This window comes from Dysidea avara, chromosome 2 (genome assembly GCF_963678975.1).
Source record: "Dysidea avara chromosome 2, odDysAvar1.4, whole genome shotgun sequence".
NCBI classification, from domain to species: domain Eukaryota; kingdom Metazoa; phylum Porifera; class Demospongiae; order Dictyoceratida; family Dysideidae; genus Dysidea; species Dysidea avara.
In genome coordinates, this window is record NC_089273.1 from 49898185 (window position 1) to 49970273 (window position 72089).

The 72089-nt window shown below is 37.8% G+C and overlaps 2 protein-coding genes and 3 long non-coding RNA genes across 8 annotated transcripts; 3 read left to right on the forward strand and 2 right to left on the reverse strand.

Annotated features, from left to right (window-relative positions):
* The first annotated feature begins 18659 nt into the window (after positions 1–18659).
* Positions 18660–19787, forward strand: LOC136246248 (uncharacterized). Of its 4 annotated transcripts, none has more exons than XR_010696333.1 (6): positions 18660–18812; positions 18881–19090; positions 19133–19323; positions 19364–19459; positions 19512–19657; positions 19709–19787. It is a non-coding gene; the product is annotated as an uncharacterized lncRNA (long non-coding RNA). The 4 variants fall into 4 exon arrangements; XR_010696332.1 differs by having other exon boundaries at positions 19140–19323; XR_010696330.1 differs by having other exon boundaries at positions 18881–19323.
* A 10370-nt stretch (positions 19788–30157) lies between these two features.
* Positions 30158–32964, forward strand: LOC136247553 (uncharacterized). Its single transcript, XR_010697638.1, has 2 exons — positions 30158–30339; positions 31780–32964. It is a non-coding gene; the product is annotated as an uncharacterized lncRNA (long non-coding RNA).
* On the reverse strand, positions 32530–33047 carry LOC136247552 (uncharacterized). The gene is made up of 2 exons (XR_010697637.1): positions 32907–33047; positions 32530–32857 (listed from the first exon to the last, which is right to left on the reverse strand). It is a non-coding gene; the product is annotated as an uncharacterized lncRNA (long non-coding RNA).
* A 3458-nt stretch (positions 33048–36505) lies between these two features.
* Positions 36506–37373, reverse strand: LOC136248199 (uncharacterized). The gene is made up of 2 exons (XM_066040010.1): positions 36600–37373; positions 36506–36526 (listed from the first exon to the last, which is right to left on the reverse strand). Exons 1-2 carry the CDS (start codon positions 37371–37373, stop codon positions 36506–36508), a joined length of 795 nt encoding a protein of 264 aa, XP_065896082.1.
* A 5594-nt stretch (positions 37374–42967) lies between these two features.
* LOC136248200 (probable outer membrane protein pmp6) lies at positions 42968–44350 on the forward strand. The gene has a single exon (XM_066040011.1). The coding sequence runs from the start codon at positions 42968–42970 to the stop codon at positions 44348–44350; it is 1383 nt and encodes a 460-aa protein (XP_065896083.1).
* Positions 44351–72089: the final 27739 nt, after the last annotated feature.

Sequence of the window (72089 nt, forward strand, 5' to 3'; positions counted from 1 at the left end):
ATCTTTGAATTCAGCATCATCAATGAGGTATGGGCCAGATAGAATAGTCCCAATATGTATCTTTGGTAGTCGCATCCCTGATAAATGATTGAAAACTTTCTTTGATGCATGTGGCCAATCAGTCAGTGAGAAGATCTCTTGTAAATAACCTGATGCTGGTATTACTTCACCACGTGGTGTAAAGCCTCCATCCTCTACTCTTGCCTTGTCATAATTTGCAATCTTTGATGACACAAGGACATCATATATTTTGGATTTGCCTTCCACTCCACAAGCAACACCCACACTAATAATAGCCCCAAGATTAGGAAAGCAGTCATAAGCTAAATTTGGAGCAAATGCTGCTCCTGTGAGCAGTGCTGAACCTGGTTCAATTTTCCGTATAGCAGTTGTAACAGCTCCATATTTACCGATTGAATAAACAGCTATCATAGTGTGTGGTTTAGTATCAATCCTGTGGTGATATGTATAGATACTGTTGTGTCCCTTTAGTGGTTCCAGGTAACTCTTTGTGGCATTCAATTCATTTTTATTCACAGTCAGTAATAAAACTTGCACTTGATTTAGGATATCGTTATTGTTAGTAGATAGAGCAACTTGGGTTTGTTTGTTAGCTATTTGTTGAAGCTCATCACTTGTCCATAGCGATGCCGCACCTGTGTAAATGGGATGTAATAACCTCCAACTGACTTGCGGATGTATATTAGGTATTTGTTTGTTATGAAATTCTTAAGGGTACATTATTAATGCACATCATCTATTATGCACAAAATACAGTAAGAGATATGTTCTTTAAGGAGTTTTTGCTGTATGTTTATCCAACTTTGTTTGCAATTTTTTGGGCACTGTAGATATAATAATTATTGGAGATCTAGACAGCATACTTTGTGCCAATGTAATTATTATACAGCACAAATGTTATAATAAACTTGACATAACTGTACACTGCTTATAATAACTCCATTATTAATAAATGTATGTATCATACACAAGAGGCTAAAAACAGACAGATTAGTAAAATCTCACTTAGACAATCAATGTGCTACTTATCTGATTGTGCTTGTAATTAGATCTGATTGAAATTACTGCAAGTGACCTCACAATCTAGCACAATGCACTAATATTTGCAACATAATAGTCAAAAAACTGCATGAGGTTGACTGTTAGAAATACAATCCAGAATTGAATGAAAATGTGTGGTACCTACTAATCACTACCCTTCATGTTTTGTTAAAGTGTGTTCAGCAAAGTATGGGTTAGGACCTACCTTAAGGTTCTTTGTGATTTCAAATAAGAAATTAAATTATACATAAAGTAATGAATATTAACCAATGGTGTATTTCTTACTGTAGCTGACTTAAAACACAGCTCAACGATTATCTTTTAATATGCTTTGTTGTTTTTACATCACAACAAAACTGGAATTTTATGTGATTTGTAAAATTCTACATAGTGAACATGGTTCAAGTCTGCACAGCTAGATCACTCAGAAGGTTGCTGAACATTTTAAGCACTGGCTAAAAGGTTCTTAGGGTTATTAGACCACAGCAAGGGTAAAGTATTCAAATTTCATTTGCTACTTTACAGGTATCTCAATTCTGTAGATCACTTGTTTATGTCTCAATACATCCCTGCCTCTGGAGCAATACAAAACATGGCAATTACGCACCTGTAACTTTGACACTGCATATCAAGTCACTGCTTGAAGTTTCTTAGTTTACTACAGTGATATATCCCCAGTATATGGAACAGTTAATTGTTTGGTATTTCAGTAGTTTTTCAGTAAACCCACATTCACTGATGTTTTACTGAGAGTTTAAAACTTAGTAAAACAATTATGTTCCATATACTTAAAGTTACTGACATTTTACTATCAGTATAACTGGGTACAACTACAGTAAAGCAGCTTGACAATTTAGTAAACTAAGAACCTTCAAGCAGTGAGTGCCATTACAAGTTACAAGGGGTTTGTTTATGCAATGAACACTACATTTCTTGTGTCACAAGCAGCTGTGAAGGTACAACAAGCAGCAGTGAAGGTACAACAAGCAGCAGTGAAGGTACAACAAGCAGCAGTGAAGGTACAACAAGTTATTAGTTAAACATAGAAACACAGGGTTCCACAGAACCTGTAGTAGTGCCCTAGCTCACTTTACTCATTCACCACAAAAAAAGGGCCTTTCAGGTTACTAAATTCTGTAGAACTCGTGTCTAACTATTAAGTAGAAACCTCATTGACTTTCAAAGATCAGAACACATTGAACATACTCCTGACAGGCATTATTGGAGCACTTGAATGACCTGTACATTTGATGGGCTAGTAATAATACCACTACAAAGAAGCTGGTTCATCGTGTGGTCTCAAAAAATAAACCCTGACACCTCATTATTGATATGCAGTATTCAAATGAGCACATATATATCACTTATGTACCACTCTGCGTGGGCAGTTCAAATGCACCGCCAGTGCCATAATTTGTATATTGCACTGCTGCAGACCACAGTGAGTGCATTATAACTTATAACGCACTGGTTGCGGTTTTGTAGACCACAACGAGTGCATTATATGTTACAATGCACCGACCGCAGTGCAATATACAGATATTGCACTGGCTGCAGTTTTGTGCAGCATAGCACAAGTGCCGGTGGCGAAGACCACTACGACACCTCACCTAATAGGTGGAAAGACACTTCACAGATCACTCGAATTCTTTTATAACCTGACATGTAAAGGTCGATTGTGGGCCATAACGTCACCAATACGTATAATGTTTTCAAGCATGCAGCCAATGGCGATTGAAAAAGCCAACGCGGGTGGCCACAACTCTAGTCTACATATATAAACGTACTTATACACCTTACTAGTCTGGTGCCATCTTAGCCCAGATTAAACTGTAGTACACTTCGACAATGACTCAATAAAACAAATATATTCTAAATAATACTAACCTTTATGTTCGATTGTGGGAACCAGTTTTGTCATGCCACCAGATTCAAGTTTAGCCAGTGTAAATAGTAAGAATTAGACTAGTATCATTTAGTAGTTAGGTTTTGTTTACTTAAACCATCTATTTAGCTGCTTTTTTCGCTCGAGAGAATCACTATGGTGATTAGTCTGGTGCTTAGTCTATATGGCACGCTGGCATGCTGAGCACTACATGATGAGAGTCGAACAGCAAATGCAGGTTAGTGATATAATTATCCCATGGCGTACTAGCTTTCAATATCTCAGGTGGCTGCAGTACTACAGGGGGAACATCATCGCAATGTCTGGCTTGGTTACCCACAATCGATGTTAGAAACCTGGCCTTTATAAGTGTTACAGCTGTCTTGTGAGACTCTCTCCACCTATTAGGTGAGTGGTACATAACAGTTATACAACGTGCACTCGTGCTCTGCCTGTATAAACGCACTTGCCTTCGGGCCTAACGGCCCTCAGGCTCGTGCGTTTATATCAGGCAGAGCACTCGTGGCCGTTGTATAACTATATAATATATCACTGTACAGGTGCACTCCATAACTCTGTAATCACGTACATGCAATTAGACTGCCTGCGTGTTGTTTACTTGTGAATTCACCCTAGCTTTGACAAGGTGATAATGTCAAAACATCAGTATGTAGGAGATAATACTACAATATGATTGCTTGAGCATTAAGGGGATTGATGACTGCTCTATCAACACCTTCTTGCATACTAAAGTGCTACATTATGCTTGAGCATTAAGGGGATTGATGACTGCTCTATCAACACCTTCTTGCATACTAAAGTGCTACATTATGCATACCTCCTGTGAAATTAATGGTTTAAAATCATGACACCAATCAAGTTAAGTTGCACAATCAAACACATAACTATGTCATAGTTAGTGTTCAGGCAGTTACTTTTTAAAAGTAACTAGTTGCATATAATTATGTATTACTTGCAACTGAACTATTTAGTTACAGTTACACATTACCCATAAAATAAAGTAACTATAACAATATTACATATTATATCAAGACACACGGTAGTGTGTCATGCGGCCCAAGAAGCCGGCGCGCAACACCCGTGAGTATATTGACAGGAAGAAAGAAAACGCAATTTTCGCACCTCCGTAGCTCTGTGCTGCCTTGATGAAACAAGACAATTTTTGGTGTGGACACTCCCTCCAACTTCAGTACACCACATTCCAAATTTGAGCGAAATCGCTTCTGGCCTTCCCGAGATATGCGACTTCAAAAATTGGCTTAGTTTCTTCGTTTTTTTTCTTCTTATTTTCCTTCCTCTTTTCGCACACTTACAAAAACTGCTATAAAACGCGAACGCCTTATCCGATTGCCTTGACATTTGGCACAAACAAGGGGAGTATAAAGGCGCATCTCGGTACCAACCTTGGCTGGAATACCATACACAGGCAAAGAGTTATGAGCGATTATTCACGAAAAATAACACCAATATGTTGTCACGCCTACAGGGTAAACCGCGTATGGGAAGAAGCTGAAACGCGGTGGGTGAATAGGTTAACTATTGAACCTCACACTTTTTGTGGTTTGAAAGAAATCGAGCTAAAAACCAGGACGATACAACGAAAAAACCAACAGTATGTAACATTTACGCAATCGAGATTAGCTAATAAAAAACGAATACTTGCCACGCCTACCAGATAAACCGCTTGAGGTAATGCTTTGAAATTCGCTGTACAGATGGAGTAATCATCTTAGAAAGGCTCTTCAATGGTGTAGAAGAATCAGACTTAAAGCCACAGAGTTATAACACGAAATCCAACTTGGTGTAGCAAGTGCGAGATCGAGATACTCTAATAGAGCAGTCATCCTAATAGAGCAGTCATCCTAATAGAGCAGTCACCCTGAACAGAATTCAAGAGATCAGTTAGAAACAAGTAAACTGTATAGAGATCAGCTACAAACAAATCACCCTGTAGAGAGTTCAGCTACAAACAATTCACCCTGTAGAGAGATCAGCTAGAAGAAGTTACCTTGTAGGGAGTTCAACTACTTAAAGAGATAGTTCAGCTAGAAGAAATCACCTTGTAGAGTTCAGCTACAAAGAAACCACCATGTAGAGAGTTCAGCTACAAACAAATCGCCCTGTAGAGAGATCAGCTAGAAGAAGTTACCCTGTAGAGAGTTCAGCTACAAAGGAACCATCATGTAGAGAATTCAGCAGCAAACAAATCACCTGTAGAGAGTTCAACTACAAACAAATCACCCTGTAGAAAGATCAGCTAGAAGAAATCACCTTGTAGAGAGTTCAGCTTCAAAGAAACAATCATGTGAGAGTTCAGCTATAAACAAATTGCCCTATAGAGAGATCAGCTATAGAAGAAGTTACCTTGTAGAGAGTTCAGCTACAAAGAAACCATCATGTAGAGAGTTCAGCTACAAACAAATCACCCTGTAGAAAGATCAGCTATAGAAGAAATCACCTTGTAGAGAGTTCAGCTACAAAGAAACCATCATGTAGAGAGTTCAGCTGCAAACAAATCACCTGTAGAAAGTTCAGCTACAAAAAAATCTCCCTGTAGACAGATCAGCTAGAAGAAGTCGCCTTATAGGGAGTTCAGTTACAAAGAAACCACCATGTAGAGAGTTCAGCTACAAACTAGTGACCTTGTAGAGACATCAGCTGGAAGAAGTTACCTTGTAGAGAGTTCAGCTACAAACAATTCACCCTGTTCAGAGATCAGTTAGAAGAAGTTTTCTTGTAGAGAGTTCGGTTACAAACAAATCACCCTGTAGAAAGATCAGCTAGAAGAAGTCACCTTGTAGATAGTTCAGTTACAAAGAAACCACCATGTAGAGAATTCAGCTACAAACTAGTGACCCTGTAGATACATCAGCTAGAAGAAAGTTACCTTGTAAAGAGTTCAGCTGCAAACAAATCACTTATACAGAATTCAGCTACAAATAAATCACCCTGTAGAGAGATCAGCTAGAAGAAGTTACTTTGTAGATAGTTCAGCTACAAACAATTCACCCTGTACAGAGCTCAGTTAGAAGAGGTTTCCTTGTAGAGAGTTCAGCTACAAACAAATCACCCTGTAGAGAGATCAGCTACAAGATGCTACCTTGTAGATCGTTCAGCTACAAACAATTCACCCTGTAGAGAGATCAGCTAGAAGAAGTTACCTTGTACAGTGTTTAGCTACAAGAAACCATTCTGTAAAGAGTTCAGCTGCAAACAAATCACTTATACAGAATTCAGCTACAAACAAATCACCCTGTAGAGAGATCAGCTAGAAGAAGTTACTTTGTAGATAGTTCAGCTACAAACAATTCACCCTGTACAGAGCTCAGTTAGAAGAGGTTTCCTTGTAGAGAGTTCAGTAACAAACAAATCACCCTGTAGAGAGATCAGCTAGAAGAAGTTACCTTGTAGATCGTTCAGCTACAAACAATTCACCCTGTAGAGAGATCAGCTAGAAGAAGTTGCCGTATAGAGTGTTCAGTTACAAAGAAACCATGCGCCATGTAGAGTTCTGTAATAAATATATGTATTATATATATATATATATATATATATATATATATATATATATATATATATATATATATAATGTGTACATTTATTGATAACATCAGAAATATTTAAAGTAATCATCTGCTTCATCTTTTCTTCTTCCTGTGCAAAAGAAAAAAAAAATGGTTAAAAAAGCCCCAACACCGGCCATAGGCCGGCTTTGGGGTATACAAATACAAAAAGAAGTGAAATCTAATCCAAAACAGCCTAGCTGTAAAAAAAGAGTTCGGCCCCCAAAAAGGCTGTGGTGAAAAAAGATGTGAAATCCAAGGTGACGGCCAAGAAATGGCTGTGATGGTAGGTTAATGGTAAAATTTTTAATAAAGACAATTCAGGTGAATTTTGTGCCAATACCAAGCGGCACCAAAATTCACCTGAATTGTTGTTATTAAAATTTTTACCGTTAATCTACCATCACAGCCATTTCTTGGCTGTCACCTTGGATTTCACATCTTTTTTCACCATAGCCTCTTTGGGGGCCGCACTCTTTTTTTACAGCTAGGCTGTTTTGGATTAGATTACTTTGTGTCCACAGACTTAAGCTATCACCTGTGAAACTACCACCTTATCACGCGATATGATTGCATTATTGCCACAATGTGCAAATCTTGGTTATAAGTTAGAAGCTGGTGAATAAGCTTCATTCAGTAGGCTTCATTACTTCATTGTGGCTAGGCATTACTTAGTGGATCACTAGTAGTGGATCACTAACGAGATTAGTAACTTCGTTAGTTGTAGTAATAATATTACGTAATATTAGATTCGTTATAGCAACTATATTACTTAGGTAACGCGTTACATTTGTAAGTAAAGTAACTTGAGTTATATTACCTGTTTTTATAGTGTAATTCGTTATACTACTTAGTTACCACAAAATAATACTTATTACATAATGCATTACATAAGTAATACGTTACCCCCAACACTGGTCATAGTTATGTGTGACCGACCTCTTCTACCACAAGTTTTTGTCCTAATTTGGTTGACATCACAAGCACTTTTTCATTGCATTTAAATGACTTCCATTTTTTATTATCTATATAATTCAAGCCAAAAACCAGACCAACAAATCATTGAATCTTTAAAATTTCAACACAAGTTATTATACAAATAATAGTTATACGGGCAAAACGTGGAGTCTATGAAATTGATAAACCCTCAGGCCCAGGCTGTAGCACACGAGCGGAGCGAGGGCGTCACTAATAAGGGCCTGGGGGTTTATAAATTTCATAGACTCCACATTGTGTCCATATAACTGTTTTAGACTCTATTTACATTATACTTGGATTACTTACCTCATCCACAGCTGTTTCTGCTGTAGGCTCGGCAAAAGCAGCTGGTTTTCTTGTGATAATACTAACACCATGGCAACTATGCATGCTCACACGACAAAATTAAGCACCCCCGTTACATCACTGCATGTGAAAAATGCATACTGATTGGATACACCTAGTTTTGAGCATATGTTATAGTGTGCTTGAAGGCATGAAGTATATTAGAAAACAGGGTGGAGTACATGAGATTTATTACCCACCCAAAACAGCCTTAATAGAGTCTAACTATAATTATTATCTTAGTTGACTTATGCTTGGCTGAAGGCATCATTTAGTGAGTACCTATTATGTGACCAGATTTGCAAAAGGAGACCTTCCACACATATCCAATTCTATGAGCTCAGAAGACCATGACACAGTGCTCAAAAGCATAGTAGCCTGACAATTTATTTTCCATCCACTAAGCAATGTTGGTGCAGGCCACTGACCAAATTTCAATTCAGTAGCCTTTTCTGAAATTATGAGTCATCAAAGTTGGTAAATTGGATGTGTGTGGAATACCCATTTTCACAAATCCTGTCACATATAAAGTTCTGTTAATTGAATTCCTTACATAATAAACACATTGAAGTGTTCTGGGATGCTTACTAGGCACATTTAAGCTTGGTTATGCCAAAGTACTGCCTAACTGTTGATTAGGAAGAGTAAGGCTTGTTTTCTATAATAGTATTTTGGCTGTTACTGTATGTGTGATTCTAACTGCTTCATCTGATTAGAGTACTTGCAAGTGCTCTTTAACTCATGATATGAAAGAGAGTTCAAGTTAGAGATAGAAGTATCTGCAAGAGACTACATCAGTGCAGATGTAAACTTTAACTTACAGCGTTTCACCTGTCTCAAACTACTGTATATAAACTGTAGTGATACAAAACAGTGAATACAAAGAGTTTTACATATGTTTGTTTTAAACCTTTTTAACAGCTAGACTAGTTTACTGACTCTCTCAAATGCAGTGGTTATTCAAGGCATGGCTTTTTCCTACCACAATGCTTCCATATGGACTTGCTTTAGCCCTCACTTGTGTCCCATTTATTCTTTTACCGATGCAAAATTGGTTTTGACTATAAATGTTGACACTAAACATAAAACTCTGAACGTAGTACTAATGTATCCTGATTTTATTGTTGCCTGAATATAAAGCCGTACTGAGTCACAGGCATCATCAATGGAATTTTGTAGAATTGGTTCATCCAAACATCAACAGGCTTGTAGAGGTTCATTTTAGATCTCCTCTCAGTCAGCCCATTGAGACAAGTTAACATTGCATATTGTATGTTGTTCAAATGAGTGGATGACTATGGACAACAGGAATTAGCATTTGAGAAGTTAAGAAACTAGATTTTGAATGATGAGAAGCTCAATAAAAACAACTTTTTATACTTCATAATTATGTTCCGTATACATTTTACCATGTAATAAGTTTCCTGCTCATCACACACACATACACACACACATCCAATGATGGTGCTTGTAGTATACAATTTTTATTTATTCAGGATAAACAATTAAATTATTGTTTTGTAGCCATTGTAACAGGCAATGAGTGAATGAGTGTTTAAAAGACCACCTTCTACTTGTTAGCTTGCAAGGCAGATCTAGTTGCATAGTTATACTGTGCACAGTTATAACATAGATAATATACCCCCCTGGATTGGAAACTACACCGTGTACCCATAGACTTTGTACAAGTGTCCTTAGGCTGGTTTCGCGCTTCAAAAAATTTAATCCTATTAGAGCAGAACGATGGCATTAACGACTTTACTTTGTTATGAGAATGACTTGTGGTGTTGTTATGATAATTGTTTTGGTTAGTTTGACCACTTCGCGTCACTTTTGGTCGGAATGCTTACAATGGTGGACTACATGCTTTTTTGGAAGCACATTCTTGGCTAATCTAAGTGCTGTAGGTAGAAAAAGAAATATCACAATGCTATAAAGAATTGTCTCAGCTAAATAATATGCCTTCCTATAACTTCTTTGGCAGGATTTTGGGATGGTATTTTTTGGCAAAACTGGAAGCACATTCAACAATCTGTGATTCTAAACAGTATCGCATCACAATTTATACTACGAAGTCATCAAATAATGCTCCATGGTATGGTCTGAGTGTGAAGGATGTAGTGTCCAGGGTTTCGGTGTTTTCCTTGAATGTTTCCAAGCCATCTGATCTCGTGCTCAGTTTTGCTTCTACTGCTCGCACAATAAAGAGCCAATTTGCCTCAAAACTTGCCATTGGCTTCCAAAACATCTTGAGAAAGAACCCTTTACCAGTGGTGAGTCTTGGTTTCCCCTGAGAAACTTGCCTTGTTATTGAAGGGGGTGCCAAACCAGCCAGTAACCAGTGGCGCTTACTAGTTCCAATCCAGGGGGTATATTATCTATGGTTATACTGTCATCAAGTTATAAGTGTACACAGCAAGTTCTAGGAATTTCAATTGTGGTTTGGGACCATAGAAATAAAAACTAGTGAAACAAAGGATGTCACCTATGCACCTGAAGATATACAAGTAGACATGTTATCTCTACTTCATTCTATACCCATAACTGATTTATAAATTAGGCAACCTCCCTTGTTTCCACAGTTGCTGAGCATATGAAAACTGGCATCTGCAGCACAATCACATGGACACATTAGCCACTAATAGCTAGCTAGAAATCTTGCAGCACACGGTACTTTGTCATTCTATGGTCATAATATGACACAATTGGCTCATAACTGAACTACTTGAGACTGTCACTGATTCCTACAACTCTTGTTCAATACAAACCCCACTTAGCATACTATGCTACATATTTGTGCATAAAACTGCACAGCATAAAAATTTCAGTGCTGAAACATGTAGAATACATTAAGGCAGCTTCTGGGGTGGGCTGCACCCCCAAGACCCCCTGGCTCCGTATGCCTACTACCCTAATGCACCCCCTCTTAATAGCCAAACCCTGAATCCATTCCTAGTACAGCCTAATACACAGGATTACAAACAAAGAATATTACAGGGAAGATTTCTGCAATCAGTTAAGTTGCAATGGTAAACTTCTCTAGGGGAGCCATCATGCATTGCTACTGAGAATCAACACCACCATGCGCTTTCAGCAAAGATAAATCTGAGGACACAGGTAAGTTCATAAAGCAAGCATTGTATATACTGCAGTATGCCAAAAGCATTTGTCAGGCTGATCATCACTGTGAAAAAGGAGGGATATAATATGGTATTTCCAGTGGCTTATTGAATACAAATAAGCCGTAATATAAATCCTGCATTATACTCATCTTATACTTTAGTATAATCCATACTATACTATTACATATATGGTTTCAGTTTATTTACCACATTACCTCAAATAGCTTATATCTAATATAATGCCCACACTGTACCATCACATATATGGTTTCAGTATGTTTAACACATTAACTAAAGCCTTATGTGAGATTGTTAGTATAATATAGGTTATATCAAGCTTTTTTGTATTCAATAAGCCACTGGAAATACCATCTTATATCCCTCTTTTTTCACAGTGCATGAAGTGATATCAAACAGTGAAAAATCAAGCCGGTAGCCTTCAGCCATAATATGTGCTTGTCTGAAGGCATTAGTCAGTCAGACAGTCAGTCAGTAGAAAATTCCACTGAAATATATATATATTTTTAATTTTGTAGCAATGTCTTGGAAGCACTTCAGGTCATACTGAATGCATGGCAATATGTAACCAATACTGCCAAGGTGTCATGAATGTATATGTAGTATAGTAAAACTGGTTTGTAGTCGGTAATTTTTTTTTGTTGAAAAAGTGCAACCCTCCATTATCTCTAACATTTTACAGTTAAGTAAACAGCTAGATTGTTAAGAGGTGTGGTCTCCATACTCTCGCTATTAGTATACCTAGATCTTTTGATGGGCATGGTCGCGAATCTGTTGTGAACGGGATCCTACTTGCAGATATCTAGCGAAAGGATTGAAGTGATTCTGAATCCAGCTCTTAAATCATTTTGTAGCATCTATTATGTTGCTGAAAGAAACTGTTGATATGGAAAATTAACACCTTGATTATGGTTTCATTGGATGAAAAAGACAAGCAGTATGATTGACGATAAAAGAAAAGACAAAGAGCAGAAGGCCAACACTCATTGGAACCCCAAAAAGGCTCATCCCACTGGTGAGTTTAAATGTAGTGTAAAATGGTGGTCGTGTGCTGCTTTGTCTGGACTCTAGCCTTATGGCTGTGGTCAGTAAGGCAGTGAGAATAAAATTCGAGTTGGGACAAATTTTTTAAAATTCTATATTTGGCCATCTGTAAGTGTTTTGTTGTATTTAATGTTGTTTTATATATTATATGGACTATACAGTACTATTCTGTAAAGGTGATTTTCATGACATAAAATGTCTCTAGGATGATTTTTAAAGATGGAATTTTGAGTGGCGCATGAAAGTTTCATACTTAATGATATTACCATACTATTTGATACTACCTACTGTTAACATGTTTGTTGCTGTGGCCCACCCCTGGGAGTAGTGGCAACTGCCACCATTTATTGAGGACTCTATTACACATAATTATGAGTTTATATATACACAGTTATTTGCTTAGCTATCCATGCACCCTTCCACCGCACCAAGCTCTCTCATTGCCTACTTTTTCCTAATGCTAAGTACAAAACATCTTCCACAAAGCCGGTAGCATACATAACAATACACAACAAAAACACAATAACACAGACAATAATAGTACACAGACAGTAATATTATTGTAGCTGGTTAGAATAACTACACATAGCACAGTTATGAATGAAACAGATGACAGGTATACAGGCAAATTACGACCATACTAAATGAGCATGCAACGAAGTAACTAAGTGAGCCTATATAATATCATATATATGTGTGTGTGTGTGTGTGTATGTGCATGTGTTGTGTGTGCGTGTGCGTGTGTGTGTGTGTGTGTGTGTGTGCGTGTGCGTGTGTTGTGTGTGCATGTGCGTGCGTGTGTGTGTGTGCGTGTGTGTGTGTGAACCAATAACTGTAAGCAACATGCTAAGCCTGTGTGCAGGGAAGCAGAGTTGTTGAAGGACCAGCAGGGACTAATACATGAGTACCTATGAGTATAAAGGAGTGTGCAAACATAGCATGAATGTATACAGCAGGCCTGAAAATGGTTGTATGCAAGTGTCAGCTACCTCTATGCAGCAACAAATGTACACAAGCATTAGTGAGCATGAAGTTAGTCTGCAAATAGCAACAGCCATTGCTATGCAGTGTATGCAGCAATTTTTCATACAAGCATGTAAGCAGAACATGAACATAAGCACATAAGCAGCAGCAACAGTGTTTCAACCAAGACCAAATTCACCTGAATTGTTGTTATTAAAATTTTTACCATTAACCTACCATCACAGCCATTTCTTGGCGCCACCTTGGATTTCACATCTTTTTTCACAATAGCCTTTGTGAGGGCCGCACTCTTTTTTTACAGCTTGGTTGTTTTGGATTAGATTTCACTTCTTTTTGTATTTGTATACCCCAAAGCTGGCCTATGGCTGGCTTTAGGACTTTTTAACCTATCATTTTTTTTCTTTACTACAGGAAGAAAAAAAGATGAAGCAGGGTGATTTCTTTGTAGCTGAACTCTCCACAAGGTGATCCTTCTAGCTGATCTCTCTACCGGATGACTTGTTTGTAGCTGAACTCTCTACAAGGTAACTTCTTCTAGCTGATCTTTCTACAGGGTGATTTGTTTGTAGTTGAATTCTCTACAGGGCGATTTGTTTGCAGCTGAACTCTCTACATGGTAGTTTCTTTGCAGCTGAACTCTCTACAATGTAATTCTTCTAGCTGAACTCTCTACAGGGTGACTTGTTTCTAGCTGATCTCTCTACAGGGTGACTTCTTTCTAGCTGAACTCTTTACAGGTGATTTGTTTGCAGCTGAACTCTCTACACGATGGTTTCTTTGTAACTGAATTCTCTACAAGGTAACTTCTTTTAGCTGATCTCTCTACAGGGCAATTTGTTTGTAGCTGAATTCTCTACAGGGTGTTTTCAAGCGTCAATTGGTAAGTTACACTTTATATGGGCTACAATGTATTCATTATGAGAGGCATCACGTGAGATCACGTGATCTAACAATAATACAGATTGCTTGTTTGGCTGCCTCTTGCTATTCCTTGTGTTCCATGAGTTGGTATTAAAGTGTGGCCCTGTTTTCAAGTGTCAATTGGTAAGTTACACTTTATATGGGCTATAATGTATTCATAATTGTGACTGAATTTGACAAAACAAGGCTTCGACGCACAAAGCTTTGTTAGGAGATATGGCGATTTTAAGGAATCATTGTGTAATAACTTCCCAGTGCCTACAGCTGTGCAAACAAAATTTGCACCAATTGTTCATCTGTTCACTAGCTATCACTGAGAGGGTGTATACATTTCTGATACCCAAAATTTGCCCTGTTTCGAGCAGCTTTTTTCGAGCGGGTAATAATATCACAGGTGGTAGTATTAGGGTGGGAGGGTGGGGGTGAACGGTGGTAGTATTAGGGTGGGAGGGTGGAGGTGGACGGTGGTAGTATTAGGGTGGGAGGGTGGGGGTGGACAGTGGTAGTATTAGGGTGGGAGGGTGGGGGTGGACGGTGGTAGTATTAGGGTGGGAGGGTGGGGGTGGACGGTGGTCTTAATATACGGGTATAGAATGAAGTAAGAAGACGATTTGAATCCAGAGGCCAAGTTTGGGCTCTCCATGGCCCTCAAATTACTCCAAATTGACTGAGAACGCTATTGGCGAGCTCTATGTGAAGTCCCAGCTCACTAAACACCATTATCACAAAGCCATGGCCATTTAATGGTGCCAATCTCACACTCGTGGCTTTGACAGGGTCGGAAGAAAGCTGCTACAGAAACCAGACTTGCCAGTGCTGAAGGATGTGAAATCCGGTCACACATGATGGTTTCTTTGTAGCTGAACTCTCTATTAGGTACCTTCTTCTAGCTGATCTGACTACAGGGTGACTTGTTTGTAGCTGAACTCCCTACAGAATAACTTGCAATGTAATATAATTCTATAGTGGAGTAAATTATAAACGTAACTGAATGCTCTATTAGGGTCGAGATTAGGGTGACTGTTCTATTAGAGTATCTCGATCTCGCATATGCTACACGTAGTTGGCTTTGGAATCATAACTCAGTGGTTTGTAATCCGATTCTTCTGTACTACTGCAAGGACTTTCTATGATAATTATTCCAGCTACACACCGATTTTCAGGTCACTGCTCTAAGTGGTTTGCCTGGTAGGCGTGAAAACTAATAGTTTTTTATTCATAAAAATCGATTGCGTAATTTTGACACAGGTTGGGTTTTGTGTCATATTTCGATGGCCTTTAACTGGATTCCTTTCAAACCACAAAAAGGCACTCCTACGATAGTTACTTCATCTACATAGTAATTTTCAACTCATTCCTTCAAGCGGTTTACCCTGTGGGCGTGAAAGACCTTCGACCTTATTTTACGCAAATAATCGGTCATAACTCCGTGAATGTTCATCGGATTCATACCAAACTTGGTACTGAGATTCGCCTTAATCAGCCCCTTACGTGTGCCAAATTTCAGCCCGACTGGAGCACGAATTCGTGTTTTATGGCAGATTTTGCAAAGTGTGCGAAAAGAAGTAGAAGAAAAAAAACCGAAGAAAACAAAACCAAACTTTGGCCGCTCGTATCTCGGAAATGGCTGGAGCGATTTTCTTCAAATTTGGACTGTGGACTCCCCTACCTAGCCGGCACGTCTGTAGCAACTTTGGGTTCAATCGGATAAGGAATCACGGAGCTACAAAGGTGTGAAAATCGCGTTTACTTTCTTACTGTAAATATACTCATGTGGCGCGCCGGCTTCTCGGGCCGCACGACACACTACCGTGTGTCTTGATATATATTTCTACATTTGCAACATGCATGTTAACTTCATTTATTGTGATGCAATAAAATACATTACGATACACATGTACACCTTTACAATTAAAAATATAAACTGATGACCTCTATGATGATATCATGTTACACTAGTGGTAAATCATTACCATATAAGGAGAAGTTATCCTGTCACAACATGTGATAAGGCTTATCACATGACAAACAACAACAACAACTGTATAGCTAAAATGTATTCCAAGAATTAAACTAGAGTTCAAAGATGTGCATACTTTAAATCTTCAACAAAACTGATTTCAATAGCAATTAAAATTGTTACCAAACCTGCAAAAAGGGTCTTGTAGCCATTCCAATTGTATATACTGTACCCATAAACCCATAACTTGACTCATGAATTAAGTAGACTTCCAGTTTGAAAAGTAATGTTGTTCACTCTATACCACTATCACTTGATGTAATTGTAGGTGATAGGTCAAGGACAGGAGGAGTTATGATAATTCAAACTTACATGGAAATTTTGGAAAGGCTATACTGCTACAGTATAAGACTCTATTTCACATATCCATACACAATTGTGCCCTTAATGTTGTTACACACAGAATTAACAAGAACTATATGAATTATTTACATAATTCTAAATCTGTTTTTACTTCGATCATATAGGGCATCCAGCAGCATAGCAAATCTACTCATCAACAGTGATATTATAAACATGCTAGCAAGATTGAAAGGTGAAGACTGCTAACTTGAAGTGCTCTATTATTTTACTAATACTCATTGTTTCACTAATAAGTTGGTAGAGTTTAGCTGCACTATGACATACTAGCTATGCATTATGATTTTAATACAAATCATGTATAAACCTATGGCTGCGTGCCTAGCCTCATCTCTCATTTAACATATGTGGCTACTCAAAACCAAGACCCACAATCAAGATGCTTTAAACACTAATACATAATAGTGTTATATCTGTTACTTTGTAGTGTCTCTTGGTATGCATAATATAATTGCATGAAATTATTTGTGCAGTGCATCTTTGATCTGCATGTTTTATGATAGATTTAGCTATTATACGTACATAAACGTCTATCATTTCCATATCCATATAAATTTTATAGTTCATTATGTGATTAGTGATCTATGTTTTGTTGAACGTGGCATCTCCAATCACACCAATGTTATTATAAGTGAATTCTACTCTATATAGCAACTACTGTACAAACAGTAATTGAAAATCAATAGACACGTTATATATGCATTAACCTTCTTACATTACTCTACTTGGATATGATGATATTAGTGCTCTAATGACATTAAAATCTGCAAAACTACCATTATAGTATGTACCCACAGTTTGCTCGTATCGCATCCATGAACATCCAATTGATTAGTAACTATAGTTTTAATTAGTCCATAATATTAGGTAGTAATTATAGCACATTACTGCAATGATAATAATATTGTGACTGCATGAGACCGAGGGCGAGTTTAGGTGGAGTGGAATAATAAATCATCCAAGTATGCATTGCAAAGTCAATAATGTCTATAGATGATATGGTATAGTATGTAACAACAAAAATCATTTTTGTATGATTTAATAGAGATGTTTCAATAGCTATACCTTAGCCAGGTTGCTTTCCTTTCTTTTGGGTGTGCACAGGAAAACTTTAAGCTACACCCTGACTCTGATCTGTTTAGCTACACCAGTTTTGCAATCAATTGCAGTACACCTACAACTAGTTAACTAGTATATTTTTGATTTCCTGAGCAAAGCACCAGGCCGGCCGCCTAGCAGGAATCAATGTTCAGTATAAATGCTGTGCGAGGAGACTGTAACTACCCAGCATGCTAACTAAGTGGTTATGGAGTAGTAGACATAATGGTTATGGAGTAGTAGACATAATTTACATACCTTTTATATAGCTTACCTTCATTACCTGCACCTGTTCCGAAGTATCGTTTTGCAACCAATGACAATGAAGTGGCGTCAACCAGACGAGATACATCCACGCTGCCTGGCAAAGTAGCGCTGAGGAAAATCGATCGAATACTTCTTCCGTTACACGAAAGGCAAGATTGCTGGCTGACAGCTCGCTGTGTTATAAAAAGTGATATTGTCATAATGGCGCTCGTACAAGTGTCTTCATAACTTACGTGAAAGTTGAATCTTGTCAAAACGACGCAAGAACGAAGAAACATTCTTACCAAACAATTCTGAAAGATACAAAATTTAACTCACAAGAGAATGATAACGCTAAACTTGACCATGCAGACACGCCCTTTTGTAATGTTATGCATGCGTAAGTAACCACGTGCGAAAATAGATGTCCATAAACATACCTCTCTCATCAAGACACGCCGTAGTGTTTCGTGCGGCCCAAGAAGCCAGCGTGCAACATCCCAGAGTATATTGACAGGAAGAACGAAAACGCAAATTTCGCACCTCCGTAGCACTGTGCTGCCTATATGAAACAAGACGATTTTTGCTGTGAACGCGCCCTCCTACCTCAGCACTCCACATTCCAAAAATTGAGCGAAATCGCTTCAAGCGTTCCTGAGATATGCGAGTTCAACAATTGGCCTAGTTTCTTGTTTTTGTTTTTTCTTCTTCTTATTTTCTTCCTCTTTTCGCACACTTACAAAAACTGCTATATTATTATTATTATTATTATTATTATTATTATTACTGAGCAGTCAGCCCTGCTGGTGTGCTCAGATTTGCCCGAATACATGTAACACAATTACAATAATGATTGTAGTCCAGTTCTAAAAATATCAGCATCTGCAACTTCAACAAGATCTACTGGTAAGGAGTTCCAATCATTAATTGCTCTTGAAAAATAACTATTTTGGTGTGCTGTGGTAGATACATGTGGTAAGATGTAGTGCAGTGGATGGTACTGTCTCGTGTATCGTGATGTTGGTAGGTAGTATGGAGGAATTGTAAGTGATATTTGTTGGTAAAAAATTTTGTGTAAAGTTTGTAGTCGAGATAATTTGCGGCGAGTCTGGAGAGTTGGCCATGAAAGCTGATTTAACATTGAGGTGACAGAACTAAGTCTACCATAATCATTCATTACCCAGCGTGCTGCTCTTCGTTGTATTTATTCTAGCTCTACAATATCTCCAGTTTGGTGAGGGTCCCAGACGTCAGATGCATATTCTAGTTGTGGCCTGACCATTGTTAGATAAGCAGATTCTTTAACTTGTTCTGAACATTTGTTTAAGTTACGTTTCAGGAAATTAAGTGTTTTAGATGCTTTAGTAACAATACTAGAAATGTGTGGTGACCAAGATAGTGATGTATTAAGGATTACTCCCAAGTAAGTATGTTGATCAGATAGATTTAAGATGTGATTATTGAGGGTATAGACGTGATTGAATGGTGTCAAGAATCTTGTACAACGTATGACAGTACATTTACTAACATTGAATCTAAGTTGCCAGGTGTTTGCCCATTCTGATAACCTATTCAGGTCTTCTTGAAGCATGTTGGCGTCTTCTGCACTGTTAATAACTCTGTAAAGTAGACAATCATCAGCAAACAAGCGGAGTGGTGAGTTGATATCTTTAGTAATGTCATTGATGTATAACAGAAACATTAATGGCCCGAGCACTGTGCCTTGTGGTCCTCCAGAAAGCACCGGTACTGGACTTGAGGATTCGCTATATAACACAACACACTGGGAGCGGTGAGTAAGCCAAGTTTGGATCCAATTGTAACTATTACCATTAATTCCATAGAATCTTAATTTGGTTAGTAGTCGCTGGTGTGGTACTGTGTCAAATGCTTTGGAAAAGTCTAATAGGATGATGTCTATTTGTTTTTGGTGGTCTAAAGCAAAGGAGATATCTTCAGATAGTGTGATGAGTTGGGTTACACATGAATGGTTAGCTCTGAATCCATGTTGATTTTCAATTAATATGTTGTTCTGATTTAGGTGGTTCATGATAGAGTGATATATGATATGCTCCATGACTTTAGCACAAATGGAGGTTAATGAAATAGGACGATAATTAAAATGCGAACGCTATATCCGATTGCCTTGAAAGTTAGCACACAGAAGAGGGGTATAAAGGCGCATCTCGGTACCAACTTTGGCTGGAATACGACAAACAGGCAAAGAAGTATAAGCGATTATTCACGAAAAATAAACCAATATGTTGTCACGCCTACAGGGTAAACCGCGTATGGGAAGAAGTTGAAAATTGGTGGGTGAATAGGTTAACTATTGGACCTCAAACCGTTTGTGGTTTGAAAGAAATCGAGCAAAAAACCAGCAAGATACAACGAAAAAACCAACAGTGTGTAACAATTACGCAATCGAGATTAGCTAATAAAAACGACTGCTTGCCACGCCTACCAGATAAACCGCTAGGGGTAATGCTTTGAAAATCGCTGTACAGATGGAGTAATCATCTTAGAAAGGCTCTTCAATGGTGTAGAAGAATCATACTTAAAGCCACGGAGTTATAACACGAAATCCAACTTAGTGTAGCAAGTGCGAGATCGAAATACTCTAATAGAGCAATCATCCTAATAGAGCAGTCACCCTGAAGAGAATTCAAGAGATCAGCTGGAAACAAGTAACCTGTATAGAGATCAGCTACAAACAATTCACCCTGTAGAGAGATCAGCTAGAAGAAGTTACCTTGTAGGGAGTTCATACAACTACGGAAAGAGATAGTTCAGCTAGAAGAAATCACCTTGTAGAGTTTAGCTACAAAGAAATCACCTTGTAGAGAGTTCAGCTACAAACAAATCGCCCTGTAGAGAGATCAATAGAAGAAGTTACCTTGCAGAGAGTTCAGCTACAAAGAACCATCATGTAGAGAGTTCAGCTACAAACAAATCGCCCTGTAGAGAGATCAGCTAGAAGAAGTTATCTTGTAGAGAGTTCAGCTACAAAGAAACCATCATGTAGAGAGTTCAGCTACAAACAAATCGCCCTGTAGAGAGATCAGCTAGAAGAAGTAATCTTGTAGAGAGTTCAGCTACAAAGAAACCATCATGTAGAGAGTTCAGCTGCAAACAAATCACCTGTAGAAAGTTCAGCTACAAACAAATCACCTTGTAGAAAGATCAGCCAGAAGAAGATTCCTAGTACAGAGTTCGGCTACAAACAAATCACCTTGTAGAAAGATCAGCCAGAAGAAGTCACCTTGTAGAGAGTTTAGTTGTTTAGTTACAAAGAAACCACCATGTAGAGAGTTCAGCTACAAACTAGTGACCTGGTAGAGACATCAGCTAGAAGAAGTTACCTTGTAGGGAGTTCAACTACAAAGAAACCATTCTGTAAAGAGCTAAGCTGCAAAGAAATCACCTGTACAGAATTTAGCTACAAACAAATCACCCTGTAGAAAGATCAGCAAGAAGAAGTCACCTTGTAGAGAGTTTAGTTACAAAGAAACCACCATGTAGAGAGTTCAGCTACAAACTAGTGACCTTGTAGAGACATCAACTAGAAGAAGTTACCTTGTAGAGAGTTCAGCTACAAAGAAACCATTCTGTAAAGAGCTAAGCTGCAAACAAATCACCTGTACAGAATTCAGCTACAAACAAATCACCCTGTAGAAAGATCAGCTAGAAGAAGTTACCATGTAGAGAGTTCAGCTACAAAGAAACGATCATGTAGAGAGTTCAGCTATAAACTAGTGACCCTGTAGAGACATCAACTAGAAGAAGTTATCTTGTAGAGTGTTCAGCTACAAAGAAATGATCATGTAGAGAGTTCAGCTATAAACTAGTGACCCTGTAGAGACATCAACTAGAAGAAGTTACCTTGTAGAGTGTTCAGCTACAAAGAAACCATCATGTAGAGAGTTCAGCTGCAAACAAATCACCTGTAGAGAGTTCAGCTACAAACAAATATCTCCCTATAGAGAGATCAGTTAGAAGAAGTTACCTTGTAGAGAGTTCAGCTACAAAGAAACCATTCTGTAAAGAACTCAGCTGCAAACAAATCACCTGTACAGAATTCAGCTACAAATAAATCACCCTGTAGAGAGATCAGCTAGAAGAAGTTACCTTGTAGATACTTCAACTACAAACAAATCACCCTGTAGAGAGATCAGCTAGAAGAAGGTACCTTGTAGATCTTTCAGCTACCAACAATTCATCCTGCAGAGAGAGCTGCTAGAAGAAGTCACCTTGTAGAGTGTTCAGTTATAAAGAAACTACCATGGAGAGTTCTGTAATAAATATATGTATTATATATATATATATATATATATATATATATATATATAATTTGTACATAAAAAATTTACTGATAAAATCAGAAATATTTAAAGTACATCTGCTTCATCTTTTCTTCTTCCTGTGGTAAAGAAAAAAGATAGTTTTAAAAAGTCCCTATGGCCAGTTTGGGGTATACAAATACAAAAAGAAGTTAAATCTAATCTAAAACGTAAAAAAAGAGTGTGGCCCTCAAAAAGGCTATGGTGAAAAAATGTGAAATCCAAGGTAACAGCCAAGAAATGGCTGTGATGGTAGGTTAATGGTAAAAATTTTAATAATGACAATTCAGGTGAACTTTTGTGCCGCTTGGTCTTGGCACAAAATTCACCTGAATTGTTGCTATTAAAAATTTTACCATTAACCTACCATCACAGCCATTTCTTGGCCACCACCTTGGATTTCACATCTTTTTTCACCATAGCCTTTTTTTGGGGCCACATTCTTTTTTTACAGCTTGGCTGTTTTGGATTAGATTAATATTACAGATCACAACTGGTCTTGTGATTAGGATTATAACTTAAAACTTTAGTATCATTTTAAAGTTGTTGCATACCACTACAATGTGGCAAAGTTTCATGTAGATTCATTAGGAAGCTATGCTTTTAGCTGAGATGACCAACTGGTCTTGTCAGATCAGATCACATTTTGTGAATGACAAGTCTGGTTGGTTTTAAGGCTAAAATTACATCCACCCTCATGTAAACAATTATATTCTCAATGTATTATGGCATTTCCCAGTCATCGCCTTGAAGGGAGCTATGGGAACTGAGGCCCTCCCTTAAGGATTTCAAAGGAGCGGCCAAGAAATGATTGTGACGGTACGTTAATGGCAAACATTTTACTAACGAGAATTCCAGTGAATTTCTCCAAGCACCACATTCACCTGAATTCTCATTGCTAAAATTTTAGCCATTAGCCTACAATCACAGCCATTTCTTGGCTGCCACCTTGATTTCACATCTTTCTTCACCCTAGCTTTTTAGGGAGAGTGCCTTTTTTCACAGCTTGGTATATATAGCTATATACTGTAAGTCTAGAGAGGAAAGTGGTGCAAAATTACTCTTTATCAAGACACACGATAGTGTGTCGAGCGGCCCAAGAAGCCGGCGCGCAACACCCGTGAGTATATTATTGAAAGGAAGAACGTAAAGGCAATTTTCGCACCTCAGTAGCTCTGTGCTGCCTTGATGAAACAAGACGATTTTTGCTGTGGATACGCCCTCCAACTTCAGTGTTCCAGATTCCAAATTTGAGCGAAATGGTACTCCCATCCTCCCCGATCTCTAGCTAGAAGTTTAACCTAATTTAATTTATTTGAGTGAAATCGCTTCAGGCGTTCCCGAGATATGCGACTTCAAAAATTGGCTTAGTTTCTTCATTTTCTTCCTCTTTTCGCATACTTAGAAAAATTGCTATAGAACGCTAACGCCTTATCCGATTGCCTTGTAATTTGGCACACATAAGGGGGTATAAAGGCGCATCTCGCTACCAACTTTGGCTGGGAATCGCTCTTTTCACAACTGTTCACGACATTACGTCACTTAACCACAAGAGCCTGGTGCCAGAGAGGAAGGTAAATTAGCGCATTGATCTATCCATGCGCTAACATTACGTGACCTATAAAAGGTTATGTAATGACCTTCAAACAAGGCATTTCGCTGAAGCCTGATAGGTCTCTTACAGTATGAAATTTTTCAACGTCTTATATAGTGAAATATGAGAGAATCGATGGTGGGAGTTTGATATGATCGTCAGCAGAATGTTTTAGTATACTGATTAGTTACACGGAAATGTTAATATTCCAAATAAAACTCACTTCTATGATGGCTTTGATAACAGGAAGTTAAATGGAGGTGAGTTATGCTGAAGTTTTATTACCATCACACTTTATCTTTTGCTTCAATGCACGTGCTTGTTTAATTTTCCGCGAGTATATGTCCATAGGGACACTGATTGTAATGATGAGAGATAGTAACACAAGTACAAGTAGTGTGCTATCTGTATATGTTAATCTATGTTATAATGCCATACCTTGTCCAATATCAATTTTTTATGCATGTTTATGGTCCGCCTAGATGCAAGTGGAAATAGTGGGGGCGAAAACTGTTGGTGTCATGGTTAATTTGGCAAATCCTTTAAACAGTGTACGCACATTTTCAGGATTATGTATTATAGTGTGTGCATAATCCTGATTTGATATGGATAACATTCCTTCATCCATGTGTATTGTAATGATAGAGAGTGGCAATAATAAATACGGGACAGAGTGGGATGGAACTCGTAGTTACATGTACATGGCCAGGAATAGAAGGTGTGTCAACCATTCAACAAATTTCAATACCATACAGTAATGTTTAATAGTACCACTGTACTGCAGGTATTTAAATTTATACTTCAACAAAATAATAATTATTTGTGAATGCTTCAGTAATTTGGTAAATTTGAAATCAGTACTATAGGACTTAGAGGCAGGGTTCAGGGGTATTGCATTACCACAGTAATGCAATTATTTAATTTTGAGTCATTAATGTATTGCATGACAAATACAGGTATTTCCTGTGCTTGCATACAGCACGTTAATTTGTACTGTAAAGAAAGTTTTGCAGTTAAGGTTTGCTGAGACTATTCATTGTGAAAGTTTTATGGTAAAGCTTAAACATAGCTTTGTAGTAGCGTAAGTAACCAATTATCGGCACCATTTCATCACGCAATTGTAATTCCTTAATTCAATGGCATATGAACTTCTGGTTTGAACCATTTAACAGAGCAGTCCTTCTTCTCTTAGTGCACCAAATTTTAAGTATCTCACATGAGTGAACATCTTCTTATGAGGAAAAATGCAATACCTGTCATGTGCCAATTATCGGCATGGGATACCTATTATTGGCAACTGTACTTCCGTGATTGACCAATTATTGGCACAATATGTGATTTTATATGTAACTTCATGATGGCTTGTCAGTTCCTTGTGAAATTTTTATGAAAGGTGCAGTCCTTGTATAACTCCATTTCACAAAAGTTCAAAAGTGATCCTTCTAGCTGATCTCTCTACCGGATGACTTGTTTGTAGCTGAACTCTCTACAAGTTAACTTTTTCTAGCTAATCTTTCTACATGGTGATTTGTTTGTAGCTGAATTCTCTACAGGGCGATTTGTTTGCAGCTGAACTCTCTACATGGTAGTTTCTTTGCAGCTGAACTCTCTACAATGTGACTTCTTCTAGCTGAAGTCTCTACAGAGTGACTTGTTTCTAGCTGATCTCTCTACAGGGTGACTTCTTTCTAGCTGAACTCTTTACAGGTGATTTGTTTGCAGCTGAACTCTCTACACGATGGTTTCTTTGTAACTGAATTCTCTACAAGGTAACTTCATCTAGCTGATCTCTCTACAGGACAATTTGTTTGTAGCTGAATTCTCTACAGGGTGATTTGTTTGCAGCTGAACTCTCTACATGATGGTTTCTTTGTAGCTGAACTCTCTATTAGGTACCTTTTTCTAGCTGATCTGACTACAGGGTGACTTGTTTGTAGCTGAACTCCCTACAGAATAACTTGCAATGTAATATAATTCTATAGTGGAGTAAATTATAAACGTAGCTGAATGCTCTATTAGGGTGACTGTTCTATTAGAGTATCTCGATCTCGCATATGCTACACGTAGTTGGCTTTGGAATCATAACTCAGTGGTTTGTAATCCGATTCTTCTGTACTACTGCAAGGATATTCTATGATAATTATTCCAGCTACACAACGATTTTCAGCTCACTGCTCTAAGCGGTTTGCCTGGTAGGCGTGAAAACTAATAGTTTTTTTATTCATAAAAATCGATTGCGTAATTTTGACACAGGTTGGGTTTTGTGTCATATCTCGATGGCCTTTAACTGGATTCCTTTCAAACCACAAAAAGGCACTCCTACGATAGTTACTTCATCTACATAGTAATTTTCAGCTCATTCCTTCAAGCGGTTTACCCTGTGGGCGTGACAGACCTTCGATCTTATTTTACGCAAATAATCGGTCATATAACTCCGTGAATGTTCATCGGATTCCTACCAAACTTGGTACTGAGATTCGCCTTAATCAGCCCCTTACGTGTGCCAAATTTCAGCTCGATTGGAGCACGAATTCGTGTTTTATGGCGGATTTTGCAAAGTGTGCGAAAAGAAGTAGAAGAAAAAAACCAAACTTTGGCCGCTCGTATCTCGGAAATGGTTAGAGCGATTTTCTTCAAATTTGGACTGTGGGCTCCCCTACCTAACCGGCACTTCTCTAGCAACTTTGGTTTCAATCGGATAAGGAATCACGGAGCTACAAAGGTGTGAAAATCGCGTTTACTTTCTTCCTGTAAATATACTCACGATGTGGCGCGCCGGCTTCTTGGGCCGCACGACACACTACCGTGTGTCTTGGTATATATTTCTACATTTGCAACATGCATGTTAACTTCATTTATTGTGATGCAATAAAATACATTATGATACACATGTACACCTTTACAATTAAACATATAAACTGATGACCTCTATGATGATATTATGTTACACTAGTGGTAAATCATTACCATATAAGGAGAAGTTATCCTGTCACAACATGTGATAAGGCTTATCACATGACAAACAACAACAACAACTGTATAGCTAAATTGTATTCCAAGAATTAAACTACAGTAAACTAGAGTTCAAAGATGTGCATACTTTAAATCTTCAACAAAACTGATTTCAATAGCAATTAAAATTGTTACCAAATCTGCAAAAAGGGTCTTGTATCCATTCCAATTGTATATACTGTACCCATAACATATCAAAACTCGTGTAAAATTAACAATGTATTTACGCAAGCCACGACGTAATTGTTTTTATTACGCGTAATGTACAGTTAGTATTGAGTTACAGTTTTTAAAAATGTATATTTTTAGCAACCTTACGTGTTCTGTAGCTTGTGACAAATTTGTTCGGGCGGTTTTGCATACCTGAGAGTTTCGGCTCGATGAATATCTAAAAATGAGGCCAATTTTTGGGCGGCTATATCTTGCAAATTCGCTCCAAACAGCAACGGGTCTGAGATATTCCCATACAAAAACAATACTAGCGGGCGCGCTTTTGTTGACACCGCGCTTTTATACAGTTTCTCTATCCAGTAGCCTTAGGATACGTCTTTTGTTCGGCCGGAAACAAGTGCAAGAGTCCTCGAGCTACGTTTTGGTGTACAGCAAGTTGCCGTACGGCTTCCATTAGTGCTTGCAAATTAGCGAAGAATGAAGTCGACTAATTGACTCTAACCGCAGGTAATAAATTGTTGCCATATAAGTGCAACCACTTAGCGCTGTTTATTGTGTGGTCACATTCCAGCAGCATCCCTGTACCACCGCAATGACACAAACTTATGTAGCCATTAACAAGTAAGTAAATATTCACTATTCACCCAATTTAAAAGTATGCTATACAGCTTTTTTCTTTGGGATATATCACGTCCTGGCAAAAATGGTGTCCCAACCATTACACCTGCCCCCAATGATGAAATACTTTCTTCCACTAGAAAGGCTACATCTACATTTGAGCTAGCAATCGACTTTGTTATCACCAAGACTTTTAAACATTATAACATCCCATTACACATAACGGACAACACCAGGACTACTTTCAAATCAAAGCTTTGGCGAATGGGAAGATCATTTTCTAAGATTGGAGGAACAGCACGGAAAGCACAACTTGACTGTTGGAAAAGTGGGAAAGATGCAACCTGGAACATGGCAATTAATGAAACAGAAGTGAAGACCCAGCTTTTGTGAAAGAGGAGGATTACAGAAGATAAGTTAACGAATGAGACCAACAAAAGACAGAAGTTGGAAAGCCAGGTAGATACCTTAGAGAAAACTGTAGAAAAACAACGAATACAAATACTTAATTTGAAGTTAGGCAACGATTCAATACCACAGCGTTCACAGAAACCTTGGTCAGAGCTCACTAGACAACAGCAATACCACAGAAAGAGAAAACTCGCAAAGAATCTTGAAAATATCACCAGCCTTTGTGAAAGTAGTAGCTATAAGCCCTGTAATATGGAAGTACAGAACATTGATACAGGTGTATGTGAAGTGATAAACTTTAGAACTGGACAATTCAAACATATTGATACAAAAGAAGACAACAGTGTACATTCCACCCTTTATGTTAAAGACAGATATGCTATATCAGATCACAGCTACCATGAGTTAAGCATGCTATCAGATCTACCATCTTCTAGTAAAATTAAAAAGCTCAAGTCAGAACTGAATTCACAATATGACATCAAAAAAGCACCAGGAAATACCATCGGAGTCCAACAGAGTTTAAAAGCTAGAATGACCCTGTGCTTGAAAAACATAGTAGACAACACAAAACCAGAAGATGTACCATCATGTTTCCGTATCAAACTGACTGGAGATGGGACACAGATAGGTCGGGGATACAGTGTGGTCAACATCGCATTTACCATCTTAGAAGAAGGAACCAAGGCTTGCTCAGCACAGGGTAATCACAGTATTGCCTTCTTCAAAGTGTCTGAGTCCGATTATGATGCTCTCTGTGAAGCGATGCAGGACATCATCACTGAAGCAAAAGAGCTGACAAATATTACTATAAATGGCAACACATACAACATAGAATACTACTTAGGAGGAGATATGAAATTTTTGGCTTTAGTTTGTGGTATTGACTCAGCAACTGCTAAGTATTCTTGCATTTGGTGCAAGTGTCCTTCAGACCAGAGAAACGACATGCAATTGGTGTGGTCTATTACAGACAGTGAGCATGGTGCAAGGACTGTCGAAGAAATATCAAGGATGTCAACATTGGGTAAGTTCAGCAAGAAGCGGTTTAACTGCCAATGTTCGATTTTATTCCCATCAACCATGTCGTAATTGATACACTGCATTTATTTCTACGAATTTCCGATGTACTAATAGACTTATTGATTCGAGACATTCGAAATCTAGATGGAAAAAACAAAGACCAACCACATGCTACCCAGTACCAGCAGTTTTTAAATGATAGTTGTAAAATTCACTTTAGATTCTACACAGAGAAAGAATCGAACAAAACCAAGTGGCGAGACCTAACAGGACCCGAAAAGAAACGACTGTTTGATAACATTGATATACCAACATTGTTTCCATCCCTTGAGAATAAAGATGAGCTACAAAAGCTATGGAATGATTTGAATGTTTTAGTTAATCTTTTATCGGTTTCAAATAAACCCAATCCAACAGAGTTTGACAAGCAGGCAAAGCAATGGGTCAATGATTTTACATCTATCTATCAGGATAAAGATGTCACTCCTTACATTCACTGTATGTCCATGCATGTTTCTCAGTTCCTAACGCTATATGGGAACATTGGTATATTCACTCAGCAAGGCCTTGAAAAATTGAACGACTTCACAACAATATTTTATCAACATGCATCCAACCACAAGGAGCAAGAATCACTATTGCAGGTGTTGGAAAAAAGAAACAGAATAGAGGAATTAGAAGCTGACGGTCATCAAAGAGAACTGAGAGAGCAAAAATGTACGAAATGCAAAGAAAAAGGCCACAATAAGAGAACATGCCATAATTTAACCAATCAAATTCCTTAAACATATGTACCACATGTGTATATAGCTGTATAAAGGTTACCACATTTATATTACAACTTTTATTAACTGAGTCACAATAATGTTTTGCAGATGAATGATAAATTAAATAAACTGTTCAGAGTTTTGAATGTTCTTAGATGCAATTAAAATATCACCAAAGTGATCAAACACATGCTGACAAGTGCATGATTTCACATGATAGGCTCAAGTAATACTACTAAGCCCTTGGACAAGTAGTCCACAAACCTGAAGCGGCCTGGTGGACAGCTGCCTGGAAAGATTTATCTGTCCTTGCAGCATTGAAAGCAAGGTAAAAATAGAGAAATCAATATCCCAGCTAGCCTTTCATGCCATACTCCGTTAACCTTGGACTCATCGTAGAGATCAATCATCCCTCGAGGCCGACCTTGTCTTTGCCAACATGTTTATTTAAGCAGGCATCAAATAACTGCAGCTGTAGACACGTATTGATCACAAATTGGTCGAACACTACTGGCTTTAGGCACTGAGTAATAGTAGTCAAGATAGTACGATGAGACAGTAGCAGCTGTAATAATACTCTATTTAATTCAAGCATCATTCATTCCAAATAATGGTCACCTAAAACGGCATGGCGTTGTGTGAACCTATGCGTTCGATAAATGGACCTCTACCAGACGAGTGCAATTACAGGAGACCTTGGCATGGGCTGTGTGTATCTCGAATTTACGAAAATTAAGTGAGTGTGTGTGGTGTAGTTAAATCTACGAATGCTTTATAGGGGTGGTCACTACCCAATAGACCTGTAGAGCCATCTGCGACCGGGATCAAGGTTTTTGATCGACGAAAATATATCTTGATCGCTTAAAAACAGCCTTGATTGCTTGATAATTTAGCACTTTTTCGTAAATTCTTGTTTTGTTTATGCACCTATCAATGTCAAGTCTCACCTACACCAGGTCGGGCAGAGGTGGGGATTTGCAAATGCTAGATGACAAATTCCCCACCCCTGGGGACAGCTTCCGAGTTACAAATCCCCTACTAACTCGTATTATTTATTCTGGGAATCACTAATAATAAGGCCAAGTATGGCTATTCGTGTTGCAAATGTCCCTACCCTGGGGACGAGTTTGGGTGACGGAATCCCCTACAAATCCCCACCCGCTGCCCGACCTGGGGTAGGTGGGGTGTGTCATTGATAGGTGCATTACGAGCTAGCTTAATCACTGCTTTCTAGGAAGTCTTAATCGCTTAATTCAGTGCTAATTTACCTTTTGATCACTGGATTTGATTTTGATCCCGGTTGCAGATGTTTCTATAAGACTATTGGTAGTGACTACCCCTTTCATGTGGCCAGATGATACTTAGTATACTTTTTCTTTGTGGCATCATTGGTCGGCATATACTAGGGTCTGGTGAATTATCATATAATGAGGTTGCATTTGTGGGTGAACATTTAGCTCTGGTGTCTGGAGGTGTACTTGTTGTTTTGGAGCCGATCGGTGTGTGTCGTGATGATGGTAAGAGGCCAGATGGCATGTCATTGATTCCTTGGTCATGGGGTTTACCCTTGCTCTGGGACTTTACCATTCAGACACCCTGGCCCCATCTAATTTATCTACTTCTGCAAGTGATGCCAGCTGGCTGGTAAACTCTGCAGAGTTAGCTAAGATCAGACAGTATTCTTCTCTGATTTCACTTCTCCCCCTCTATGTGTTGAGACCCTGATCATTTGTACGTTCATTAGTGAGGCAGATAGTTTTGGGTAATGGAACAGTCTGGTGATAATAGGGCCACCTGATTTTTAATTCAGAAGGCTGCTGCTATTGATGTTCAAGTGCTACAAAGCACCAGCATTCAATTTTTTGTGATAAAGTTCTGCCATGCTTGTCCATGAGATCACATTCACAAATGGAAATTCACAACTTTCTCTAAAACAATTCACCAGACCATATCTTGCTGACCGATGTCCGTGTTTGCAATATAACAAGAATTTATTCTATCCCTACCCTGTTATATGAGGTAGAAAATCCCTATCCCAATGCCCAACCCAGAATAGGTCTGGTGATGAATAACATAGTGTCTTATGTACATTACATACAGTAGTGTGTTTTATCATGTATAGATGTAGAATACGTAGTTCAGTTATTAAATATGTCTCTGTTTCTGCCAAATGTAGATGAATTACCATATCGTCATTGGAAGCAGAATGTCAACAGATACCCAGTGTCTAGCTTTGATGGTGTGATGGGTCTACCTGGTGATTCTGGTGGATGATAATCAACAACACTTCGTCGTTTGCGCAGATGAAACTCAATGCTGCTTAAAACAACATAGGCATAGTCACCATGTTTGTTAATTCCCCTATAGTGCCATCGTGTTCCAAGGAGAAAATTTAAATCAGAATATTGCCGTATCCCGTACCGTACAGTTCCCAGCGCAGTGTTTGTTGCAATTCCTGCTTGTTGTAAACCACCTGTGAACAGAAAGTAATCAAATCCCATTGTGATCTTAACCAACGGTGAATCTTTTCTTCCACATGTGAGTGACTGTTTTATTTTAATACCAAGCTCATTGTAGAGGCTGTACGGTTGTACTGCCGGTGGTACTGGAATATTACTGGTATTAACAGTGGTGCTACTGGAGTTGTTGGGGATGGATAACGGTACTATGTCACTGGATTCACGCCATTCGTCACTGTCATCATTGTACCCAACATAGTGTATCTTCACTCTGGACCCTTTCCTTTCTACTACTTCAATAGGATAAAGTTTGTCTCTTCTCTCTCTTTTGACTCTTGGCAGAACGATGTCATTCATTTGTTTGTAGTCACGCTTATTTGTACCTGATCGCAAGTTGTAAGGATTCGCCATCGTCAATACTACTCGATACTACTGCTAGCACCTGCTTGGTCGTTAACAACGGTATCCTGGAAACAATTAACTATTACGCAAATTAGTCTAGATACAATTATTGTACATGTTATATTTATGGTAAAAGAAGCAACAATATAATATCATAATGTCTACTTGAAGTATCTCCGCCTTTAAATGAAGGATGACACGGCATACCCTGGCCAATTTCCAGCTGGCTAACAGACGATGAGACGATTAGCACTCATTAGATGCATACAACGTGGTTCAGTTTAGATCTACTCAGGTCGTGCGACGTTCTCAAAATAGGCAGTGCAGTTAATCCGCGACACTTCATCTGCTCGATTTGTGAACGGCTCCACACATTGTTCACAGAAAGTTGATCTATTTAATAAGTCTGCAATGGTTTATTAGATGGCTAAAATTACAGTACCTTGGTATCCCGAACGAAATTTTCCTTGCCGCTTCCCAGACCGTCCAGCCTAGAAAAATCACGGAGAATAATTGCGTTATACTAAAATAAACGGTTTTGCACTTATACGGCTTTACTTTACACTTTCCTATTACATGTTTTGATATGAACCCATAACTTGACTCATGAATTAAGTGGACTGCCAGTTTGAAAAGCTATGTTTTTCACTCTATACCACTACCGCTTGATGTAATTGTAGGTGATAGGTGAAGGACAGGAGGAGTTATGATAATACAAACTTGCATGGAAATTTTGGAAAAGCTATACTGCTACAGTATAAGACTCTATTTCACATATCCATACACAATTGCGTCCTTAATGTTGTTACACACAGAATTAACAAGAACTATATGAATTATTCTAAACCTGTTTTTACTTCGATCATATAGGGGGTCCAGCAGCATAGCAGATCTACTCATCAACAGTGATATTATAAACATGCTAGCAAGATTGAAAGGTGAAGATTGCTAACTTGAAGTGCTCTATTATTTCACTAATACTCATTGTTTCACTAATAAGTTGGTAGTCTAAGAGTTTAGCTGCACTATGACATACTAGCTATGCATTATGATTTTAATACAAATCATGTATAATCCTATGGCTGTGTGCCTAGCCTCATCTCTCACTTAACATATGTGGCTACTCAAAACCAAGACCCACAATCAAGATGCTTTAAACACTAATACATAATAGTGTTATATCTGTTACTTTGTAGTGTCTCTTGGTATGCATAATATAATTGCATGAAATTATTTGTGCAGTGCATCTTTGATCTGCATGTTTTATGATTGATTTAGCTATTATACATAAACGTCTATCATTTCCACATACATATAAATTTTAAAGTTCATTATGTGATTAGTTGTCTATGTTTTGTTGATCATGTCATCTCCAGTCACACCAATATTATTATAAGTGAATTCTACTCTCTAGCAACTACTGTACTTATGTACAATAATTCAAAATCAATGGACACATTTCATATGCATTAACCTTCTTACATTACTCTACTTGGACATGATATTAGTGCTCTAATGACATTAACATCTGCAAAACCACCATTACAGTATGTACCCACAGTTTGCTCATATTGCATCCATGCACATCCAATTGCTTAGTAACTATAGATTTAAGTAGTCCATAATGTTATATAGTAGTTATTACACATTACAAGGATAATAATATTGCGACTGCATGAGACCGAGGGCGAGCCTAGTGGAGTGGAATAATAAATCATCCGAGCATGCATTGCAAAGTCAATAATTTCTATAGATGACATGGTATAGCATGTAGCAACAGAGATCATTTTTTATGTGATAGCTATATGGAGATATCTCAATAGCAATACCTTAACCTCCTTTCTTTTGAGTGTGCACAGGAAAACTTTTAGCTACACCCTGACTCTGACCTGTTTAACTACACCAGTTTTGCAATCCGGAATTGCAATACACAAATAGTTATTATTATTATATGACGTCACTTATTATTATTATTACTTGGTTAGTAATTATAATAATACCAGTTTTGCAATCCGGAATTGCAATGCACAAATAGTTATTATTATTATTATAAATACCAGTTTTGCAATCCGGAATTGCAATGCACAAATAGTTAACTTGTGTACTTTAATTATTTCCTGAGCAAAGCAGCAGGCCGGCCGCCTATCGGGAATGACTGTCCAGTAGAAATAACAACAAAAGAAGCTGCTGTGCGCGGAGACTGTAACTACCTAGTATGCTAGCTAAGTGGTTATGGAGTAGTAGACATAATTTACATACCTTGTAGCTTACCTTCATCACCTGCACCTGATCCGAAGTATCGTCTTGCAACCAATGACAATGAAGTAGCGCCGACCAGACGAGATACATCCACGCTGCCTGGCAAAGTAGCGCTGAGGAAAACCGATCGAATACTCCTTCCGTTACACGAAAGACAAGATTGCTGGCTGACAGCTCGCTGTGTTGTAAAAGTGACATTGTCATAATGGCGCTCGTACAAGTGTCTTCATAACTTACGTGGAAGTTGAATCTTGTCAAAACGACGTAAGAACGAAGAAACATCCTTACCAAACTATTCTGAAAGATACAAAATTTAACTCACAAAACAATAATAATGCAGGCACGCCCTTTTGATTATGATTATGATTATGATTAAATACGAGTAAAGGCACAGCCTGCATACCCGATCAATGCAGTAATTATACAAAAATGACTCTTGAATCAATTAAATAACTTATACAAAAATAAATCTTGAATCAATTAAATGACTATCTAATAATGAATTAAAAGTGTTAATCGAAGAACTATTTACAACATAATTAGGCAAACTATTCCAATTGTTGGTGATTCTATTGATAAAGTAATTAGATCTACATAATAGTCTTGAGCGTTCCTTAAACAATTTGAATTGATGCCCCCTGGTAATAGATCTTGAGTACGTATATATATCAGTAAAATCGGTGGTGAAATAATTGTTAAGAATTTTGAAAAGAAATATTAGATCACCCCTTAAACGTCTATAATGAAAAGATGGAAAATCTAGTTGTGTCAACCTCTCTGAGTAAGATTTGTCTTGAAGTTGTGGGATGAGACGAGTAGCCCTTCGTTGTATCTTCTCTACCTTTCTGTTGTCTAGAATGTAATGAGGCCCCCAAATAGGATTATTGTATTCCAAGATAGGTCGAACTAATGTATTGAACAGACAAGTTAGCATGGTAGAGTCAAGGTATTCAAATGATTTCTTAATCAAACCAAGTACTCGGTTAGCTTTGGTAGTAACTTGAGTGGTGTGATGGTGGAATTTGAGCTGATCGTCAAAAACAATACCGAGGTCGCTGTGCGTTGCATTGATGTCAATAAATATTCCGTTGAGACAGTAAGGACCATAGTGGTGGGCTGGGCCGAAGTGAAGGTGTTTGCACTTGGAAATATTAAAATTCAAAAGCCACTGTTGTGACCATCTTTGAAGTAAGTCTAAGTCACTCTGTAACGCAGTATAGTCTTCTCTATTTCTAATGACTCGAAAGATTTTTGTATCATCAGCAAACAATAGCACCAGACTTGATACAATTGATGGTATATATCTCATTTACAAACATCGTGAATAGTAGGGGACCCAGCACAGAACCCTGGGGGACACCACTAGTAACTGGAATGGTGGAAGATTTATGGCCATTAAGTACAACTTGTTGCACTCTGTTAGATAAAAACTTTCAATCCATTTTAGCACATTTCCATGAATACCAAATGATGTTAACTTTTGCAATAAACGTTGGTGTGGAACAGTATCGAAGGCTTTTTGGAAATCTAAGTAGATTACGTCAATAGAATAGCCCTCATCAAGATGATGAGTTAAATAATCCAGCATCAGAAGCAATTGAGTGGAACACGATCTTCCTGGTATGAAGCCAAATTGATAGGGAGACAGTAAGTTGTTTGTGGATAGGTGGTTCAGTATATGATCTTTGACAATGGATTCCATTAACTTGCTGAAAATAGAAGTGAGGCTGACTGGTCTATAATTGCAGGCCAGATTCCGTGCACCTTTTTTGTGAATAGGTGTTACATTGGCACACTTCCAATCTGAAGGTAAAGTGCCACTATTTAGCGATTTATTAAACAGGATAGATAATGGTACAGAAATAAATTCACTTACAGATTTGATAATAGTTATAGGCCATCCGTCTGGTCCAGAGGATTTATTACTTTGTAGAGCTATTAGCTTGCTGAAAACAGTTTCAGGAGTGATTTCAATGGAGTCATCAAGGAGAGGGGAACTAGTTGAATCAACTGTTGGAATACTTGTGGTGTCCTCACAGGTAAATACACTAGAAAAGTATTCGTTAAAGTGAGTAGCCATTTCAGTATCGGAATGTATTGCAGAACCATCCGAGGAGACCAACTCGGTAACACCTGGGCGTACTTTTGTCCTTGAGTTAACATATTGCCAGAATGCTTTAGGCCTAGATCTGACACCTTGAGCCAGATTCTTTTCGTAGTCTTTTCTAAGGTTACGAGTCAAGCTTCTAAGCTGATTATTTACTGATTTAAAGTTTGCAAGGTCTATGAGAGAACGGGTCGAGAGGTACTTTTTCCAAAGATGATTCTTTTTCCTTTTCAAACTAAACACTTCAGAGTTACTGTATAGGCTTTTCTTCTCCTTGGGCTTGTAAGTAGGAACACAATTGTCAAGAGCATCCTGAAAGATTGACCTAAATTGCAACCAAGCATCGCTCATATCAAGGGGGTCCAATAAGGATACCCAGTCAACATCACCAAGAGTTTGCTTCATTAGATCAATATTTGCCGCTCTTGTATTATATTTCAAGTTGTCAGTCTTCTTCGGCTCCAAATAGCACAAAAGATCAAACTGTATACAAATGTGGTCGCTATTACCCAAGGGTGGAAGATGCAACAAGTTTGTAACCATATTCTCTTCGTTTGTGAATACTAGATCGAGTAGGCTTGGAGAATCACCCTGTCTAATTCTTGTGGGCTTGTTGACATGCTGAAACAAGAATAAATCATCTACTGAGTCGAGAAAAGGTACTATATGAGAATTAGTAGTTGAACCTGAAAGGTCTGACCAAGTAACTTCTTTAAAGTTGTAGTCGCCACATACTAATAAGTGAGAATAGTTATCGAGTTTGGTAAATAAATTACAAAGAGATGAAACACTAGTACTGAGATCACCCGTAGGACTACGATACAGACAGCCAACTAACAGTGAATCAGATCCACAAAGTTGAATTCTAACCCATACTTGATCTTCAAGATCAGGTGAGTGAAAAAATACTTGATGAGCCTGCAGCTTCTCAGAGACAAATATTCTAACTCCGCGTATGTGAGAGGTGACAGGGGTATATGTGTTTGGATCAAAGTTAACGTAAAGAGAATATCCAGGAAGTGCCAGTAGAGCTGAGCTAACAGTAGAATTTGGTGATTTAGGAAGCAATTCGGTAATAATAATTATGTCAGGGGGGTGGCTACCTGTAATTTGAGCGGAAAGAAGATCACGCTTATTTAAAAACTGATCAGCGTTTGTATACAAAGTTCTTAACATTGTATTACTTATCATTACTGAAGAACCAGCAAGACTTCTATCAGGAACAATTAGTAGCCTGCTGAGTGTTGGTGGTTTCAGCAATTATATTTACACGGGGTTGTCTCTGTGAAATAATGCCATTACGAATTATCAGATTAGTTTCTCCATTGGCCTTCCTTTGTTTTAACTCGTCAACAACCCTTTTGTGCTTAGCACGTTCAAGTCTTGTTCTATCAGGGACAAGGTATACTTTGTTGTACTGTTCGTGTCGCTTCAGAAAGTGAGAATGAGAGAGCATGAAAGTCTTTTCGTCAACATCTTCAACAGTCAATAGTAATGGTCTGTGTTTATTAGGGATCTTTGGTCCCAAACGAATAGCCTTGGTTACATCCAGATCCAATTTGAAAACTGTGTCACTTAGGGCCTTAAATGATTGAATATCAATGTTTCGGTCAGTGGACTCCGGGAAATTGTATGCGACAATGTTATTTTTCCTTCGATCTCTATCTGCCATCTCATCTATAATGTCTAGAGCATTACTAGATGGACCAGCTCCTTGAGTGATGGATTGAGCTGGAGCACCAGTGTCCATGTTAACAGCAGACTCAACAAATTTGGAGGATATAGATTGCACTGAGTTGTGTAGTGTTTGTTGTTTGATAGTCAAATCAGCAATTTTCTCACTAAGGTCAGTCAGAGTCTTAGATAAACAATTCTGTTCCGTTGCTGTGCTGGTTTCAGAGCTGTCAGCCGGTGGGAAAAGTGCTTTACTAATTGAACCGAACATAAGCTGCTTGGAGCGCGTTTCACACTTATTAAACTTACAGTAGTACATAACATTTTCAACCGTGGATGTTAATTGAGTAAGCAGTTTATATTCGTCTTTACTTAGACCTTCGCAAGATGCGTGCAGCCACGAACAGCACAAATCACATTGAACAGCCTCACTTTTTTAGTACATTTCTTGCTGCAATGACGGCAAACATCTACGCTCTTACTGGAATCGTCAGGGGAATCCTCTGGTCTCTTTCGTTTGGATGGATTGTTTCCCAGCGATGCCATCCGCTTCAGAGTCTACTTTCAGTTCCAATTGTTGCCAACTGAGGGTGACCAGCAGCTGCGAATATACGCGAACGAGACAACTGTACGTACTGAAAGCAAACAAACCTTCCTTTGTACCGTTATCTACACACTTTTCACCACGGTACCACAGCTTATTTAGGTTGGAGGTGATGAGAGAGAAGTAGGTCATACAGCCTTAGCGCGTCAAAGAAAATCCTTTTGTAATGTTACGCATGCGTAAGTAACCACGTGCGACAATACAGATGTTGATAAACATACTTCTCTCATTATTGTGACAGATCACAACTGGTCTTGTGATTAGGATAATGCATTTTAAAGTTGTTGCATACCATTACAATGTGGAAAATTCCTAGTAGATTCATTAGGTAATTATACATAAGCTTTTAGCTGAAATGACCAACTGGTTTTGTCAGACCAGGTCACATTTTGTGATTCGCTAGTGTGGTAGGCTTTAAGACTAAAATTACACCCGCCCTCCCCTGTGCATGTCAACAGTTAAATTCTCAATGTTTTATGGCATTTTCCAGTCATCACTTAGGTGGGGTCTATAGGCATAGACCCTGAAGCCCCCCTTAACGATTTCACATCTTTTTCACCCTAGGGTGAAAAAAGATGTGAAATCAAAGGTGGCGACCAAGAAATGATTGTGATGGTAGGTTAATGGCAAAACTTTTAATGATGAGAATTCCAGTGAATTTGTATTGCCTTCTCCAAGCACCAAATTCACCTGAATTCTCATTATTAAAAATTTTGCCATTAACCTACCATCAGTTTCACAGTTATTTCTTGGCTGCCGCCTTGATTTCACATCTCTGGATTTTTATGGACAGCACCTTTTTTCTTAGTTGTTTTCGTATGTACCAGCGCATATATCTCGTTAACCCAAGACATTGCACACCTAATAGGAGTGCACACTCCAGAAATCATCAAATTTTATTGATGTTACGCTGTTATCCTCTTCTCTTATATAGGGAATCAACCAAGCTGTGATTAAATTTTGCTTAAAAAATTTGTGATTATGGGATTCAATTTTAATATAGCAACAGTAGATTTTTTGTGTTTAAATGTAGTAATTAAAGTAACATAATTAACACTAGTCTCTTAAAATTACTATATTAGCAATAATGAAATCAAACTACTGTTTGATGTAGCTATTAAATTGAATCCCACAATCACAACTTGTTTGGCAAAATTCAATCCCACAATCACAGCTTACTAGGTTCCCTATATAAGAGAAGAGCATAACTACTAAAGCTTTTGCCAATTAGGTAAGTCTGCATGCTAAAGTAGAGCATAATAGTTATACCATGGGCACTTGTGCTTTGCCTGTATATACGAACTTGCCCTCAGGACTGCGGCCCTTGCTATATATCAGGCAAAGCACTCGTGCCTGTAGTATAACTATTACACACACACACACACATATTTATATAAATCTAGAGGGGAAAGTGGTGCAATAAATGTTTTTATTGTCTCTGGACTGACATAAATGAAACTTGTTCTACTCATTGCTATAGTCAACCCAAGGGGTCCGCAACTTGGAAAAATCCTGTACAAGATTCAAATCTTTGCAATTTGGCAAGATATCAAGCAATTTGTGGCAAGATTTCAGAACCTTTGAAATCATGGATATCCGGAATAGTAGCATCACATGATATGTAGTATACAGAAATATGCGGGATCCTTTCTTGAGTTATCTGCAAACTGGTGGGGTTGCTGCACATAGCATAAGTATACAGGAAATATAAGGAACTTTTAAGTAATTTTCAGAGATTTCAAATTTCAATATCAGAGATTTCAACAAGATTTCAAAGAGGGCTGTATGAGATTCAAGGGAATTGCAGACCCCCGACTCAAACTATTACAATTGACACAAAAATTAACCTGAAGTAAATGTGCATACATTTAATTGTTTTGCCATGTCTTAGTTGAAACCTGCACCATATTCAGTTCATCATCTTGTGGTAAAATTTATAACTAGCCTTCCTCTTTGATTCATCACCAAAGCAGTTATGGTGATTGGTGACAGTAAAAAATTATATAAGTAAGACAGCAAGCCATCACATAGTTGACATGACTGTCTGTTCATTTGTTTCCTGGGAATTAAAGAAGTTGTGTAACTGTTACAGTCATATAAATGAATTAACAGCCTACAGTTCTTTTTAGAATCTGTAGTTTCATTAGCAACAGTAAAATAAAACTTGGCCTTTTATTGAGTGAGCATAATATGGCTTGTATTGTGTCCTCTGTACTTTTCTTTATACTGTCTATAGACCAAGTAGGCTCTTGCCTAAATATTGTGGTCCCATCTAGTATTTAGACTTTGTACTCAGCAGCCTAAGTAATATTTTTATCACTTTGGTATGTACAATGTTCATATGTATATAACTTAGCACCAATCTTAAGAACTTCTCAATGTTAATCTATGAAAGTATACTCACAGTGTTTATTCACATGTCAAGGCACATAGCTAAATAAATTTTACGGACATGCACAAAGCAACATGTGCCAAAATGCTACAATTTTATTAAAATTCCCTAGTATCTGGAACCCTACAAACTGTCTGTTGGTACGTATGTCTGTCTATCTGTCTGCCTGTCTTTCTGTCTGTCATACATGCGACTGTATTCATGATGTTTGAAGGTATCATTTGTCAATTTATATTGCATACTTGTGTGTGAATACACACTTATATCGGGCTGATCTAACTGAGCAAATAATATCACATGCCAAATTTTTATGATACGCTGGTATGACCAAAGAATATTCGATTGTATTCCTATTGCTAATGTTTTGATGTCATGCAAATAGAGAAGAACTAAGCAGCTAATCAATAATTAGTGTTTCCTTACTACGTAAATATAATGTGTGGTCTTGTGGTTGCCACTACATCATGTTATTGTACCTATAAATACTGTGACAATAGGCAAACTTGTATATAGCTAGTAGTCACCATTAAGATAATCTTATATAAGATGTTGTTTACAACAATGATAGTTCTACTGCTGCTATTGCTCCTTTGGAATGTTGATGGAGTCAAAAGAGTTATGTATGACATCGACGTCCATCCTAGTAATGATGCTGAAAATGATGTTAGTCAATGGTGGAGGGCACTTGGGGCAAATACCCCCTCGCCTTGTGAAGGAACCAGTCATACTTCTAACTAAAATACACTAGAATTAAACTTTATGTCATGCCAAGATCAGTTTATAAAGTTCATGAAAATAAGCATAAATTATATTTTATTAGCGTTTATTACAAATTCACCTGAAATCAAAGTGAACCAAAGTCAAACTACAGTAGCTGTGAAATTGTTACCCACAACCTTTGTGTATACGCCTCTAAAAATAATTATTATGTTGCTGTTGTTTAAGACATTAAGAGCCCTTTTAACCATCTACAAAGGGTAAATAGCAAAAATCTAACAGTGACACACTACTAAAAGGTAATTAATTACTGCTTCAAAATGCAGCAACTAACAAGAGAATCTGGCTCTCCCCAACCACCTACAACTTAGCCTGTTTGTGCCCCTCCTTGTCACCTCCTTGGATTCATCCCAGGTTACTTATTCAGGAAGTGATGAGGATGAAACTTCTATGTTATAAAATTTGAAACTATTTAATTGTTGAATAATGCCACTACACTGTTATTAACATATCAATTGACATTGTGTTTTCTTCAATCGTGACACTTGAAGGTCTCAACAATATTACAATAATTAGACAAGGAAATCCCACTGTGAACTGTAATGATATAGGGTCAGTAAATTTGTATTCTGCAATAATATCACTATTGAAGGTGTCAATTCAGAGAGGTGTGGTTCTGGTATCGATGTTGAGCATTCTTTTCACATTATCATTGTGACTATTGTGATTTTGATATCTTTGAAAATAACAATGGTGGTCATAGCAATAGTTCATGGCCAGGGATTGATATTAAATAACAATTCTTCCAATATTATAATTCAGGGTTGCTCATTTCACAACTCAACTGCACAAGCTGTTGTACTGTCAAACATTTCAGGAAATGTGTACATTAACAATTGTCAGTTTACACATAACAAATACCACAAAGGTCATGGAGCAGCTATTTACTATACATCTAGTCCTGAACAGAGTACTCAGGTACAGTTGGTAATTAACAATTGTAATTTCACTTCTAATGGACCAGCTGAAAGTGTTGTGTACATTGATAATTCAAATAATAAAGTTAATGATCATATTTCTTTACTACAAAATTCTACATTTACCCAAAACAAAGGAGTACCCATTTATATTTCACATACCAGTCTAATTCTCAGTAACAGTGTATCATTCAAGGATAATAAAGCCATTGCTGGTGGAGGTATTTATAGCAGGAACTCTATTATCAAATTTGATGACAAGTGTAATGTGAGCTTCTATAATAATTCAGTTAACAATAAAGGTGGAGCCATCTATCAAACTCATTCCAAGATGTTCATCAGAATGAATACTATAGTAATGTTTGCAAGGAACTCAGCAGTTGGATATGGTGGTGCAGTATTTACTGAAGAAAGGTCACTCATCTCTTTTGAAGATCAGTCACAAGTAACATTTGATGATAACAGAGCCAGAAGTGGAGGAGCAATATGTTCCGTACAGAACAGCAGTTTATTATTTTGTAGAAACTCAGTTGTTGAGTTCAGTCACAATGTAGCAGTAGAGTTTGGGGGAGGAGCTATGAACTTTGCTTCTTATGTGGTAATATATAATAATGCAAGTATTTCATTCCATAACAATACTGCCAGATGGGGAGGAGCTATTTCTGAGTTTCATAGTTCAAATGTTTCATTTGATGAAAATTCAAGATTAACATTTACAGAAAACAAGGCCACTGGTAGAGAAGGAGCTATGTACTGCAATTTCAATTCTAGATTCTCCTTTGATGGTAACTCATTGTTAACATTCAGTGACAACAGTGCTGTGTACGGAGGTGGAGCTATAGACTTATATTCTGGAGGTAACTGCTATACAACATTTCATGGAAATTCATCCCTGTCATTCCATAACAACAGAGCCAGGTACGGAGGAGCCATACTCTCTTATCATACTAGCAAAATGTCATTTACTGACAGTGTAACAATAACATTCACTAACAGCAGAGCAACACATGGTGGTGTTTTATTAACTAGTCACTGTGATGTATCATTTACTGGTCACTCTATGGTGACATTTACTAACAATACTAGTGTAGATAGAAGTGGAGCATTGTACTGTACTAACATCTGTTACATGACTTTTAAGGTAAACTCAACTTAAACATTTAACAACAATCTTGCTATGAATGGAGGGGCTATAAGGCTTTATGCTAGTAGCAGAATTTCATTTGATGACAGCACAACAGTAATGTTTAATGAAAACACAGCAGGAACAGGTGGTGTTATTGATGCATATAATTCTTATGTTTCATTTTCAGGCAAATCATCAGTAAATTTTAGAGGTAATTCAGCTAGAGAAGGAGGAGGAGGAGCAGTAATGATTCAGTTTAGTTCATACATTGAGTTTCATGGAAACTCGATTGTTAAATTCAGCAACAACCAAGCCAATTCAGTAGGAGCTATAACTTCCACTCATACTTCTTTTGTGCTGTTTTATGAAAACACAGAAGTATCATTCACTAACAATAGTGCAAAATGGGGAGGAGCCATTGCTGTGGTTCATAATTCAAAGGTTTCAATTGATGGACATTCATGAGTAACATTAAGTGGAAATAAGGCCACTGACAGAGGAGGAGCTATGATCTGCAACTAATAAATTCTAGATTATCATTTGGTGGTTACTCAGTGTTAACATTCAGTGACAATATGCTGTGTATGGAGGTAGAGCTATAGATTCTTACACTGGAGGTAACTGCTAAACAATATTTCATGGAAACTCTACCCTGTCATTCCATAACAACAGAGCCAAGTATGGAGGAGCCATACTCTCTGATCGTACTAGCAAAATGTCATTTACTGACAATGTAACAATAACATTAACTAACAACACAGCATCAAATGGTGGTGTTTTATTTGCTAATAATTGTGATGTATCATTTACTGGTCATTCCATGGTGACATTTACTGACAATACTGGTGTGGATAGAGGTGGAGCTTTGTACTGTACTAAGAACTGTCACATGACTTTTAACGGAAACTCAACTTTAGCATTTAACAACAACAATGCCACGAATGGAGGAGCCATGATGTCTTCTGGTAGGAGCAGAATTTCATTTGATGAAAGCACAACAATAATGTTTAATGTAAACTTGGCATTTATGTGTGGCAGTGCCATTTGTGCATATAATTCTAGATTTAAAATCATTAAGAGGTGAATCATCAGTAAATTTTAGAGGTAATTCTGCAAAAGAAGGAGGATCTATAACTGCTCAATACACTTATGTGGTGTTTTATGAAGACACAGACATATTATTCACCAACAATAGTGCAAATTTGAAAATGGGGAGGAACCATTTCTGAGATTTTAAATTCAAAGGTTTCATTTGATGGAAATTCAAGAATAATGTTAAGTGGAAATGTGGCCACTAGTAGAGGTGGAGCCATGCACAGCAACCTCAATTCTGAATTCTCATTTAGTGGTAACTCAGAGTTAACATTCTTTGACAATGAAGCTGTGTATGGAGGTGGAGCTATAGACTCATTATCTGGAGGTAACTGCTACACAAAATTCCATGGAAACTCAACTGTGTCATTCCATAACAACAGAGCCAGGTATGGAGGAGCAATACACTCTAATGACGCAGTGTCATTTAATGATAATGTAAAGATAACATTCACTAACAATACAGCAACAACAGGTGGTGCTTTAAATGTTGATAACAGCATTGTGTCATTTCTGGATACTCCCTGGTAAGTTTAAGATATAACACTGCTGTACTAACAGAGGGAGCTTTAAGTTGTACTAAAAATAGCTACTTAATATTTCATGGAAATTCAACAGTATCATTTAAAAATAATTTAAAAATAGCAAAGCTGTATATTCTTCAGGAGGAGCTGTAGCCTCTAGTTCTAATTCATATGTGTTATTACGAGGAAGCACTTCAATAATATTTGCTAACAACATTGCTGAAAGCGGCGGAGCTGTGTCTATTGTGCAATCCAATATTAGCATTTCTACACACTCCTTATCAATATTTGTAAACAACTCAGCTAAAGGAAATGGTGCAGCCATATATCTTAGTGATAACTTCACAGCAATGTTTAGTGATGGCTCTGATATTATGTTCAGTAATAACACTGCCACTATATATGGTGGAGCTATCTATGGAGAAATTTCTGGTGCTTTTCAAAATAAAGTAATACTGAACATCACAGCCATTCATTTCTATAACAATACTGCTCTTGTAGGTGAAGATATATATGTTCATATATCATCATCTTGTGATGACTTGTGCCTAAACAGCAGCATTGTGGGTTATGAGGCATCTCTAGCATATGAAAGAGGAAATTATATTAATACTCCTTGCAATAAACTAGTTATGGATGAACCAGCTACATGTGTTCTTAAAAACAATGACACTAACTGTAGGACATACTACATAAACAATGTAATGCTTGGTCCAGAAATTACTATTCATGCCTGTGTACGGGACTATTATGACCAACTTGCTGATGCAACAAGATTTTCAGTGATCAGTAACAGTCAAAATTATGATATTATTGGAGTGTCAACCAATGTGCTAATTTCCTGTGACAATATAAGAGGAATAAGTGTAATAGGAGACAAAGTTACAACACCGTCAAATATTTCCACGACTCTTACTTCTCATGATGGTGGTCAAACTGACTTGAAAACTATTTCAGTACAGCTAATAATTGAATTATCACCATGTCACCCTGGTTTCTATAATGATAACACAACACATAGGTGTATATGCTACTATGATGACGATATCATAACTTGTTCTGATAGTACATCATTTATCAGGAGAGGTTATTGGTTTGGAGTAGTCAATGATAAATAAACAGTGACAGTTTGTCCCAACAATTACTGTAACTTTACTTGTTGTGAAGCTACTAATGGATTTTATGAACTCTCACCAGTGAGAATGAATCAGTGTATAGTTCACACAGATCTGGTACTGCTTGTGGTAGTTGTGAAGAAGGCTATACTCTCTCATTAGATTCTGTAGAATGTGTAAGTGTTGACAAATGTTCAACTGGACAGACAGTAATGATAGTCACATTATCAATGATATACTGGATAGTCATAGTTATTCTAGTGTTTCTTATTACATACAGTACTATCTTGTTGGGATTGGTTATTTGTATGCTATTACATACTATTACAGTATGCTGGATATTATACTGAACCAAAATTTATACCAATCTAAAGGATTATTTACAACTGTTACCACTTTATCCAGTCTTGTGAAAATCACTCCTCAATTTCTAGGACAGCTTTGTTTAGTAAAAAAACATGAGTGGAATTGACCAACAATTCATTCACTATACACATCCACTAGCTGTCTCAGTTATAATAGTAATAATCTGTCAATCAGCAAGAATATCTCACAAGTTTTCTTCATTTATTAGTTAAGGAATTATCCGAACTGTTTGTTTCCTTCTGCTCTTGTCCTATACCTCTGTAGCCACAACTTCATTGCTGTTGTTGAGATCACTGACATTTAATAATGTGGATAAGGTTTACACTTACCTATCACCTGACATAAAGTACTGTCATGGTCGCCATCTACCATATTTTAATGTGGCAGTGTTATGTACACTAGTGATTGTGATTGGTCTATCACTTCTACTGCTACTAGAGCCATTCCTTAACCACAAGATCAACTTCATCAGGATGAAGCCATTACTGGATCGGTTTCGAGGATGTTAAAAAGACAACTATCATTACTTTGCAGCTTATCACATGATTTGTAGACTTGTTATTATTGTGATAATCATTGCAATTCCGTCCAACAACAATCTCTCCCAATTTTTGTTGATCTTTTCGAGCGTGGTTTTAGCTTTTATAGTAATAAAATTAAAACCTTATCAACACAAGATCCTGAACATCTTTGATGGGTTGATTTTACAATTAGTGGTCCTGCATGGCTACACTGATACCACTTGCTGACAATGTTAATCAACAATTGTGACTGGGCCTGCGAAAATAGGGCATGTGGGCACATTATTTTTGCCTAATTTTTCACAATTTCATCACTCATAACTTTTTGTACTATTATGCTATGGCAATGCCATTTTCAGCTCTTAGTAAGCATTTAATGGGCTTTATGATGCAAGTTACAGAATGCAAATATTCTGTTCCAATACTGAGATATGACCTGTAGAGTGACAGGGTGTAGTTTGTGCCCACATGCCCTATTTTTGCAGGCCAGGTCACAATTATCAATGACTACTATTATCATTGTAATAATTCTACCATTTAATCTTCTTCATTGCTCTGGAACTGATAATACACAAAGGGACCATCAAGACTATGGCTACAAAGATACTTGTAAAATTTAAGACTGAGCCAGTTGCTACCACCAATGATAATAATGAGGTACCAATGGGTGATATTGGAATAATCATTGATGATAATATGAGGAAGAATGCTACTATCTGTGAAATGTAAGTATGCACTATAGCTAGTTGTCAATGTCAGCTATTATAATGTATGCAATTAAATCTACTGTAAAGTGATGTAAATGCAGTTGTGTTTCTCTGACTTGGTAGTATGTGTTTATTGTTTATAATGTTACTATATGGCTTACCTGTATGTGACCGGATTTAGCAAAATCAACCATATGGCGCAAACGCCAAAAGTGAGATAACACTAGCATGAAGTCGCTGCACTATCAGGCTAACAATTTCCATATCAAACTTGACTTCAACTTGTTGGGTCTGCTTTTATTGGACTGTTATCTGGCGGCATGTATAACCACACCAGACGTCTTTACAGGTCTGTGAATAACAGGGAAATGCTTTGAAGGGTTCATATACTCTGGACAGACGAGCAGGGAGCTGAATGTGTGATGTATGTCTGTTTTGTGAGATTTCAGTCTATTTCCTGCCTCAGGCGGGCTGTTTTGTGGTCTGGTGCCTTCATATTACCATTCTCAAACCTATCTAAAACGGTAGGAAACTCTACAGAGATTACCTTGGCCACTAGCTGCTCTTAAAGATTGTGAATTGCTTCATCTTTGCTGAAAATTCCATACGTGTAGCTGTCAAGGCTGGTGAGTGACAAAGCTTCAAATTATTAAAATACGTTTTTCTCGGAATCAACAATGTTCCCATAAAGGTGATTTTCCAAAATCCAGTCACATATGCTACAGTATTATTGTACAATGGTAGTCAGTTTCTACTGTGTATTATGTTATTGTTTATGTGAAACAGTCCATCAAACACAAGAGATGATGCTACTCACTACCGGGATTCTTTCCTGGAGGTGATGGATGAAATAAAAGATTGATGTGTACAGTGTGATCAATAACAATGACACTGATAGTCACGCATACACACTTTTCATATGTAGTGTATAGCTACTTTGAACTATGTTATCTTGTGTTGCAATATACTATACACCGAGCTTGTATAAATAGAACTCTTGTAGTTATTGCTGTATTAGACTTTGTTATGATTAGCTAAGAGTTTTCTGCTATTAACAGTACCATGTTAATTGTTTCAGGCACAACCATAAACATGATTTCCACAATTCAGTTACATTACATGTAAAAAATACATTCAACTGGCATCCTTGTGGTCATGCCAATGGAATAAGTTTCCTGTTTCCAATCATTTCAGGTAGTGAGGGTGGGCAGTTATTATCATTAATAAATAAAATTTCATTATTTTGGCAAGCCTTCAAAGACAATAATCAGTATCCACCAGTTAACTGTTTTCAAACAACTGAGTAGCTATTATGGATGTTTAAAATAAGTGTAACAGGTGATTTTCCAATAAATTAATTCATTTAGAGGAGTTCAAATCCATTAAAATACTTCCCAGTAAATACATAATGGTTTTGATAACTATAGCTGGATTAAACTGTGTTAGCATGAATGACTGTTCTACTAGAATATCTAGACCTTTACCACCAAAATAATAATTATTAGTAATTATTTTATTGATTTCCTAGTACATATAACTGGTAGGATACCCGTACTATTATACATCTGATTTGATATCCAATGTTTATTAGTAATGATACAGATATTTTAAAAGTGTAGCCAATATCCGCTATTTTGATATACACAGTGCTGGGCAAGTTACTTTGTAAAAGTAACTAGTTACGTATTACATATTACTTGCAACAGAACTATTTAGTTACAGTTACATATTACCCATAAAATAAAGTAACTGTAATAATATTACATATTATATTACTTTGTGTCCACAGCCTTAAGCTGTCACGTGTGAAACTACCACCTTATCACGTGACATGATTGCGTTGTTGGACAATGTGCAAATCTTGGTTATAAGTAAGAAGCTAGTGAATAAGCTTCATTCAGTAGGCCTCATTACTTCGTTGTGGTTAGGCGTTACTCAGAGGATTACTAACGAGATTAGTAACTTCGTTACTTTTAATAATAATATTACGTCATATTAGACTCGTTACAGTAGTTATATTACTTAGGTAACGCGTTACGTTTGTAAGTAAAGTATCTTGCGTTATATTACCTGTTTTCATAGCGTATTTCGTTATATGTGACTGGGCCTGCAAAAATAGGGCATGTGGGCACATGATTTTTGCCTACTTTTTCAAACTTTCATCACTCATAACTTTTCGTACCATTTTGCTATGGCATTGTAATTTTCAGCTCTTAGTAAGAATGTAATTGGCATCATGAGGCAAGTTACAGAATAGACTTATACTTTTTCAATACTGAGATATGACTTGTAAAGTGATGGGGTGTAGTTTGTGCCCACATGCCCTATTTTCGCAGGCCAGGTCACATATTACTTTGTTACCACAAAAGTAATAATATTACGTAACGCGTTACATAAGTAGCGCGTTACTCCCAACACTGGATATACAAGTGTTAAGTCACTATTATATGCATGCATATGGTTAATTCAAAATTTGTGACTGGGTCTGGGAAAACCAGTCTTATCACCCATGACAGCAATTTGAATTTTCACCAATAGCACAAAGTTATAAGCATAAATAAACTATGTACGTATCAATAATCATTATAAAAATCAGCTAAACCTGAGGGGTATACTGTATGCTTTTGTTGGCTGATTTTTCCAATCCATATGAGCAGTCTGGGTACCTAATAGACAGCCTTGGGATGGCTGTATGTGACTGTACAGTGTCGTGGTGATGAAGGCCTGTCCTTTCATTTTAGCCTGTTAAGAGAGCTGAATGGTCCATAACTTTTCCACCTCTTTACGATATTTAAATAACCTTTATGTAAAATGGCAGGAAACTTGGTGGTTGGTTACTTGTACAATGGGTGCTCTGGAATGTAAAGAATTGGTGTAAAATGTGTGAAAATTAGATACAAGTAGCTTCAACCATTGGCGAGCTACAACAAACTGAATAGTTAAAACCAGTGAATCTTGTTATTTTTATTTTTTAATAGGTCATAAGAATGGTTTTCCCAGACTGGGTCACATTCAATGCTTTCCAGCAAGTATCTAGTTACCAATGATTGTTTGTAAAGCTCTTTGATAAGACTATGGTCTGATTTGTTAGTATAGTACAAATCATCTACAAAAAATGTTACAAAAAGGTGGCACAAGCCATACCAGAATTCCCTCCCCCACACAGGATTTCAGCAGTTCCATTACACCATGAAGTCACTTGCACAAATACTTGGCTTATAATAGTACTAATGCAGCATAAAGTGTCAGTGATCAAGACACACGGTAGTGTGTCGTGCGGCCCAAGAAGTCGGCGCGCCACACCGTGAGTATATTAACAGGAAGAAAGAAAACGAAATTTTCACACCTGTATAGCTCTGTGATCCCTTATCCGATTGGAACCAAATTTTCTAGAGACGTGCCGCCCAGTTAGGGGCGTCTACATACCAAATTTGAAGAAAATCGCTCCAGCCATTTCCGAGATACGAGCGAACAAAAGTTCGTTTTAATTTCTTCTTCATCTTCTTCATTTCGCACACTTTGCAAAATTCGCCATAAAACACGAATGCGAGCTCGGATTGGGCTAAAATTTGGCACACTTAAAGGGCTCATTAAGGCGAATCTCCGTACCTACGTTGGTAGGAATCCGATGAACATTCACGGAGTTATGACCGATTATTTGCGTAAAATATGGTCGAAAGTCTGTCATGCCTACAGGGTAAACCCCGTGGAGGAATCAGTTGAAAATTGATATGTAGATGGAGCAAACATCGTAGGAGTGCCTTGTTGTGGTTTGAAAGGAATCAGGATAAAGACCGTGGAGATATGACACAAAACCCAACCTGTTTCAAAATTACGCGATCGATTTTTATGAATAAAAAACTATTAGTTTTCATGTCTACCAGGCAAACCGCTTAGAGCAACGAGCTGAAAATCAGTATGCTGCTGGAATAATCATCATAGAAAGTCCTTGCAGTAGTACAGAAGAATCGGAGTACAAATCACTGAGTTATGATTCGAAAGACAACTACGTGCAGCAAATGCGAGATCGCTCTAATAGAACAGTCACCCTAATAAAGCATTCAGCTGCATTTATAATTTACTCAGTTATATTACATTGCAAGTTATTCTGTAGGGAATTCAGCTACAAACAAGTCACCCGGTAGTCAGATCAGCTAGAAGAAGGTACCTAATAGAGAGTTCAACTACAAAGAAGCCATCATGTAGAGAGTTCAGCTCAAATAAATCACCCTGTAGAGAATTCAGCTACAAACAAATTGCCCTGTAGAGAGATCAACTAGAAGAAGTTACCTTGTAGAGAGTTCAGTTACAAAGAAACAATCATGCAAAGAGTTTAGCTGCAAACAAATCACCCAGTAGAAAGTTTCGCTATGAACAGATCACACTGTAGAGAGTTCAGTTAGAAACAAGTTATCCTGTAGATAGATCAGCCAGAAGAAGTCACTTTGTAGAGAGTTCAGCTACAAAGAAACCACCATGTAAGAGAGTTCAGCTGCAAACAAATCACCCATAGAGAGTTCAGCTAGGAACAAGTCACCCTGTACAGAGATCAGCTAGAAACAAGTCATCTGTAGAGAGTTCAGCTAGAAGAAGTTACATTGTAGAGAGTTCAGCTACAAAGAAACTACCATGTAGAGAGTTCGGCTGCAAACAAATCACCCTGTAGAGAATTCAGCTACAAACAAATTACCCTGTAGAAAGATCAGCTAGAAGAAGTTAACTTGTAGAGAGTTCAGCTACAAAACAAATCACCCTGTAGAGAGTTCAGCTAGAAACAAGTTATCCTGTAGAGAGATCAGCTAGAAACAAGCCACTCGTAGAGAGTTCAACTAGAAGAAGTTACCTTGTAGAGAGTTCAGCTACAAACAAATCAGTGTTCAGCTACAAACAAGTCACCCTGTAGAGAGTTCAGATAGAAGAAGTTACACTGTAGAGAGTTCAGCTACAAAGAAACTACTATGTAGAGAGTTCAGCTACAAACAAATCACCTTGTAGAGAGTTCAGCTAGAAACAAGTCACCCTGTAGAGAGATCAGCTAGAAACAAGCCACCCATAGAGAGTTCAGCTAGAAGAAGTTACATCAAGCCCGGGAAAAAAACATTGTAGAGAGTTCAGCAGTTTAGCTGCAAACAAGTCGCCCTGTAGAGAATTCAATTACAAACAAATCACCCTGTAAAAAGATCAGCTAGAAGAAGTTACCTTGTAGAGAGTTCAGCTACAAACAAATCACCCTGTAGAGAGTTCAGCTACAAACAAGTCATCCGGTAGAGAGATCAGTTAGAAGGATCACCTTGCAGAGAGGTCAACTACAAAGAAATCACCCTGCTTCATCTTTTCTTCTTCCTGTAGTAAAGAAAAAATGATAGGTTAAAAAGCCCTAAAGCCATGCAGCCACAGGCCGGCTTTGGGGTATACAAAATACAAAAAGAAGTGAAATCTAATCCAAAACAGCCAAGTTGTAAAAAAAGAGTGCGGCCCTGAGAAAGGCTATTGTGAAAAAAGATACGAAATCCAAGGTGGCGGCCACGAAATGGCTGTGATGGTAGCACTGTTAAAAATAGGGTGTAATCCAATCACCTTTGGGGGAGTTCTAACTGCTGTCTAAATTAAACTCCTTTGAAGGGAGTTGTAGTACTCCCCAGGGGTGCTCTAGGAGCAACTAAAAGGTGTTACAAGGGCATTGCAACACTCCCTAAGGGTGTTCTAGGAATAGCTATACAGGTGTCACGGTACACTTTAAAGATGTTCTAGTGCTCTCCATGGTGGCATTTTGTTGAAAAGAAATGTAGGCTTGCTATAGCATTCCGGTAACCTTCATGTTGATTTCAATTTATACTCAATGACTACCAACAACAAAGCACATTAGCAGTACGCAATAATATATTTGCAACACCTTATACTTACCACATAGTTGTTTCCAAGTCACTCTTATAGAAGTTAGCAAACTGTACTTATAACCTAATTTTCAATAGAAGCATCCAGTTGTGGGTTTCAATATACCTAGGTGTAGGCAAACACCCTTACAGTGGCTTAGCTATTATTGGGGAGTAAAATGACATTTGTGGTGTTCAACAACACCCCAAGTGCTACAATACTCCCCTAGGGTGTTGTAAATACCATGGGTGTACATGAACACCTTTACGATGGGTGTACCTGTAACACCTCGTTTTAACAGTGAGGTTAATGGTAAAAATTTTAATAACGACAATTCAAGTGAATCTTGTGCCAAGACCAAGTGGCATCAAATTCACCTGAATTGTTGTTATTAACAATTTTACCATTAACCTACCATCACAGTCATTTCTTGGCCGCCACCTTGGATTTCATATCTTTTTTCACCATAGCCTTTCTCAGGGCCACACTCTTTTTTCACAGCTTGGCTGTTTTGAATTAGATATATTATACATCATAATTGACAGATACCCATACTTGTGATATCGATACCAATACCGATAAAGTATCAGTACTGGTACAGCTGTAGTGTAACTAGTGGAATGTGGGAGGGTCAAGGAGTTGACTATTGATTTTATTATTAACCTTTACTCCTTCAACAACACTGTTCTTGAAATTAACAACTTGACAGCTTAATATAATTGTCATGATACTGTTTATACATGATAATACAGGCAATATATACCTTGCTGATTGCAGCCTCACTATACAAATACCATTGTATGGAATCTATGGGTCAAGTACTATTTTCCTCCAGTATACAATAACTCACTGATATTTCAACAGTCACATGTAAAAATTGTTTATTGCAAATTTTCCATTGTAAAGTACATAATTTTATTGAATTAAGAACAGTCAAGCAAGGTTAACCAGATATCAGCACTTTATGTGGTGTAAGTTTTAGTTGCAACTGTTACTTTCAGGGGCAGATCTAGGATTTATAAAAGGGGGGGCTAACTCAAGGTACTAGGGGGTCTGGGGGCATGCCCCCCCAGAAAAATTTTGAAAAATAGATACTAAAATACTGCAATTTGGAGATATTTCCACATAAAATTCATAATATTTCTGCCTGTAGATATTTTATATACTGCCTTTAGATTATAGGTATGGCTCTCTGAAGCATTTTGCTAATGGAAAAGTTTGGGTAGGTACAGACAACCAAGTACATGATACACCCCTTTCACAATTGCACAACACTGAATAGGTACATGTTAGAATAAAAATGTTGAAAGTGGAAAATTTTGAAATTTGAACAATACAAGATTGAATCTGAGAGCATTTTCAATGGAAATTGTGTATCTGAATTAAGTATTGCCATGCATATTAACTACACAAGTAGATAAATGAAGCCCTTTAAACAGACCAATGCACTTCATTGTATGTATAGGTGCAGGTAGATTTGGAAAAATTCCATATCAGAACCAACTACATGTTTCCAGTGAATGTTTTATTAGAGTAGTTAGTTGACTGCTCTATTAGAGTATCTCGATCTTGTCCACCTCCAATGCTGATCCGGGTCCTTGTTGCATAAACTTTAGCATAAATCCACTGATAATACCTTGGAAAGATGTTTATAAGGTGGTTTTATGAGTATTTGTATTATTAGTGATCATATAATTATGCTAAGACAAAATTTCATTATAATACTCAGCATATTGATCAAGTAAAGCCTAAATATGAAGGGGTGGCTTCAGCCCCCAAAGCCCCCCCTGGATCTGCCCCTGGATCCGCCCCTGACTTTATGTAGGCTTTACTGCACAGGTGCTGAAGGTCTGTAGCAGGGGCGGATAGTGGGGTGGGGGGGGATCAAAGGGGGCTTTGGACCCCCTCCAAAAATGTTTAGTATACCAAGATCGAGACACTCTAATAGAGCAGTCACTCTAATAAAGCAGTCACAGTATTAGAATAGTGTGTAGTGAGCTATGTAAGGATTATGTACTTTATCAGTGATAAATACGTAGTTGGTGAGGTGGGCAGCTATTTTCAGCTGGCTGTGACCATTTTTTTTTGGTCTCATCTTACCAAACCAGACAATGTAGTGTCACAGAGTTCATTTTGACCCCCCCTTTCCATAAGTCTGGATCCGCCCCTGGTCTGTAGGACACCTATTTCTACAGCATGATTAACAAGGTAGTCTTAAAGTTACTACCTGAATAATGCTACAGTGTCATGTACCAAGTACTGAAGTCTATAATGCAAGCATGTGTAGTAAGACAAAGTCACTGATCCTTATTATTATGTTTCAGAACAGGAAAATTAACTAAATCACTCCAAAGGGTTGACAATTAATTACTCTCTTGCATGCACCTGATATATAGTCTATTAGAATTAGCTGATCGCTCTACAGTTTTTCAATTTGTAATTAATCACCATGCAAGCATTAAAGCGTCCACCCCTGGTGGGTCTTCTGTCCTTCTATCCTGATGTCTAGCTTTGTAAGAATACGGTAGTTTATTAGCTACTCCATTGATGATGGAATAAAATATAAACTTATAATAGTGACCAGATTTAAGAGGTATGACACAGCAATGTGGGAGGTTACCAATAAATCAACAATAAGTGGCTTTAAATGACAAGGAATGGTCAATGTGATTATGAAAATTATATCCAAAATAACAAAAACAAAATATGTGACTGGGCCTGCGAAAATAGGGCATGTGGGCACATGATTTTTGCCTACTTTTTCAAACGTTCATCACTCATAACGTTTAATACCATTATGCTATGGCCATGAAAGTATCAGCTCTTAGTAAGCATTTAATTGGCTTTATGATGCAAGTTACAGAATGCAAATATTCTGTTCCAGTACTGGGATGTGACTTGTAGTGTGACAGGGTGTAGTTTGTGCCCACATGCCCTGTTTTCGCAGGCCTGGTCACATATACAATTATACTTTTGCTAGTAGCAATCAACATGTACTATAGACCATCACACTTCATAACTATGCCTAATGACATCTGAGACTATGAAGTGATTCCCAAAGGAGAGGCACTTGATTGATGATTTGTGGGTATTTTCTTGCAAAGTAATGAAAGTTTTCCAATGGCCTGACTACATATAGTAAATCCTTCAGTGCCTGGTAGTGAAGAATCACTACCAATGTTCTTGTGGGAACACTGTAACAATGTTTCTTCAGCTACAAGCAACTCTCTCAGTAGAGAGATCAGCTAGAAGCAAGTTATCCTGATAAGGGTTCAACTACATTTCAAATCATCCTGTAGAGAGATCAGCTCAAAACAAATCACCCTGTAGAGGGTTCAGCCAGTAAGAAGTCACTCTGTAGAAAGATCAGCTAGAAACAAGTCACCCTGTAGAAGGATCAGTTAGAAACTAGTCATCCTGTAGAAGGATCAGTTAGAAACTAGTCATCCTGTAGAGAGATTAGCTAGAAACAAATCACATTGTAGAAAGTATCAACTTAAAACAAATCACTCTGTTGAAAGATCAGTTAGAAACAAATCACTCTGTAGAGACATCAGATAGAATGAAGTCACCGTGTAGCTAGTGGCTACTAGAGAACAGTGCCATGAAACAATTACCTTAAGTGCCATGAAAGTCATTTCGTGGATATTTCATGGTAATATCCATGCCTTGAAATACAGTGTACTCATGAAAAGTGGAGATTTCATGGTAATTTCATAGCACTGACAAAATATTTCATGGCACAAGGAAATTTAAATTTTGCAGAGGCCATAAATAATGTTGTTAAAACGGTGTCCATGAATTGTCATATTTTCATAGGCAGTGTCCATAAAAACTACATGTTTTACCATGGCAATTTCATAGGCTGTTCTCTGGGAGTTCAGCTAGAAGTAAGTCAGATCAGTTAGAAACAAATCATGCAGTAGAGAGATCAGCTAGAAAAGAATCACTCTATAGAGAGATCAGCTGGAAACAAGGCACCCTGTAGAGAGATCAGCATGACCAAGTCACCCTGTAAGAGTCCTACTACTTTTCAAGTCACCCCATGGAGAGTCCAGCTACGAACAAATCTCTCAATATAATAAAAGATCAACTAGAAAAAAACACCCTGTACAGTATTCAGTTAGAAACAAATCCCCCTGTAGAGAAATCAGTAAGGCAAGGTATCCTGCATTACCTGCAAAGAGTTCAACTATTTTTCAAGTCACTCTGTAGAGAGCTCAGTAGAACAAGCAGCCCTGTAGAAAGATCATCTAGAAAACAATCACCCTGTAGAGAGATCAGCCAGAACCAAATCACCCTGTAGAGAGATCAGCTTGATCAAGTCACCCAGTAGGGACATTCCAAGCCATGCTGCAGAGAGTGTAGCTAGAAACCTGTAGAAAGATCAGCTAGAAACAATTCACCCTGTAGAGATTGGCTAGAAAAAAATCGCCCTGTACATAGATCAGCTGGAAACAAGTCACTCTGTAGAGAGATCAGCTAGAAACAAGAGAGAATTCAGCTACATTTTTAGAGTGTTTCAGCTAGAAATAAGCCACCCTGTGGTGAGTTCAACTACACACCATTCACCATGTAGTCAAAGAGCATAGTTACATTATGAGGCTCTCTGTAGAACTATCAGATACAAACACATTTCCATGTAGATTACTCAGCTGCGTACAGTTCAACATGTGTGACTTAATTTGATGATCAATCAACATAATTGTAAATTATTGCCTAGATGTACATTATCATTATCATTATTACTGAGCAGACAGCACAGCTTAAATATATGTTCAGGAAAAAGGAAGCAATCACAAAATGAATTTAGCTATGTAGTTACAAAATTTATATAGTTATCGGGTTCCATACAATGTTTGCAGTTCTGTTGAAAAAGAATCAAAACTGTTGCACTCAATTATGGTAGATGGTAAGCTGTTCCAATCCTTAACTGATTTAGCGTAAAAACTTTGTTGGTGTAAATAGGTAGATGAGTTTGGTAGAATGAAATGACATGCGTGATATAGTCTGGTGGTTTTTGTCAATGAAATTAAATAATGAGGAATTGACAGTGAATAATCTTGATGTATAATTTTGAAAAGTGTTTTGCAATCTGGATGTTTTCCCTCGCAGCTGAAGGCTTGGTCAAGAAAGATGCTGCATCATAGCTGTGACTGAGTTGAATCAGTTGAAATCATTTAGGACCCATGTAGCTAAACAAATCATTAAAATCTTCTTCATAATACTCTTCTCTCTGTGGTACAGAAAAAGACAAGTTAAAAGAAATACCTAAAGCTGGCCATAGGCTTGCTTTAGGTATGAAATTACAAAAAGAAGTGATATCTAATCAAAAACAGCCAAGCTTTAAAAAAGGGTGCAGCCTCCAAAAAGCCTTGGTGAAAAAGATGTGAAATCAAAGGTGGCGGCCAAGAAATGGCTGTGATGGTAGGATAATAGCAAAAATTTTAATAACATCAATTTAGGTGAATTTGGTGCCGAATCCTTGTGAAGCTTGGAGGAGGCAAAACAAATTCACCCGAATTGTCATTATTAAAATACTTGCCATTCTCCTACCATTACAGCCATTTGTTGGCTGCAACCTTTCATTTCACATCTTTTTTCACCATGGCTTTTTTGGAGGTCACACCCTTTTTTACAGCTTGGCTGTTTCTGAGTAGATTTATTTATTATCATTACTGTAAAAACTCAAAATTGAGTATAATTGTACAAAAAGTAAAAGGGAAAAGTAGTTAAGTAATTAAGGTAGTTACATGTTCAATTTACTTTTAAAAATTTCAAGGCTAGCTGATGTTACTGCATTAGTTGGCAAGCTGTTCCAGAGTCTAAAAGCATAGGATAAAATGAATATTTATAAGAGTCAACATTAGTTTGTAACTGTGTGATTCGGAGTGGATGACCCCTGGTAATACTGTTAGTTTAGCATAAATCCAGTTATAGTGTCTTGGAAAGATGTTTATAAGGTGGGTTTATGAGTATTGCAGCAAAAGTTGCTATATGTGACCAGGCCTGTGAAAACAGGGCATGTAGGCACAAACTACACCCTATCATTCCACAAGTCATATCTCAGTACTGGAAAAGTATATTTCCATTCTGTAACTTGCATTATGATGCCAATTAAATGCTTACTAAATGCTGAAAATTGCAATGCCATAGCATAATGATACAAAAAGTTATGAGTGATGAAAGTGTGAAAAGTAGACAAAAATCATGTGCCCACATACCCTATTATCGCAGGCCCAGTCACATATATCTTCAATGCCAGATCCTCAACATCATGGGACGTTACTGATCTGTTGGACTAATTATTGTGCTGTACTGTGTCTTGGTGTTGTTGCAATGTGTATGCATGTTGTTATTAATTAATTTATGTATTTTTTGTATTTATGCCTCACCAGGACCCTTGTTATTTCAACTTGGTACCCCTGAGTCTGGGCCCCCATTATCTCTTGTATGTTGTCATACTCATCATGTATCATTAGTGATCATATAATTATGCTAAGACAAATTTTCATTATAATCCTCAGCTTGTTGATCAAGCAAACCTAAAATGAGGGTGCTTCAGCCCCCAAAGTCCCCACCCCTGGATCCGCCCTTGCAATAGCTCTGTTCATGGCATGCCACATCTTCTGATACATAGATAAAAACAACCTGCTTTTGTGCATGCATGACCATATTTACCTGGCCATTACAGTCGCACAGCTCAGGATAGACCAGTAACCTATACCCTGATGTAGTCACCAATCCAGTCATACACACTCTGAAAGTACATTATGCGTATATAGAATGTAACATGCACAGTGTCTTTTGTCCCTGAATAATAGAGCCTACTACTAGAGTAAGCCACCAATGTTCGACCACCATCGGTTCGGACGCGATTTTTCTTTAAACCCTCAAAGAAAATTTCTGCTCTTGTTATGCCTTTGGAGAGGTCTAGGCCATAAACTCTTACATGCAAAATTTCAGACCTGCAGCATTCTTCGTCTGGCTGCGGGAGCTGCAAAAGTGACCTGTCCGAATGTTCTCAATTCTCGGACAAAAATATGTATTATTGGTCGAGTGGCACTGCTCGTAATGCTTGAAGCTGATCAAATCTTTCTGTGCTTGATATGAAAGAGCAACTCTTATACTCTCCAAATATATGCAGATATTTAGTTTAGTTCTTATTGGCTGTGAATTACAAAGCTCCAAAGTCACCTCTGTCGTGCAATCTTAAATTAGGCCACATGTGAAGCTCGTGCAAATAAATAGTTACCTATATCGAATTCAAAGCTATTTTTATGAACATTGAGAGCATCAGCTACTGTTCAATAGCAAATAGATACATGCACAATGACCGCACCTTGATTTTTTCCCGAATAGCTACATTGCATTTAGGCTTCTCTGAGAGTAGCAGCCTAGCTACTGCACCCAGTACACATATACAATAACCAAATCCACTTAAAGGGTTTTTACTATCCCCTGTCTTAAAAATGTCAAAAGTTTCTCTTCAAAATGTCGAGGACATTAGCCAGATCGAAATACTCTAATAGAACAGTCACCTATTAAACAATTGGAGCAGTCAGAAAATCTGTGGTCCACGGTCAGGCATATTCACATCAATAAGACTATTAATATGTGAATTTTGTTGATTATACAACGCTTAAATACTGATTAAATGCAATAATGTATTGGCTGATCGTTATAATTATTAGAGTAACTGACTGTTCTATTAGAGTATTTCGATCTGGCTAATGTCCTGGACATTTTAAAGAGAAACATTTGACATTTTTAAGACAGGGGATAGTCAAAACCCTATTTAAGTGAATTTGGATTGCGTACATGTGTGCTGGATGCAGTAGCTAGGCTGCTACTGTCAGAGAAGCCTAAATGCAATGTAGCTATTTGAGCAAAAATCAAGGTGCGGTCATTGTGCATGTATCTATTTACTATTAAACAGTAGCTGATGCACTCATTGTTCATAAAATAGCTTTGAATTCGATATAGGTAACTATTTTATTTGCACGAACTTCACATGTGGCCGAATTTAAGATTGCACGACAGAGGTGACTTTGGAGCTTTGTAATTCACAGCCAATAAGGACTAAGCTAAATATCTGCATATGTTTGGAGAGTATAAGAGTTGCTCTTTCATATCAAGCACAGAAAGACTTGATCAGCTTCAAGCATTACGAGCAGTGCCACTCGACCGATAATACATATTTTTGTCCGAGAATTGAGAACATTCGGAGACAGGTCACTTTTGCAGCTCCCGCAGCCAGACGAAGAATGCTGCAGGTCTGAAATTTTGCATGCAAGAGTTCATGGCCTAGACCTCTCCAAAGACATAACAAGAGCAGAAATTTTCTTTGAGGGTTTAAAGAAAAATCGCGTCCGAACCGATGGTGGTCGAACATTGGTGGCTTACTCTAGCAGTAACAGTATAGCTTTGGAATTATAGCGCTAGACACGATTTGTACAGCGAATATACTGAAAATAAACTACAGGCGCTTACATTCGCAGCCATACCTTCCGTTTGGATTAGTCTACAATGTTGCAATTTGGCTTAAAACGTTCACCATGGATCAGCACATCAGCTAAGGTATAGTAGTAGCCTTGTAGATACTTGCGCATATGGATATGAAGGCAGTTTGGTAGAAGAAATGATGACGATCAGGGTCGGATCCAGGAGCTGGCAAGGGGAGGGGTACAAACAGGCTAAGTTGTTAGTTGTACAGTCAGGTTCTCTTGTTAGTTGCTTCATTTTTGAAGCAGCAAATAGCCACCTCTTAGCAGTGTTGACTTTTGCCATTTTGGCATTTGCAGATGGTTGTGAAGTCTTAAAAGCTGCTTAAAAGGCTCTGAATGTGTTGAATAACAGCAACACTATAATTATTTTAGAGGCGCTTAACACGAACGAAGGTGCTATGAGACTATTTCACAGCTACTTTGATTTTGGTTTCAGGCGAATTTATAATAAATGCTAGTAAAATGTGCATACTACAGGGGCGGATCCAGGAGCTGGCAAGGGGAGGGGCACAAACAGGCTAAGTTGTAGGTGGTTGGGGAGAGCCAGATTCTCTAGTTCAGTGCTGCAATTTTGAAGCAGCAAATACCGGTAATCACCTCTTAGTAATGTAACACTGTTGAGTTTTGCTATTTTGACCTTTTCAGATGGTTGTGACGGCTTAAAAGCTGTTTAAAAGGCTCTGAAAGTCTTAAATAACAGCAACATCATAATTATTTTTAGAGGCGCTAAGTACGCACGAAGGTGCTGGGTGACAATTCATAGTTTGTTTGATTTTCAGTTTGGTTCGCTTTGGTTTCAGGTGAATTTGTAATAAATGCCAGTAAAATGTGCATACTTTCACGAGTTGATAAACCGATCTTGGCCTGACAAAGTTTAGTAGCTATTTTACTCAGGCTCCTCCTCCACCGACCCTGAAGGGGGGGAATTTGCCCCAAATGCCCCATCCTGGATCCGCCATTGTACTATCATGAGTTTTATAAACTGATTTTGGCCTGACAAAGTTTAATATGTTAGTCAGAAGCATGGCTGGCTTCTCCACAAGGTGAGGCGAGGGGCCCCAAATTCCCCATCTTGGATCCGCCATTGACGATTTTGTTTACGTTTACCGAATAGTAAACAAACGCAGGTGACACGAATACTGTTGGAGCCGCTAGAGAAACGAAACAAAGATTTTCAAACTCTCCATGAACAGGCGAATAAGATAGTAGAGGAGCTCACCTAATATTGGACGGGCTCCAATATCGGACGCTATTTCTCCTAAACTACAATGAATATTCAAACATTCTGCACATCTCCAGGTAGGCCAATGCTTCATAAACTTATGTACCAAGTTTCAGATTTCTCGGATTCTTGGTCTCGGTACAGCAACCTTTTGAAGACCAGTCCGAATAATACAGAAAATGCTCAATTCAAGGACAGCCATTGTTTGCAGATCACACTTGCATTAAATCAAAAGTCACATACCTTCATATTGTAGGGCTACTTATTTACTTTCTAAATATGTATGGTTTATTTCATTTAAAGTATTGTACTGATGAGTTATAGACCAAAGAAAAGAGGCTGTCACTGGAGCAATAATCGCCCTAGCTATTTTTGCTCAAAATCAGAAAAAAATGGTTTGAAAATGCATACAAGGTGGATGATTATTTTCGATTATGTACTGAAAGTTGTTAAACACTAGTTCCTGCAAATTCAACACTATAAAGACATAAAATACTGCAGACATGACTGCAGAAATAGCAAAATCTTTAATATGGCTGTCAAACACCCTAACTTAAAAAGTCAATCACTTCAGCTGAAAGCCTAAAACTCTAAAACAAAAAGTACATAGAACCACATTTTAAGCATATCAGCATTATGTAGAATTGATTTACACCACCTTTTTGCAAAAAATTGGTGACTGTTATATGTGACCGAATTTTGGAAAATCACCCATATGGGCGCATTTGATACCTAAAATATTTAATGATCAAATTACAAACATCAAGTGCAAATCTACTTGTTGATGGTTTTAAGCCATTCTCAATGCCTTAAATTACAAGAAAATTCTTGAAATATTTTTAGAACTGTTTCCTGCTCTTATTAGCAACCCACTAAACATGGAAATTCTAATTATTTCACACGCACCCATATGGGTGATTTTCCAAAATTCAGTCACATATTAGGGTATTTGACTGCTCTATTAGAGGGTTTTGGTATTCCTGTAATACTTTAAGTCTGGAGGACAGTGAATTTATTGGAAAAGTTGCTTGACAACTTGTAAATGATTAATTGTATCCACTTTAATATAGTTTCAAATATTCTGGCAGACAGCAGGGTGAAGTTTGCAAAATGGTCTATAGTTCATTTTAATGCACTTTTGGATTTTCCTGTACACCTAAAACAATATTCCACCTGCTGGACAGGTGTCAGCCTTGGGCAGTTTGCCATAGCAACGAAAATTTAATTGACTGCATAACAACCATACAAATTTTACAAAATAGCTTCTGTGGGTTTCAGTTTTATCCAAAAGTGTTTGCTAACCTGACCATTTAACAAATCTTAGGTGTTACAATTAATGTCAGAACAAACCTGAATAATTAAATGGTCCCATAAATCCCTGAAGTCATCATTATGCATACTGTAGTTATGTATGTCTCAGTAACTATCATAGGGCCTGTGGGCACAAACTACACCCTGTCACACAACAGGATGTATCTCAGTACTGGAGTAAAGTATTTGCATTCTGCTACTTGTATTAAAAACCCAATCAATTGCTTACTACCTGCTTAAATTTTCAAAGCTATAGCACATTAGTACATAAAATTATGGGCAATTAAAGTTCACAAAGTAGGCAAATTTTATGTGCCCACATGCCCTATATTCACAGGCCCAGTCACATTTGCTCTCTTGACGTTCTTTAGTTTGGTTATTTAAAAAAATGTTTTTCAGCTTAAGCCATACTATAATGGTTACCATTGCTGTTATACTTGAGAGAATAAACACAGTTTTCTGGTAGGAAATTTAATTCCGGCCTTTTTCTTTCAATGCTTCTAAATCATTATGATAGTATCTGGTGATAATGGTTTGCCTCTTTTTGGTATTGCCGGTGTGGAAAGGCTTGGTTACTACACAACTAAAGTTCATGAAGTGCAAACAATATCAGGTGCAGTATTACAAAATGTTCAAAATCTAACCATAATATTGGTGCTAAAAATAGAACTTGAGTTGAAGTTGATGTACGTGTATGTAGATCATCAAATGTCAGCTCAAAAACTAGTACTTGCTATGTACTTGTGGCAAATAGGAGTATGTCACAAAGTACTCACTATACAGCAAATAGTGTATGTGTGTTCTTCATCTATGCTTATTAAATGCCTTATTCACACTTGTTCAGGGGTGGAGGAAGTAGTTGATATGAGGGGGAAAAAAGGTCACAACCAGCTGACAATAGCTACCCACCTCACCAGCTACGTATTCATAACCAATAAACTACATAACAAATCCTTACATAGCTTGCTACACGCTGCTCTAATACTGTGACTGCTTTATTAATGTGACTGCTCTATTAGAGTATCTCAATCTTTATCGCTGTCTTCAGCCCCACTCCAGGAAGGATAATTTCGGAGTGGTATCATTTCCTCAGCAGACCAAGGGGGGCTTCAGTCCCCTAGCCCCCCCACCCCCCCCCCTTCCACTACCTATGTACCCGTTTCACTATCATCTAATTTAGCAAGAAATAATGGAAGTCATGCCTTATTTGTGGCATCATACATATGTGGTATCCATGCAATAATACAATAAAACAGTAGCTTCCTTTTGTACCTCCCTATGTAAGTTAAACCACCCTAAAATGTGGACACCATGATATCAGAATATTTGTCTAAGGTCCCATTTGTACTGAATACACTTACAATTAAGCCTCTAAGATCAGGACAGCTTTCCAATAAGAACAGCATGGTGGGGCCCCAGAATAGTATTGTGAGAGCCTCTAGCTATATTTTATATAGCTAGAGACACTCACAGTACTATTCCTCTAGCTCTCACAATACTATTCTGAATCCTCTGAGATCAGGACAACATTCCAATGAGAACAGTATAGTGGAGTCTTAAGGTGTCCAGAATAGTATTGTGAGAGCCTCTAGCTATGTTTATATAGAACACACACACACACATTAGTATAACTGTGTGCTACCTCTTAATCAGTGTTTTTATGTACAGTAAATAGATCATGACCTTTTGTGCTGAAGTTATGTCTGTTCTCAATCACTTCTGCTGAATCACTTCTGTCTATACCTTTTGTTATTTTCACTGGAATGACCATCAAATCAACTTCTTTAAGGTACAGGGGTGTATGTTATTCTCTTACACTTGCGTGCTGCTCCTACTGCATGAGAATTTTGATAACCTTGCAAGTAGCTTTAGCATGCAAGAGAGAACTTTCAATGATATTAAGGTGCTACATACCAGTCTTTTTGTGACCAAATTTGCAAGAAAGGTCTTCCACACACCAAATTTTATCACTTTAATGATTCATAACTTAATTTAGATTTGAAATAAGTTATTGATTAAAATTTTGTCAGCTGTGAGCCATAACATAGAGCATTGGAGGAAGAAAATTTCACATCTGTTTGAAACAAAGTTATTCAAGCAATTGCATGTGGAAGATGCAAATCCATCCTTTAACAGCATCCATTGCATTATATTGCATAAACAAAATTAGACTTAAAAGTCTTTCCTGCCTCCACCTATTTGCTCCACTAATGATTTCCTCTATTGGCATCTATCAACAGCATATATTGTGGTCAGCAATAGCATGCCATATGAATATGTGTGGCACACAGTGTGTTGGGTACAAATTTGGTTCTACAAATAATTCATAATAGTGCATGCTAAATGTACAGTGTTTGCACATGTATATATGACATATACGCATACAGCCAGTGTTCTACGAAACACAGTGGTAGACAGGGACAGTGCTCGGCTACAACAAATCTATGACAGTCAAGCTGTGAAAAGGGTGCATGGAGTGGCATTACAACTACATGTATCATTCAGAGTTAGCTATAAACTAAAAGTAAAGAGTATTGGTCTAGCTGAAATTTAACCATTGGAGCAATTTCTTGGTTGCTGATTTTGATTTACTTCATAGTTGGCTATTCTGTCTGCAGTTTGGCTATTTTGGCATGGATACCATCATTTACTACTTTACATGTGCTCTACTCAAGGCAGAAAGTCAAGCTAATGTTCAAAACACAACTTATACAATTACTTATATCTAAAACCATTTAGTTGATGAGATTACATTAATTTAACTACTATAAATTTACTTAATCACTCAGCATAAAAATAATAATGAATTTGCCCGTCCCTGTCACCTGCCTTATTAAGGAGTTGGTTGCATTAAACATGTTAATGTCACCGTGTACACAAATGACACATGCAGTTAGGAGATTGTTATAAAGTGGTCAGTTAAATCAGGTGACCTTATTATACAGTGATCCATTAGGACAGGTTTTACTGTATAGTTCAATATCAGAAGTATTGCGCAATCACAAATGCAGTAAAATACCTACAGTATGTGATCAAAGGAATCTAATGAAACTTGGTGTATGACTTTGACTCATAATGCACTGTCTTTGTGCCAATTTTGAAGAAATTTTAAAAGAGTGGGTTAACATTTTAATTTATTTGATACTTTAGCATGGAATGACCAAAATACTAGAATTTCCTGAGTTAATATCCCAATTTGCCCAATGCTGACGGAGGTCCAGCAGGTGGTTTTGAGTAGTCCATAGTATGGAGAAATATTTTGTGACAAAATATTAAACTAGCTATATACTACATTGCAAGGTTCAGCCAAAAAAGCCCCTTCTTCTGCCGGACTAAAAGCATTGATTACAATTTTGAGTTAGGGCGATTATTGCTCCAGTGACAGCCTCTTTTCTTTGGTCTATAACTCATCAGTACAATACTTTAAATGAAATAAATCATACATATTTAGAAAGTAAATGAGTAGCCCTACAATCTGAAGGTATGCAATTTTTGATTTAATGCAAGTGTGATCTGCAAACAATGGCTGTCCTTGAATTGAGCGTTTTTTTTCCGATTTTAGCTATAATTCGGACTTGTCTTCAAAAGACTGCTGTACCGAGACCAAGAACCCGAGAGATCTGAAACTTGGTAGCTACACAAGTTGATGAAGCATTGGCCTACTTGGAGATGTGCAGAATGTTTGAATGTTCATTGTAGTTTAGGAGAAATGGGCCTAGGGACCCGCCGATTATGCTAGCATAATTATGAGCATAATAGGTGCCTGAAAGCATTGAGCATAATGCTAGCATAATAGGTAGAATATTTTGTAACAGTATGAATTCATGCTATAAAAAAAGCTATCACAGAAAGATCGATATACTCTAATAGAACAGTCAGTAACTCTAATAGAACAATCACATAACGGACTGTTCTATTAGAGTATATCGATCTTTTCTGTGATATGCATTTTGACAAGTAGGTTTGTGCTTCAGCCACTTATTATTTATCCATAAACTGGAAATTATTAGCAGTGCATGGGAACTGAGGCATAAATAATTGGGCATAATTTGAGCATAATAGGTAAGTTTTGAGCATAAATTTAAGCATAATAGGTAAATTTTTGAGCAGTGCAGCATAGCATAATAGGTAAAATTATGAGCATAATCGGCGGGTCCCTAGAAATGGCGTCTGATATTGGAGCCCGTCCGTTATTTGGTGAGCTCCTCTATATAGTTTTAATCGATTTGAGTCTTCCTTCTTCAAGTACTATAAAAACTTGCGTACTTTTTTTGTAGCATGCGTAATTTTACGAATTATTTTAACGGAGTGTCTACAGGTATATCCGGTGTCAATAAGAACCACCCACTAGCTATTGACACCGGTGTATACAGTGGCGATTCTAGACCTGACCAACAGGGGGGGCCAAATAGGGAACAGCATAACTATTGTTGTTTGGCTATAGTATAAAGTAGAATTTCAGGGGGGTCTGGGGGTGCAACCCCCAGAAGCTGCAGGATTTTTTGCAATTTAAAGGCTTGAAAACAGCCTAAAATTTATTCTAAAAACATGAAAAATGCTAAAAATAACAATGCCAATCTATACTGCAACTTTTCCCCAAGATTTTTTAAAAGTTATTTTTTAGCAGGGGGGCCATGGCCCCCCCTTAGAATCGCCTATGGGTGTATATGCCCCAAGCATTCGACTGTAGGGCACGCGTCTAGTAGTTCCCCGAGCATTCGACTTTAGGAGAAGCGTCTAGTAGTTGCCCCGAGCATTCGACTTTAGGGGATGCGAAAAGTAGTGTTAACATTAGGGTTAAGGTCGGGTTCAGCTTTGGTCGAGCTTTGGTTCCTTGTTCTTGTACACCCTTGTGGTTTGCTACTATAGTTGTAAAACAAAGGAAGGTGGTAGCTGGCAGCGGTGGCTCAGTAGTATAGGCCCAGTGACTCAGTGGTAGGCCCCGTGACTCAGTGGTAGGCCCCGTGAATCAAGTACGGAGGGTCTGGGGTAGGGGATCCGCTTTAACCCAACTTTTTTTCCGTTTTACAGTACCTTTTTTAGTCTAAGTTTTTTTTGTTTTTTTAGTTCACCGGTGGCAATAGCGACGGCCACCGGTGGCAATACCCTTTCGTGGCTCTAAGCGACACCGGTATACAGGTGGCTATATAGCCGGCCTTATCAAGACACACGGTAGTGTGTCGTGCGGCCCAAGAAGCCGGCGCGCCACACCGTGAGTATATTGACAGGAAGAACGAAAACGTCATTTTCACACCTTTGTATCTCGGTGATCATTTATCTGATTGGAACCAAATTTGCTACACAGTTGCCCGCCAGCCAAGGGAGTCTACATTCCAAATTTGAAGGAAATCGCTCCAGCCATTTCCGAGATACGAGCTGCCAAAGTTTCGTTTTTTTTTCTTCGTTTTTTTCTTCTTCTTCGTCTTTTCGCACACTTGCAAAAATTGCTATAACAAGCAAACGCGTACTCCGATCGCCTTGAAATTTGGCACACAGAAAGGGAGTCCAAAGGCGAATCCTAGCATCAAATTTGGTACAAATCTGATGAATGATTCAGGAGTTATGACCGATTATTCGCTTAAAACAAGATCGATTTGTTGGCACGCCTACAGGGTAAACCGCTTCATGGAATGAGTTGGAAAATGCTATGTAGATGGAGTAACCATCGTAGGAGTGCCTTGTGGTGGTTTGAAAGGAATCGGGATAAAGACCACGGAGATATGACACAAAACCCAACCTGTGTCACAATTACGCGATCGATTTTTAGGAATAAAAAAGTATTAGTTTTCACGTCTACTAGGCAAACCGCTAAGAGCAATGAGCTGAAAATCGGTGTATAGCTGGAATAATCTTCATAGAAAGTCCTTGCAATAGTACAGAAGAATCGGATTACAAACCACTGAGTTATGATTCGAAAGCCAACTCCGTGTAGCAAATGCGAGATCGAGATACTCTAATAGAACAGTCACCCTAATAGAGCATTCGGCTAATTTATTTACTCCATTATAGAATTTTAAAAGATCACAAGTTATTCTGTAGGGAGTTCAGCTGCAAACAGTTAATCTTATAGACAGTTCAGCAAGAAGACAGTCACCATGTGGAGAGTTAAGCAAATATATCACTATAGAGATTCAGAACATTACATGTCACACTGAAGAAAGTTCAGTTATAAACAAGTCATGCACTGTGTAGAGAATTCAGCTACAATTAAGTCACTCTCTAGAGAATTCAGTTACACAGAATTCAGCTACACACAAGTCACTGTGGAGAGAGTTCAGCTACAAACAAATTACCCTTTAGAGTGATCAGCTACAAACAAAACACTTTGCAGGGTGTTCAGCTGCAACAAATCAACCTTTAGAGCGATCAGCAATGAACAAATCAACACAAATCTACCTGTAGAGAGATCAGCTAGAAACAAATCACCCTGAAGAGAGTTCAGCTACAAAAAATCACCCTGTAGAGACATCAGCTAGAAACTAGACACAATGTAAGGAGTTCAACTACAAGCAATTACCCTGTAGAGAGTT

Excerpts from the sequence above, each read along its gene's own strand:
- LOC136248199 (XM_066040010.1), bottom strand. The coding sequence starts at position 37,373 with ATGGTTACAAACTTGTTGCATCTTCCACCCTTGGGTAATAGCGACCAC. Across the intron at positions 36,527-36,599 it reads CTATAACTATTATCAAATCT|ATTGGAAGTGTGCCAATGTA; the intron begins GTAAGTGAATTT and ends CTTTACCTTCAG.
- LOC136248200 (XM_066040011.1), top strand. The coding sequence starts at position 42,968 with ATGGTGGTCATAGCAATAGTTCATGGCCAGGGATTGATATTAAATAAC.